A 72,089-nucleotide genomic window follows, 5' to 3' on the forward strand; every position below is an offset into this window, starting at 1 on the left:
TGTTGGTTCGTCGTTTTTCTCTTATAGTTGATGTGTTACCCTCGGGTTAAGTTTGTAACCCGGATTTGTTTTCTCACAATCGTAAAATATGAGTTTCGAATAGCGGTATACTACTATTGCCTTTATTTGAAATGGTATTTCCCCTGATAGGTTGACTTCTTTTATAAACTCTTGTCTCCTTTAAAGATTCTCATTAAATAATTTTGCTTGCTTCAAGATTTCTTTTTGATTTTCTACTACAATGTTATCATCAGAAATATTTTTTAATAGTTTTATTTACAAAATTTTGGGTTTCTAGGTTACAAAAATAGTACTTAAATTGAAAACAAACATTCACTCATATAACGGAAGACCTATAATGCATTGAAAATCGGAACACTGTTAAATAAATATTTCTGTTTTGTATGACCATTATAAAAAAAAATGGTTCTCAAATAGAAAGATATGTAAGCAACTATAAATTTTCAAATTATTTTTCGTACTAGACAAGCATTATTCTGTTTATTATTTTGAGAACTTATTTAATGGCAAAACTTTTTTGTCAGCCCTTCCCCAGAAAGAAATCCGAATCACAATTTTTAATGTCTATTGCATTTATATTGTCCTCAGTGATTGCATTTTGTTCCAGTTTCTGTATTTCTTCTGTAAGCTTGTTTTCCTGCTTTACCTTTTCTCTTTTTATATATGTCGAATATGAAATAGTCTTACCTCTGATCTCATTGATAAGGGTCCCAAAATCATTGGTCACTGATTGTTAATTGAATATCAAAATCATCAATAATATTGTGTAATGCATCACTGCTATATACTAGCACTGCATATTGCACAACTATGCTTATATAGTTATTTACTTTTTGGATTAATTTTACATATTCAGTATCTTGAAGGAGAGAGTTGTTGAATTTCAAGAGGCCTCCACCTTTTGTAAACTCAGGGATCAAATTTAAGCGTTTCTTAGTACTGGCCAGCCGGACCAGTGGACTGCAAAATCTACTGGTCCTGTAAAAATGACATTCATTCGTCAAAATCTAATATAAATGATATATGTTTAATTTTGTTTTCATGATTGTCCTTGTCTTTGATACCTTGGGTACTTTCCACTCCTTTCTTCCCGTAGATTGTTTGTGCTGTTCTGATTGTTCATTGGCGAGTACAGAATATAACTGTACATTTTTCACATGTTATCCAATTCATTAAATTGCGATCGACTATAAAGTTTAACCATTCGCGATCTTTTTCCCAGGATTTTTTTTATATTAACGTATCCGCTGGTCAATTTCATAATGTTCATAAACTTTATTCCGACTCCTTCCAAACAGTTCCACATTTTGTGTTGATGTGAAGGCCGATGACCAGAGATATTAATTAACTTGATCAATTGTAATACTGAGTATCCCCCCCCCCCCCCCCCCGTACCGATTATTGATTTTGCATTGAAATTTTTTTGTAAACAAAACGAGATTATAATGCAACCAGCGATTTTAATCGACAAATGTCTACTGGTCCGCGTTTTTAAACTTTACTGGTCCGACGCAAATTCTACTGGTCTTGGACTAACAGACCAGCACTAATTTTTTCCACTGTTAACTCATATATCTTAAAAGTCATAATTACTGGTGAATGGTATGATTTGTAGTTATTGCAAATGTTTATATCACATAATTTTATGTTTACTATAAGATATTCATAGATCAATACGAAATCTATCATTGATTGTTTTTTCTCCATGTAATTCGTTGAAGATCTGAGTATCTTTTATCCCTAGATTTTGAATTATTTATATGTGTATAGTTTTTGGTATCTAGGTCAAAATTATTTCTGACGAAGATCAAAATCACAACAGATCAAAAACAATTGATTATAAAAAAAAATCTATCATTTCTGATAGTTTGTCATAGAAGCCAGAAGTAAATTCAGTGTGTTCGACCAATATACATTTATAAGAGTAAATCTCTTGTTTTCAATATTTATATCCAATCCCAACAAATTGCCATCTTCATCTTTTTTCATCTTGGTGTATTTCATATTCAAAGTTATTTTTAAATAGGATAGCAACTCCTCGTTGAATAGAAATGCAAATGTATTGGATGGAGTGATAAACCTGTTCTTATTAATATTTTGACAGACTCTTTCATCGTTTGATTTATTAGGAGAAAAAATCAGATGCGTTTGGCTTTGAGTCACTGAATTAACAGAGTGAGTATATCATATGATAACCTCGCACATATGAGATGTGATATAAAATGTTAGAGAACAATCAATTTTTCAAGAAGTGCAATGAGAATTCAGTGTGAATTTTATGAATACACTATTATATATCACCGTTTTACTAACTTGAAATCTCTAGTTTTTGTAATGGTATACTCTGACATTCATTTATTTCAATTTATACTCACTGTGACGATTTTGAAATGTATCTGAATAATATATGACTTACAAGTGCATAGATTATATAGACATGTTACTTTTTTCAACGCATTCTTTTTTTTTATTGACACACGAAATCTTCTTTATATCACTAACATCTGTAAATGCAATCATTAATTTCACAAAATCTTATTAATAAAATCGTTAACAAAACTTTTCTTGTGCAATAAAATAACAATAGCTATAAATTTTCTCACAGTCAAATACATGTCGAAGTCTTTAAAACCCAAAACCGGCTATCAAATACAACTTCATACAGTTGTCATACTCATATAAAAAAAAATACACGTTCTGGGAATAGTATTTAATATATATTCAAAGATCGTACCTGGAATTCTTAATGCCTTATTTTTCATTTAGATTGTTGATGTTAAGATTCTATTTCATATCAGATCCTTTTACACATCTTGATATATAGCTGTTATACAATATCACAGTGTAGATACTATTCTGTACGCTATCCGGAAGTCGCGATTTTCGAAGGGAGAACTTTTTGGATCACATTTTAAATTTGATGGATATACTGAATTAAACGGTAAGTTGATCATCTGTACATTGCTTAATGATTAATTCAGCTGAAATCGATATTCTCAAATGGTTTAGAATTAAATTCAGCACATTCATTATTCGTATCTCTGCTTTAATAAAGAGATTTTCAAGTGCATCACTCAGGAAAATCAGTCGGTTAAGCTAAAAAAACAATCTTTTTACCCTCTTAGTGTACAAATTAACGTAAAAACCAGACTTAATTAACTAAATGAAGTATATTGCAAGTGGTGGTAAAAGTTTCAACCAGATCTTTGAAGCCAGAATTAAGAAAATTACACTTGTTTGAATTTCTCACTGTACGATCGCTTGTATATTTTGAAACTGTATGATCAGTCTTTATTTCACTGTAATCTAGTGGTGATTTCAAAGTTATTTACGATACATTAGAAGGTGGCATTTTTCTAAATAACACAAATATTTCAATAAATTCATATCCTGAAAACTTATGAAACATGTTTTAGCTTGATAGGGTGTACTCGACTTACTACATTAAGTATAAGGATGTTTAAATGTTGCTAAAATAAGAGGAAGGTTTGTTGTATATATAAGTTTCAGAAATATCCTCCGTTATACTTAAAATTGTACAAACACACAGATTTAATTGTTATATAAAATGCATGTATTTACACACATTCGAGGCCGTACTATAGCCTTTCAATAGACAGCAATCCAGATTATTTTAAATTTATTTATATCTTGCATTTTTCAATCTTTCAAGAACCATCTTTCTTGAACGTTGAATGTGAAAATCATCAATATCATTCTTGACCTCCATGTTATCATCAGTAACAATATATTGAAGTTTGAAAAGTTGTATGATTGAACGATTCACGACTTAACGCACATACACGACTGGAAACACCATTGTTAAATCTTTCAAGAAGATACCTCATGATCAGAAACAGTAAAAATCGTCAATATCAAACTTGATCTCCATTTTGGAATCAGTAACGACAAATTAACATTTTAAAAGCTTTGATTGAACGGTTCATGAGTAAAGGGCATGGACAATGTTTGGCAGCATTCTAACATCACCAAAATAATACAAATAAGAAGATGTGGTATGAGTGCCCATGAGACAACTCTCAATTCAAGTCCCAATTTATTTTTAAGTTTTAGTAAAGCGGGTTTAAACGTTTAAATGGTCGCAACAACCTTCAACCTACCAACCGATTTTTCTGTGGAAAATCCTGTTGAAAAGGGTGAAACTACATAAGCAAATTATTATCGTTTTAACAAGTGCCACGCAATTAACAAATGCAATCAGTACAATGACATATATGGATTAATCCAGAAATCGCTTTAAGTAAACTGATAAAATCCTTTTCATATTAAATTCATTCGTTATTGATACAGGTAATGACTTCTGTAAACTTACCCAAATTATATCACATGAATTATCCCCCTACGTAAAGCTTTCTTTATCCATTTTTTTGTAATTTTAAAAGAGACAAGCTGGATTTATGTTATCATCAATTGGTCAACGGCGGACGGTGTAAATAGTCTTTTAAAATGTAATAGCTAAACAGATAACTGCAACGATACACTATTACAAAGTCAACAATCGAATCATGTATTGCTTTTTAGGCATTTGATTTTAAATAAAACTGACGGAACAAGAATACTATTATTTTGCCGTCTACAAAAAAAAATCATCAGAAATATATTTGTATTGTCTAATGAAAAAAAATGCACGTTATAGTTTCCTGGACAGCATTATCACATAGACATGTAGATACCTTCAAATTGCCGTTGTTTTTTTTCTCCTTCAAAATCACGACTGCTCATACAGTTAAAAAATCTGAAATCGCTTCTAGAATACAGTCAGTTCTAGACTGATCGTACAGTAATTTATTTTGGGATCCTCAAGGAAAATATATTTTTTTTATGGGAATACGAATATTCTACTTAAATACGAAAAGAATATTGAAACAGTATATATTTAATTGTAGACTGATGCAAATATTTGCAATAAAAGATTATTTGCTTTGTACTACGAGAGCAAAATTGTCCATCGATTTCACTTATTTTCTATCAAGTTGGTGTGATGCACACGTATATTTTATATTCTAATGCATGTTTTTGTTACAGAAACTCATATTTATGATGCTATACACACCTTGAAGATGTTCAAAGCACTTTATAGATATAGGAGTAAACACATGTTTAGAAAAGTCACCTTAGGCAAAACTGTCCTGTACGCCAGTTGGAAGTATTCGCTTCGAAAATCGCGACTTCCGGATAGCATACAGAATAGTATCTACACTGTGAATATGAATATAATATATGAGAACAAACCAGATCATACTTATAGCAAATAATCATATCACTACAATATAATAATTATTAAAGTGATGTTGAATTTCCTGTCATTTATTCATCATCCACACAGGAACTTGTCTCAAAACAAAAATATATCTCTGTACCTTAAGGTGGCTCGGGACAATTTGACTGCGCATAATTTCACGCATTAATTACCATGCACACGAAAAGTTTGTGTTGTAAATTCACTATTATTTTTATAAATATTTTGATTGATAAAATATGTTAAATCATTGTACTTTTGTATTAACTAACAAATTATTATCGTTATTATGTGTATCTGTGGAAGACTCAAAATGACATTTCACCCAATTTCACCGACAAATTTTGGTTTAAGGCCAAATATTTTTTTTTCTTATCGGTAACCTTTGTTTTTTATTTGCCCATTCTTTGAAGCAATATTCCAGCTTTTTATATTACAGTTTTGGACCAAGTGTCATAGAACGTTTTTTGATATTCCGATTAAATTATGTCTCTATTTTCCCTATCATTTCATTGAAAAACGTTCCCTTTTACATATTTACAATTTGATTCACTCTCTATAAAGATTAAAATAACAAAAAATACGGCACTTCGAATAGGCCTGAGCCACTTTAACCTAAATTTCAAGTATGGAGATATGATTCATTTCTGAGACACGTTTCCTGTGATCATGCACCAGAAATTGCGGTCATCCGATGTTCTGTACTTCAGTACATGATTTTTATTACGATGTCAAAAAGATTTTTGTGGATTCGACAGCAAAAATATGTATGTCTTGATATGTTTAATCAGCTTTCTTGTTTGTACGATACTGTAAATGATATCAAACTTGAACCGCCCTCTTGTTTTGTTCTTGAATATATATATTTCACAAGGTACTTTGAAATATAATCTCTGACAAATATCTCATTTCTATTCTTTTGTTTTCTTCCGTACTCGATTTTACCAATGTTTTATTTTTAATCTGCAAAACAAATATTATTACAATAAATATGAATGATAAAACAAAGTGGGACTTTCGAATAATATACAGTCGTGTTTATTTTTAAAATGTTTATTATATATGAGATGATAAATATTTTAAAGAATCTTGTACAGCTAGTTTAATAAAAACGATTATGAGTACAAATGTATAAATGTATAAATGCCAAATGTATAAATGCCAAATTCACGCTTTACAAACAAACTTACTTACATTGAAAACAAACATTCACACATATAACGGAAGACCTATAATGCATTGAAAATCGGAACACTGTATGATAAATATTTCTGTTTTGTATGACCATTATCAAAAAATGGTTCTCAAATAGTAAAGATATGTAACTAATTCGTGTTCGTACCAGGCAAACATCAATTTACCTATTACTTTGAGAACTTATTTTTTAATGACAAAAACAGTCCTTCCCAAAACAGAAATCAGAATATATCTAAGGAATTTTACTGAACAAGCACCACTTAAATCTTAAAGACGCCGTTTCCTGTATTTCACTATTTGCGATACTCATCGATTTATAATAGATAAACGATAAGATCATTTGTGGTCAAAAAAAATTATTTACAATTCCTTTGTGAAAAAGAAACTGTTGGTAGATGAGATTCTTAAATTTGAGATATGTTTGATTGCAAAGTCTGTTTTACAGGACAACGCAGTTCTAATGAAAATGAAATCACTTCCACTCATCATTCGAAAAAACAATGAATTGTAAAACTGGATACCTTGTCATTTTTTCCCGTCAACTTCAATTTGATTGAATCTGAAAGCAAGCGTTTTGAATATCAATGTCATAGTTCTCTGTGCTTTTGTGGAAATCATTTTGCATTTTCTTATTTTCAAATACAAGTGATGTACTTTTTGCATTGTTTGTTTGTATTTTAAATAAATGTTAATAGTTGGTACCTTAAAAATCATCAAGTAATGAAGCAAAACATTTTTCTGTGGCAACAGGTGTCTCCGTCTTAATACTTTCGTCTGGATCCTCCGTCTTAACAATTTTGTCTGGATCTTCCGTCTTAACAATTTTGTCTGGATCCTCCGTCTTAACAATTTTGTCTGGATCCCCCGTCTTAACAATTTTGTCTGCATCCTCCGTCTCAAGTTTCGATTCTTTCACTGGTAAACAACAAATGATATCAATACGATTATAAAAATGAAGTTGTTGAGGTGAAGAACAAAATAAAACTATATTCCAAGGGAAATACATTCATTTAAGGTAGCACAATACAAAGATATTTTTACTTCCATCCCTATAACTATTCAGGAAATTTCAACGAAATCGTAAACAACACAACAGGAGCTTCAAAAGGGTGTCACAAATTATCGCTATCGTATTCCATTCTCTCATAAATCTGTAATTAGCATAAACATTCTTACCACATAAAAGAAGATAATGTTTGATTAGGTGTAAAATTTGATCTATACATTCTATCCAAAATCTGAGACACCCTTTTGTAGATAATGGCGCTAGGGACAACATATAAATTTTTGTTTTAGTTTATTACTGGATAATTATTATTAGACCCCGTATTGTAATACTTATAAGATAATCAATAATTTTGACGTATAAATATCAACGAATACTCCTCTAAAACTACATTATATGCAATGAGACAAAATATGAAAAGATGATGATTGTCTGATATCAATTTTCTATTATTAGACCATATATGCAAATCTTAATAATAAAGCTCATAAATCAAGTTGATTTTCTATTTGATCATGACTAAAACAAGTTAAAAAAAATAATTTCTTTTGACAAAATAGACTCTTTTCAATCCTTTTTACAGTGAACACAAAAAAACGGAACGAAAATATTTGTAATTTGAAATGGTTAATACTTTTGCAGACTTTACCATCGAAAAAAAATCGTTTGTGGGTACATTCGATTAGGGTCGATCCTTTTTGAATTTTCCTCGGAGTTTAGTATATTTGTGATTTTACTTTATACACAAACTCTATAGAATTTCTATTTATATCAACTGTTGTTTAATTTTTCGGGATCCTTACGCTTATTATCAGTTTCGGACTGTTTCGCATCTGATTCATCACTCTGATCTGTATTGTCTTGCTCAGAGGCTGAAATGAAAACTGTTGATGTTAAAATAATAACTTTTTCACGAACATAAGCTTTTCGAAGGATTTTTAGTTGCACTCACATGAAACAACATCTCGAAGAATATAAATACTGACCAATATATCCAGAAACCGCAATTAGATTGCTGTTCTTAGCCTTTGAATGAACACGATTAAATATAGAAAAAGTTGATTGGAACCATGGATAATATATAAGAAAATTAAAACAAAATATTTACATCAGCCAACAATATTTAGTATATACTGTCAACAACTATCATTCAATGTCACAAGTAGTAAACAAATGTTAACATTTATTCAGACCCAACGATAAAACTACTAAAAAGATTTTTTTGACAGTGTTGCATATAATTGTATATTTTCGCTAAAATATTCCAGATTTTTCAATGCATTTAATATAAAAAGTAAAATCGCAAAAATACTAACTTAGAGGAAACTTAATCGGAAAGTCCATAATCACATGGCAAAATCAAATAACAAAACACATCAAAAACGAATGGACGAGAACTGTCATATTCCTGACTTGGTACAGGCATTTTCAAATGTAGAAAATGGTGGATTAAACCTGGTTTTATAGCGCTAACCAAATTCCGTTTTCTTTAAAATGGTGCGTGAACTAAATAGACATAATAAATAAAAAAGTCAAAATATGGGTACAGCAGTCATCATAGATCTAAATCTCCCTTATTTTAAGACCTTGATTCTGTATCATGGTAATATTCATTCAAAGACTTGACAACGAAAAGCACTGTTCCCATGCTGTTGTTGTTGTTTGCTTGAATCTGAGTACTAGACTCATACCCTATCAACATTAATAAATAAATATCTTTATTTCTACTTGTTAATGACTAAAAAAAGCTAAGAACAATGAAAATTAATCCATTACTGAAGTCACTAAAAAAAGTTTAGACGATTGATAGAATAAAACATAATGTATTTAAATGTTGTACAATTGCATTTTATGAAATTTATATATATTATTATAATATATACATATTTACCAGCAGCTGATTTTTAACCTGGGTAATCAGTAGAAAATAACAGGATGCATCAAGAAAAGCTTGGTTTCTTCGTATAACAATGTAACATTGGTGAATAAATATATAATGTTGTTAAAAAAAAAGAAAAAAAAAAGAAAAAAAGAAATTGATTTCTTTTGACAAAATGGACTCTTTTCAATCCTTTTTACAGTGGACACATAAACGGGACGGAAATATTTTAAAATTTGAAATGGTTACAAAAATGTAATGTATTTGTAAACTTCACTTATTAAAAAAAGTGTATGTGGATACATTTGATAAGGAACTTTTCTTTTTGAATTATCCTCGGAGTTCAGTATTTTTGTGATTTTACTTTATTCACGAACTCTATAGAATTTCTACTTATCAACTGTTGTTTTTTTTTTTTTATTCTAACGCTTTTTATTTTCAGTGTCAGACTTATTTGCATATGATTCATCAATGTGATCTGAACTGTCTTCCTCAGAGTCTAAAATGAAAAGTGTTAATATGAAAATAATAACTCTTTGACGAACATAAGATTTTCCGATGATGTTTAGTATCATTCATATGAAACAACATCTCGAGAAATATTAAAACTGACCAATGTAACATGGAAATGCAATTAGATTGCAGTTCTAAATCTTTTAATGAACATGAGTAAATATAGAAAAAGTTGAATGAAACCGTGGATAATATATAAGAAATTAAAACAAAATATTTTAACAATAATGCAGATAATTGTATATTTTTGCTGAAATTCATCCAGAGTTTTCAAAGCATCTGAATTCAATCTCCCTTATTTTAAGACCTTGATACTGCATCATTGTAATATTATTTCTAAAACTTGACAACGCAAAACACTGTTCTCGTGCTATTGTTGCGTCTTTGGCTGAATCTAAAAACTAAATTTATCAACATGAAAATAAATTTTTATATCTTTATTTCTATAAGTAAATGACTAATAAAAGCTAAGAAATTAATTTCTTTTGACAAAATAGACTCTTTTCAATCCTTTTTACAGTGAACACAAAACGGAACGGAAATATTTGAAATTTGAAATGGTTAATGTATTTGCAAATTTCACCAATTTGAAAATGTGTATGTGGATACATTTGATGAGGGACTTTTCTTTTTTGAATTTGATTTCCTCGGAGTTCAGTATTTTTGTGATTTTACTTTATACACAAACTCTTTAGAATTTCTTCTTATATCAACTGTTGTATAGTTGATAATTATTCGTTATCCTTACGCTTTTCATTTTCAGTGTCGGACTTGTTCGCATCTGATTCATCACTGTGATCTGTATTGTCTTCCTCAGAGGCTAAAATGAAAAGTGTTAAGTAAAGTATGTATCATTCATATGAAACAAAATCTCGTGAAATATGAATACTGACCAATGTATCATGAAACCGAAACTAGATTGCAGTTCTTAGTCTTGAAATAAACAGGAGCAAATATAGAAAAGTTGAATGAAACCATGGATAATATATAAAAAATTAAAATTAAATATTTACATCAGAAAATAGTATTTAGTATATACTGTCAACAACTATCATTCAATTTGACAACAGTGTAAACAAATGATTTAACATTTATTTATACCAAACGATAAAACTACTATAAAGATTTTTTGAACAAAGAGGCAGATAATTGTATATTTTCGCTGAAATTAATCCAGAGTTTTCAATGCATCTGAATTCAATCTCCCTTATTTTAACATCTAGATACTTTGTCATAAAAAAAATTACATTCTACAACTTGACAACGAAAGAAACTGTTCCCATGCTGTTGTTGCTTTTTTACCTGAATCTGATCCTAAACGAAGTCGGATAGACAATATAAATAAACTCATCAAACGTCACAACGTCATCATTTTCATCTTGAGGTGAACTAATCAACAAAGTCATAAAACCCTAAAAAAATGTATCTTAAGAAAGTGTTAATCTAGTATCGCACAGGGAAATTAAAGGTCCACTTTCGTTACCTCATTTTTAAATTTTTCAATTATTGTGTGTATTTGTTTTGGTAATTTTAGTTCATTCGAAATGGTTTGACCGTGTTCATTAAATGGCAAAAGGAAAGTAACTGGCTATTAATCCATGACATACATCCTTATATTTACCGCACAAAACTTAGACATCTGAACTACACATATAATGATATTGATGTACAAGAAAAACTGCAAATTCATATATGGCCAATAAAACACTAAACTCATATTACTACTTAATAATTAACTTTCCAATTATTTGTATTCCTTACTCTTTTCAATCTCGGCCACAACGGTGCCGGTTTCTTCAACAGGGTCATCAGTTTTGCCTTCTTGTTCTTTTGCAAATGCTGAAATAAAAATCATACTTTAATGATTTTGTTCTCAATAACATTCTGTGAGATGCATATTCTAATGTTCTTGGACAACACTACGTACATAAACTGTATATTATAAGTCATAACAGTAACTTTGGCATTTCAACTCTAAAAATCAAGAGGTTTCACTCTCTTTTCAGTATCGCAATACTGTATAAAATTTTAAACAAGGAAGGAACCCTAAAGTTATTATCTAGAAACCCATTGGTTGATGTGCAGACAGATGAATAGGATAACAGGGGATTACAATGAAAAAATTCCGGCAGCATAAATATGAAAAAACTGCATTGAAATGTTCTGTACATATTACTGATACATTAACCTGAGGATTTGATTTGATTTTTGGGGTTTTAACGCCATTTTAAGCACCGCATTTAGGCTCATTAACCAGAGGAAGAACTCATCTGTTTCTAATCTCAACTGATAGAACTTAACTTCCAAATTGTCATTTTGATGTTAATGTATTTTGATTTTTGGCAAAAACTGCATATTGATGAACATATATTCTGAAAAAAACCCTTCAGTTATAACAAATGAAGTATAAGTAAATTTGCAGATTTATATGTGTTCACCATTACACTTCAACCCTCCCGCTGTATATAATCTTACTACTCAATTCTTCGTTTTTCTGAATCTTATTTTCCTCGGCCTCAACCATGCAGTTCGTTTCATCTGATTCTTCCGTTATGTCTCCAATGTCTTTTGTAGTTGCTACAATGAAAACAGTTCGAGAAAATAAGATCACGTCTTTACGGTGATGAATGATTTTGTTCTTAATAACATAAATAACTCATCATAGATACCAGAACTAAATTTTGTATATACGCCAGACGCGCGTTTCGTCTACAAAAGACTCATCAGTGACGCTCGAATCCAAAAAAATATTTTTAAAAAAGCCAAATGAAGTACAAAGTTGAAGAGCATTGAGATCCAAAATTCCTAAAAGTTTTGCCAAATACAGCTAAGGTAATCTATGCCTGCGGTAGAAAAGCCTTATTATTTCAAAAAATTCTAAATTTTGTAAACAGTTAATTTATAAATATACCAATATCAATGATAATTCATGACAGCACAAAAAGTGCTGACTACTGGGCTTGTGATACCCTCGGGGAAATAAATCTCCACCAGCAGTGGCATCGACCCAGTGGTTGTAAATAAACTCATCATAGATACCAGAACTAAACTTTGTATATACGCCAGACCCGCGTTTTGTCTACAAAAGACTCATCAGTGACGCTCGAATCAAAAAAAAATATTTTTAAAAAAGCCAAATGAAGTACAAAGTTGAAGAGCATTGAGATCCAAAATTCCTAAAAGTTTTGCCAAATACAGCTAAGGTAATCTATGCCTGCGGTAGAAAAGCCTTATTATTTCAAAAAATTCTAAATTTTGTAAACAGTTAATTTATAAATATACCAATATCAATGATAATTCATGACAGCACAAAAAGTGCTGACTACTGGGCTTGTGATACCCTCGGGGAAATAAATCTCCACCAGCAGTGGTATCGACCCAGTGGTTGTAAATAAACTCATCATAGATACCAGAACTAAACTTTGTATATACGCCAGACCCGCGTTTTGTCTACAAAAGACTCATCAGTGACGCTCGAATCCAAAAAATATTTTAAAAAAAGCCAAATGAAGTACAAAGTTGAAGAGCATTGAGATCCCAAATTCCTAAAAGTTTTGCCAAATACAGCTAAGGTAATCTATGCCTGCGGTAGAAAAGCCTTATTATTTCAAAAAATTCAAAATTTTGTAAACAGTTAATTTATAAATATACCAATATCAATGATAATTCATGACAGCACAAAAAATGCTGACTACTGGGCTTGTGATACCCTCGAGGAAATAAATCTCCACCAGCAGTGGTATCGACCTAGTGGTTGTAAATAAACTCATCATAGATACCAGAACTAAATTTTGTATATACGCCAGACGCGCGTTTTGTTTACAAAAGACTCATCAGTGACGCTCGAATCCAAAAAAGTTTTAAAAAGCCAAATAAAGTACAAAGTTGAAGAGCATATAGATCCAAAATTCCTAAAGGTGTTGCCAAATACAGCTTAGGTAATCTATGCCTGAGGTATTTATAAATATATATGGTATATTTCAACTATTTTAAGTGTCATGGACGTGAGATACCAGTCTCATATTAAATCCGACAGAACGGTTATATCAGGTGAATTTTTTCCATCAATTTAAGCTTCCAACAGGCTTTGTTATTTATATTTGTATTAGTTCTAAACCCATAAAAAGTCATAACAAAATAACCAAATTCTGTTTGATTTTTCTTTTGTAGCCATGGTTTGAATACTCCTTTGGTATCTTCCGTCCTGCTTTTAAGACAAACCTGCCTGAGGAAGTTGGAACTTCATTCATTCATTCTTAATTTCGTAATTAATCATCCAAAAAATTTGGAAAATTGTTTAAATGTCATGCACGCATCTAAACACTGACCATTGGGTTGGTGTTACCCTCGGGGACAATACAGTGCTACTAAAGAAAAAATAACATTTCACTAGTAGTCAGCATCTTTGTTCTTTACTTAAAATTGTCTTACTTTATATTGTCTTATAAGGATGTAAAGAGCGATAACACTTCAAAAGATGAAGATATTCCATAGAGATGATGTTGAACGTGCACCTTACATAATGATAAAACTAAGGTTCCAACTTACACGAAAGGCAAACGAGATTTTCCACAATTAACTCTAAAAAAGGGACGAAAGATACCAAAGGGACAGTCAAACTCATAAATCTAAAACAAACTGACAACGCCATGGTTGAAAATGAAAAGGACAAACAGAAAAACAATAGTACACATGACACAACATAGACAACTAAAGAATAAACAAGAAGAACCCCACCAAAAACTAGGGGTGATCTCAGGTGCTCCGGAAGGGTAAGCAGATCCTGCTCCACATGTGGCACCCGTCGTGTTGCTTATGTGATTACAAATCCGGTAAATAGTCTAAATCGGTAGGTCACATTCAGGAAAGGGAAGGGGATTGTAGTTACGACGTAAGGAACATATCCGATATCATTTGTGAAACGGTTATCCCATAACGGTCAACCAACTCGTGATGGCGTCCGTAAAATTTACGAAGGGATGATTTCAACTTCACCATTTGGAACTCTTGGTTTAATAGCTTCATTGTGAGCAGTAACCCTCTATCAAGAAAATCATGATAGGAAATGCAAGCACATGAATATCGTATCAATTGGGAGATATATACCCCGTATGCAGGTGCTGCTGGAATGTTTCTACTTAGAAATGGAAAGTTCACAATGGGAAAGCTGAAATCTAAACGTCTAGAGAATTCAAACCATATCAACATCAAAAGTTCATTTAAAAATAAGATAGTAGAAGTAAAAAGACTAGAAACCTATGAGAACATATAATCTTAGAAAGGTTTATTCTTTAATCGAAAAGGGAAGAGCATATTTTGAACTTGATAACCTGACTTTTGATTCTGAAATTTTTCAACTATTGGTTGGATTTGATGCGTTAATATTTCATTAACAAAACAAAGAATCCGAACAGCACGTGATGTGCATGTATTTGTTACATAATGTCAATGTCGCAATGTCATAGAATCAAACAGGCAAAACATTAAGAGACTATAACAAATCAGATTACGAAGAGAATTCGAGGCTAAAAGAATATTTTGAATGATCGTGCAGTACTACTCATAATAATTTTATGAGAATTTAAGACAGCATATACTGATTGGAGAGTTTTTAAACTACCATCATAAATAGACAATATCACACTAAATACATTCTACTACAAAATAACTTACTATCCAATTGTTTGTATTCCTTACTCATTTCATCATTTTTCTCAACAGTGCTACTCTTGTCAACAGTATCATCACCTTTGTCTGAATGGTGCTTTTCAAATGCTGAAATGAAAAGACTAGGTGAAACTAAAAATATATTTGCATTTAACAATGATTGAGTTCAAATGACATTTTGGGAATTTTATGTTTATTATGTGTTCTGAACAAAAACACAATGCACATATATAATATATTATTTGTCATAACAACCATCCTTTGTTTATTGACTCAAAACTTTGGTTTATTGACTCAAAATATGAAGGTATCGGTAATACACAATAATTTTCATTCTCTTTCTTGTATAGACACCTAGTAAAAAAGGTCAAGTGTGGCAATGGAACTTCTTTCGTTATAAGAAGGACGTTTTTCAAAATATTTGGCATTAGTGGAAATATTGATGAAATTATGAAAAAAGCTATATCTAATTGAAAAGTTTTAATACTATATTTTGATAAGCATTAAACTGACACATTTAGTGACGAGGCAAATATAGCCGATACTTATGTTTTACTCAATTAAATTCATGTGAAAAACATACATCTCATTTTCTTTTGATGATTAAAAACCACTAATTACAGCACACACACACACCTCATACGGTCTAAATATGTAATATAAAGAAAATCTAGATTCTTACATTTTGGTAATCTTAACAAGAACTATCTTTGAAAAAGATATCCGATGTATTTAAATTTGAGTATATGTTTAAAACTATCATTTCGATAACCTTTAGAAGCACATGCGTAGGTGCGTTCTAAAAGTCATGTACGTTCGTACAACAAAGTTTACATTAAAAATTATATAATTGTCCCGAATAAACAGCTGTCATCATCACTCATGGATGCAAAGAGCTATTGGAGAAACAATTATTTTAAAAATATAAATCTTTGTAAGATCTAGTTCAAATATTTATAGTTTTTCACTTGCTTTCCATAACGATATAATTAACGAGACGTTTTTTTCAAACACAATCAAATCACCCACGATAACAGCATTTTGCCCAATCACAGAAAGGATTTTTGAGCATGCGTAGTCTGTTGCCATAGTTAAGCGTCCGTAAGTTCAAAGGGCACAAACCGAAACTAATACCGACTACGCGGAAAAAGCATTTGACCAAATATAATGACGTAAGGAATAGTCGACTTTCATATTATATTTGATGTAAGCGGTTATGCGTAACGTAAGCGGCCTACGTCACGTGATACCCGACAAGTTTTTTTCCGCGAAAATATAAACAAAGTAAAAAAGAATGGTAAAACGTTGTGTTTGGGGAACCTGCAACAGCGATGACAGATATAAGCATAAACCTCATATGTCAGGAGTGGAATTCTTTCCTATACCTAAGCCTAAAACAAGATTGGAAGAAACTTTACAGTGGGTAAAAGCTTGCGGCAGGAAAGATTACGCCGTATCCAATGTAAACAAACATGCCTATGTGTGCAGCAAGCACTTTGTTGATGGGAGACCTACCACCCAACATCCATACCCAATCATGGCTACCCCTTTAAAGCAAACTGTGCACAAATCCAGGAAACTTCCGTTTGACAGAGCCACTGTACATATCAAAGCCAGCATAACCACGCCCACTACCAGTAAAATTGTCGATCAAGTATGGATGGATGTTGGGGCGTATGTAACTTTAAATGGATCCAACACATCAAAAGACCAACCTCTTCAGGCAACACCACATTTCTGTGAAGAACTTAAAGGTAATGACTGGTATAATATATATATATGAAATGACAAGGCATTGACCGATAATAAGTAATCAAACTCCGAAAAAGGGGGGGGGTGAATTCCAAGTATCATGCGCCTCTAAATTGATGTATGTGTATGCTGTCCACTTGCTCTGTTTCTTAATGAATATGTCTGTGAATCATTTAATCAATGTTGTATACCTGCTGTGCCTTACAGATGCTGCATTGGACTACCCTATCAGTAATCATCTAATGTTTTATGTGCATATATCCACCTATATAGTATATGTCCATATTTTTCTACAAAATATATGTCATCAGTACATTCTAAGTCTTTTGCTCAATATTAGTTGGTTTACAAATAATTATCAACCAAGTCATGCAATATATATTGAATCTTGATGTTTCAGTGGATGCAGACCATACTTACTATGCTGTAAAGAGGGGATTTAATGTACAAACTACAAGTATATCTACACAAACAGACATTACCATGGCAGAAATGGATTCTCTGACTGATAATATGATGGACACTGGTAGCATGAAGAGAAAGAATCTCATGAATGACATTATGAAAGACAACAAATCCTGCAAATTCTATACAGGTACATGTAACTTAAATTTTTAAAGATTTAAAAATGTATGGAAGCTTGATGGTATTTTATGCACATTTATAAATGGGTAATAAATTACAAATGACATTTATTCTGTATATTAACCATGAAAATAAATTATCACCCGACCACAAAAGGCTGAATTCATTTTGCCTATGGGTCAAATTGTCTAGACTAAGTGTGCTTGTCACAGTACATGCAGGTGGTATTGTTTCAATTTCTTTAAAGTTTGAGATTAAATCCTATCTGGAGACAAAAAATATAATTTGATTGCTCAAATTTGCCTTTTTTAAATTGTTGTGTCGATATTTAGACGCTTTACCATGAGAAATAAGTATATACATTTTGTTTTCTTCATTCAAGGTGTATCACTGGCAGTATTTTGTTTCATCCTAAATTTCCTGAGGAAAAAGGCTTCATCCATGGTGTACTGGAACAGTGCAGATACATCCGAAAGGGAAAATTCTGAGGTAAAAGATATATTAAGAGGTTTATACTTTTTATTGTGTCCTTTAGCATGTTTAGTATACCAGAAAAAGCAGACGACAAAATTTTTGTACACTTGTGTACATGTACATGTATTTATAATGTAATGTCAGTACCTTAAATCTGTTATCCAAATACATTAAACAAAATTAATATAAGAACAGTGTAAATGGTGAAAGTATTAGGACAGTTTCTGCTTGATATTCTGGAGCATCTAGCTACATTTGTTGTAATGTCATTTGAGTTTTTAAATTTTCACCATGGAAAAACTTCTAAGTCAATGAACCAATTTTTGCATGACTCGAGGTGCAGGTACAATGTGTAATGTTTTTCAGTCTATGCGTATGTTTGTTCAATATTGAATTGTTTGTCAAATTGATGTTTTGACCCGGATTTTGTGTTCCACCTATTTAACATTGAAAAATGACAGCACAAGTCTCAATAACAATTGATGGTAACTGAAAACATGACTCTAGATCAATATAGGTTTCAGATTATATGAAGAATATGCATCATCATTTATTTATTTCAGACACCTCGCAAAGGACCGAGAAGAATATTAGACATAAAGGAGGAATTAGCACTCACTTTGTTAAGACTAAGAAGAGGATTCGATACCAAAACTATTGGGGACATGTTTGCTATATCAGAAAGCTCTGTGTGTAGAATATTTACTACTTGGCTAAATCTAATGTATCATGATTTGAAGTTTTTGGTCAGATGGCCTTCAAGAGAACAAGTTCTTAAAAAAATGCCAAAATGTTTCAAACACTTTAAGAAAACAAAATGTATTATTGATTGCACAGAATTTTTTGTACAAAAACCTAGTCTGCCATCAGCTCAGCGAATTACATATTCTAGTTACAAACATCACAACACTTTTAAGTGTCTTGTTGGAATCACACCCAGAGGTTCATTTAGTTTTATATCCGACTTATTTACTGGTAGCATATCTGATCGTAAAATTGTACAAGATTCTGGCTTCCTACAGAAAGTTGAGTATGGTGATGATATAATGGCAGATAGAGGCTTCCTTATTCGAGGTGACTTAGCGCTTAAAGGGGCAACTTTAAATATCCCCCCTTTCTCAATGGGAAAGCAGATGTGTGCAAATGCAACTACAAAGACACGCAGAATTGCACGTGCAAGAATTCATGTGGAAAGGGCAATAGGAAGACTGAAGAACTTTACACTTTTACAGAGAACTATTCCACTGAGAATGAAACATACATTTAATCAAGTTGTAAAAGTGTGTGCCATTTTGTGCAATCTGGACAGTCAGTTGGTTAAATAATATATAACTTATTGTTGACTTTTTATTCCATTTCTTTAAATTACATGTATAAACAAATACATGTACATACATAGACATGATAAATAAGATGTTGACCAAAAAATTTTTTTAGGTCAAGTTTAAAAACAAAGATGATATGGTATGATGAATACCAATGAACTCTCCACAAGAGACCAAAATGACACAGAAAATAACAACTATATGTCACATAACAGACTTTAACATTGAGCAAAGTCTTAACCGCATAGTCGGCTATAAAAGATTCTGAAATGACAATGTAAAAAATCAAATGAGAAAACTAAAACCCTATTTATGTTAAAGTTAAGTCCATTCAAAATTGAATATAAAATAGAAGATGTGGTATGACTGCCATTGAATCACAACATTCAGACAAGTATCCATACAAGAGACATTTTATTGTAGTTAAAGTACTAAGCAATTATAGGAGACAGTACAACCTTCAACACAGAGCTTAGGCTCACCTTTATTAACAATCTATAAAGGGCCCAAAAGATAACCAGTGTAAAACAAATAATAAACTGGAATACAAAATGAAAGAGACACACTGTAAAACCTGTTTAAAAAAGATTTACTCATCAAATTGATATGATGTTAATTATTAATAAGTAACATGCACATTTTATGACAAAATTCATTGACAAGATATAATTGCATTAGCCAAATGATTTAGGAAGAAAAGCTGAAACTTATTACACATTCTTTCAAAAAACAGAGGATCAAATGTAGCACTAGCAACAGCAATTCCTTTCTTTGTGAATACAACCAAGTCTGATTTGTGGATTCCATATATACCCATTTGTCCTTGAATTTGATGGTAATATTCGCATTTGTCAGTTACTTGAAGTTCACCACTTGAATCTAGCACACATCCCTTTTTAATGGCAACTTCCTTAGGATTCAAGTTCTTGTCAGCAAACGGACATTTAACTTCCACTAGATTCTCACCATGACACTTACATGAGAACAGACCATCGACAGAACATCCAACATAAGGCAACCTTGTGTAGATACGAAGTCCCTTTTTCTCTAACATACAGCCTTTGTGTTTATGTCTGTTTACACGTATGTAAAGGTCTAATGCAGCTTTCTCTTTCCTCTTCCCCCATTCAAGAGATGGTACTTCAGAATGAGATAAATCATATTCCCCTAGTAGACTTTTCATTAACGAAGGAGGGCATTTCAAATTGTCAACAGCTCTACAGACTTTAAAAAAATTTGACGCAGTTATTCTACCTTTCCTCAACTTAAACCAAGTAGCGTTATCTGACTGATCAACAGTACAACGTTCAACGTGCAACACTTCATCTCGTTCTATCAGAATAGTTGACAGGGTTTCTGGAGTAGCATTAGCATTAACAGCTGCTGACATCATCGACCAACTTTCACATCTATCACATGCTACGAAATCCGCCTCTTCATCCAATTCTGATGGGTCCTCTAACAAATCTAAAGCCTGCAGTTCTGGTGATATCTTGAAAAAGAAAAGATGAAAATATTAATTATGCAACTGCAAATGCACCATGGCAATTCACTATATACACATATATACTAAGTTTAGTTGGTGTAGACTTACCTATTTTAAAAATTGCATGGTCATAAAAGTATTGTCTGTAACACAGATACTGTTTATATAATTTTTCCAGCTTTATAGAAATTATTGCAATATTTTTTTTTAAATTTATACTGAAATATGTTTGTGCCTGTCCAAATCAGGATCCTCTGCCCTTTACTCGTCTTGTATTGTTTTTTAATAAATTTTGGAGATAAGTATGACATCCAATATCACTAAACTAGTAAATGTATATATTATTGTTTAGGGGCCTGCTGAAGGACGTCTGTGAGTACAGCATTTTCTCAATGCATTGAAGACCCATTGATGTCCTTTGGTTGTTATTTGCTTTTTGATCAGGTTGTTTTCTTTTTGACACATTCCCCATTTCCATTCTCACTTTTTTACTCTCTAACTTATTACAGGAGACATCTCATTAGGGTCTAGGTAATCTATTATTTACATTATGAAAATTTTTATGTAAATTTAATCACATACATGTACATGTAGTATTATAATAATTACTGAAATAAATTGGGTAATCAATTATTAATCAGAAAAATATTCTAAGATAATTAAACATCTATGAAATATGTGTTATGTTTGAATTAAAGTAATCAAATAATCACTGAAAAATTGTAAAGTTATCAAATATTATATAAATGAAATTGTTTGTTTCTATCTTATGAGCAGTTAAATTAAGATGCTCCCAATACCATGTGAAATATGGTAAATATATTACAGTTTAGAAAATCTAAATCAAACTTACTGCTTTTAACTGTCTAGCAATGTTTAACATTTGTTCAGCTCCATAATCATCTCTGTTGTCTGAAGACCGCGGGTCAAAATCATGGGCACCATCTTGCATTCCATTGTCAGCTTGATCAGCAGTTGAATACCTGAAAAAAAGACAATACTTAAAATGCTTTGTTTTTATTTCATGCTTTTAGCTCAAATTTACAGAAAGATAAAATCTTGTGACACACAAATTCTGTTGTGTGCCTATTCCAAGCCATCAGTTGTTTCTAATGATGTCAAAGTAAACTAATTTATTTTTTTTATTTCTCAATTTCAGTTTAATATGAATATATATTCTTGTAAGGTCGTATAAGAGTTTCTCAATGCAAGTGGTGTTGCTTTCACTCAAATGAAATTGATCGTTATTTTGTCATCAATCAGGCAATTTTCTGGGCCTGTGATAGCTGACTGTTAGGAATTAGCTTTGCTCATTGTTGAAGGTGGTTCAGTGACCTATAGTTGTCAATAATACTTTATTCCGAAAGCAACACAGCTTATAGGATACATATACATAATTTTACACCAATATAAGAATTTCACAAGAGATATATAATATATATAAATATAAGGTGTGCATGAAAGAACATATAATACATAATACAAAATACGAGCGGAGAAGGATATAATACTTAAATAAAGTGAGAACAAAAATATTATTTACTCCAATTAAATTCTAAGTTTTTCTGCAGATTTTAGAAATATACCCAAGTTATTCAATTCTTTAATATTTCTGACAGATAACAACTGGCTCAATTTGAATGTATAAGGATTTCTACAATAATACTTTTTTATATACTTTTCTCGAATCTGACTATATTTTGTAAATGTCTGTGTTAGTTGGTTGTTTGTGCCACAGTGGAGATATGTCTCAATGGCTATTATACCACATCTTCTTTATTATAATTACATGTAATAAAACATTTACTGTTGTAATGAACAAAATCTTTTTTAAAAATATGAAATGTTAATAAATTTATACTGTTAATTATATTTACATGTAGCTAGTATACCTTGCTTTCATAATTTTCAACTTTTTAATTGGAACTGGACAATCATGCTGCCTTGCTCTTTTCAACCATAAATTGTCACCATCAGTAACTGATTTTGCCTCAAATCCTTCAATTTCATACAGTGTTGCACCTATGTGTCGACAACCACCATCAGCACTGAAAAACACAAATACAAAATTAGTTAGACTACACATGAAAGAAGGAAAATATATTTCATACAAAATGTACATGTAGGATTCATGCAATACATTTCTACATGTATATAGAAATTTTTGTTAGTCTGCAACTTAAACATGACTGGTTGATTTTGTTGTAAATTTTCTCAAAATTATAAGAAACTGTTTCAATCAACACGCACACACATTAATCATACATGTATATTGGTGTATTGCTACAACGCTACATGAAGTACGGGTGATCTAGTATTCTACATGTATGTATCTCTAAACAACTAACATAAATAACTTTCACATAAGTTATTTAATAGAAGCTGATATTATGTAATTAAAAGAAAACAGAACTTTATAATACATGTAATTATATTTTCAGCAGTGTTTTTATTTTATTTTTGATGCATGGACAGCCTTGAAAATCATCATAAAGATGGACTATGGTGTACATGTACATACATGTATTTAAAAAGTACAAACAGTTGTATTAAAGCCAATATTGGTATGGACCACATATTCAAACAGATACAATGCAGTCTAAATTTTCATTCAATGTAACACTTCTTAAGCTATTTTCCTCAAGTGATTTAATATATGTGTATCCGTGACAAAATTGATTTATAACGGCTATCAAGAAAGTTTAATGCACCTTTTTAATTCAGTGATTTATAGGTGAAAAAATTGGATGCTTGTTACATGTACTTACCCTCCTATGCATGTACAATATGCTGCCTTCACATCACCAGCATTGTCCATTACGATCCAGGCATCATATGTGGAGGTATTAAGATATGTTTTGTCTTTCTGTGTAGGTTTGATGGCAGCCAAAAATATAAATAAACTGTTCAACTCGGTCATTTCAAGACTCTCTACATAACCATCGAAATACAAACGGTAATCTTCAGAAGATTTGTAGGCCTTCAACTTTCTACGATCATAGTTTGAAGTGTTATACAGCAGATAGTTAAAAACATCATACAGTGACACATTCGGAATATTGGAAAGGTCCTTGGTGAATCCTTGTAGAGAAGACATGTTGTCAATCCCGTTGCTTTTCAGCAATTCTGCTACAGTGTTTGTGACCCGGTCCGTACACATATCTGGGTCAAGTGGTAGATTTAGCCCTTCAACAGCAGTGCACAACCTCACTAATTCATTCCTTTTCATGTTGGTTACACCTATCCCCCTTAATCTCAAATATTCTTTCAAATCGGTAACTTTCATTGACGCGCAATCCATATTGTTTACTTAGTTGTCTTGGTGCTGATGTCGGGTATCACGTGACTTAAGATAATAAAAGACGGAACCGACTACGGAAAGGGAAATGTATATGAAAATGGACTATTGTATTATGTCCATGATGAAAGAGAAAATAACACATCAGATAGTTGTTCCAATACAAGTTGAAAACTTGAAGTTTCTACAAAGAAGCGCGCTTGTCTGTTTATGACTAATAACACAAATCGGAATAAATGAATAATTTCATTTTTTGTTGGTAATAGAATACTGGAGATCCTGTCACACCGGTAAAATGGCAGAAAAGCCAAGTCAGTAGCAACTACGAATTTCTTTTAAAGATTCATCTGACATTGACGAATATCATAAGGGCGTTTTGTTTATTTTGTTTTTAATTTAGAAAGAATTGAGTTAAAGACAGGGCACTTGTACAGGGCCCTTAAGATTTCAGTTCATTTGAGTGTTAATGTCTCATTAGAACATTTAATAAAAATAGGGGTTGCATAATATCGTTAAAATTAATTGAACGTTAAATTATATGTCATTAAAGCCGATGAAATTGCAAATGAAAATTTAACCAAAACTTAAACTGAAATAACAATTTCGCATAAGCATGCCAGAAAAATATTTTATTATTTTAGCGATACCTCGTAATACACTGAAGGCTAAGAATTTTGAGCCATACACTATTGCCAAAAAAACCAGTCATATCAACTGGAAGCTAGTTCCTTTTTAGGCCAAACACCTTTGCCAAACAATATACAGTAATTTAAATTAAGTACCTAATAGAAAAATGGTATGTCATATCACTTTGATTAAGCAATGTTGTGAAAAAGAAGTTTGATTTTTATTTTTTTCAATTCTTCAACAATGTTTGAACTAAGTTTTTGATACAAATTGAAACCATCTACATTAATACTGTCGCTTGGTTGATAAGTTTTATAAAAATAAACTTGCTAGCATGTTAACATGTTCAACGATGCATTAATAAATTAGAGTTCACAATTGATTGGTTAGAGAAAATCAAATATAACATAACATTATATAAGACATATTCAAAAGTCGAAGTATATTATGAGGATGTTACCGAACTTTCTAGCAAGAAACCCAATTTGAGGCCGCATCTCGATTTACTCAAAAGGATTTGCGAATAAACATTATTAAAGATATGTAGTAAAACAGATGAAATCATTATAATTAATTCAATTGTTAGTGGAAAGTTGTCATATTGGATCTCCTATTTTTTTTTACATCTCAAATGTTTAAATGGTTGTACATGCTACATTGATGATATGATTTCCAGTGAAATTTCTGAACAACATTTACAACAAATATGTTTATATGTAACTATTAATAGAAGTGTAATAGACCACTATGTCATTGGTGAAGGTCAAGGGGAACCAATGATGTCAAAATTCACCAGGCAACTAGAGGATTTTATATGATAAATAAGGGAAAATTGTGACTTACTATTTCTAACATTCCGGAACAATTATTTGAAAAAGCATGAAATTTTCATGGATTGATCAACGTATGATCGTGTCATCAGCGTTAATTATAGCATGACGTTTGATAAGCTTTAGAGAAACAATTCAACCGTTGAAAAAGATTTATGGCATTGTAATTGTCTTGGCCATATTTATTTGAGTTTAACATATTTTCCTACAGTTTTTAGTAATTTAAAATATCTCCCAATTGATACGCCAGCGCTTGTATTTTCTATTATGATTTACCTAATAGAGGGTTGCAGCTCATTAGGAAGCTATTAAACCCAAAACTTCAAAATGGTGAAGTTAAAATCATCCCTTCGTATTTTTACGGACGCCATAACGAGTTGGTTGATCGTTATGGAACAACCGTTTCACAATTTATATCGGATACTTTTCTTACGTCGTAACTACAATCCACTCCCTTTTCATGAATGTGACCTACCGAATTAGACTATTTACCGGTTTGTAATAACATGAGCAACACGACGGGTGCCACATGTGGAGCATGATCTGCTTACCCTTCAACAGCACCAGAGATCACCCCCAGTTTTTGGTGGGTCTCGTGCTGCTCAGTCTTTAGTTTCTATGTTGTTTCTTGTGTACTAATATTTGTATGTTTGGTTTTTTTTTTAATTTTTAGCCATGGCGTTGTCAGTTTGTTTTCGATTTATGAGTTTGACTGTTCCTCTAGTATCTTTTGCCCCTCTTTTTAAACGGAGTCGTCACTTTTTTGTTTTAAATAATCGTGTATTTATATTTGAAAGCTACAATGTATTTGATATATAACGTTCGATCAGATTGTATTTCATCGTTTTTATAGTATGAAAGTGACGTGACGTGTACATTAGTATGTGCATCATCGCCACTATTTGATAGTGCATGTGTTGCTTATTCTTTAGTTTTCTATGTTGAGTCGTTTGTACTATTATTTGTCTATTGTCTTTTCTGTTTCAGGTCATGGCGTTGTCATTTTATTTTTTATCTATCAGTTTGAATACCCCTCTTGTAACTTTCGCCCCTCTTTAACATATGGAAAAGGTGATTACAACCCGAATGTATGTCGCTATTATTTCCCCCGTTTTGAAGTACTAGTTTTGACATCTCAGACCTCGAGGCCTTACCTGTTGAGTTATTCGTAACTCTATTTTTGTCTTCAGATTCATTTAATCCGGTAACGCTACTGTGTGTGGATTTGAATGATAATTCGTCATCGTCTTCGGATAAAGATGAATCACTCTGTTTTGTTTGCGAAATTTGGTCAGTTTCACGGCCATCAATTTGATTATATTTCAACTCTACTTGTGATGATGATATTTTATGAACACTTGTTTTACTGTCCCTTTGTCTTGATACTGTAGGAAATCAAACATAAATATAATATCTTAACTGATACATACATAGGAAAACAGGCATCCCTCCACAAATAAAATAACAAGAAAAAAAAAACAAATACAAAACAGTACAACAAACCATAACACTAACATCAGATTCCTTCGCATGCAAATATTCTACCATATATAGACTAGTTTAGTTTAGGGAAATTTATTACATACAAAATTCAGATAGAGTCATTCAATTTGAAAAAAACAGTAGTAAGAAACATACTTGAATGTGATATTTCTGTTCTATCTAATCATATATTTTCTTCTATAAATGGCTACCTTTTACAAAACGAATAAAATTCGGACAATCAATTTTAATGTATAAAATTGTACATGGACTTACATCTGATTACTTATCTATACTAACTATTAGTGATGTTTAACACTACAACTTACGATATCTCTCTTATAATGATCTATTCGTTCCAAGACCAAATACATTTTGTTATGTAGAAAAAAACTTCAACCAAGATATGGAATAATTAAACGCTCACGATAAAAAAAAATGACATGTGGAATTATTCAAGAAACATTGTTATAATCATTTTCTTGAAAATTCGACGCAAATCGAATAACATTTTTTCTTTATTTTTTAATTAGAATAAGAAAGCTAAATCAAAACTTTATCAATGTTTGCCATTTTTTATGTTTGAAGGATTGAATTGTGTATACACTGATTAATACATATTGTATTTCAATGTATAAATGTTAACTATATACAGGTATTCTGTTTGAGAGTCTCGATGAAAATTATACTAGTTATAACTGAGTTACACTCTTCAAATAAAGAAATGAAAAGTCTAACATTCTTTAAGCACTAAGATTGAACTTTATTCTGAGTGTCTTTGAGAGTGTCAATAGACTTTTGGTATCTTCTGTTTCTCTTAGAAGCATTAGATAAACAAACCTTATCCCATATAGTTAATGTTAACCAATGAACCATGAAAATGACCTCAATGTCAGATTAACTTATCGGACGCTCAAGTTTATCTAACTTTCATTCCACACACCAAATAAGGTATCGGAGGAAAGGACCTTATCCCCCCAAAAAAGGCCTTGATTACTGACCCTTGAAATAAGTTCTGAGTGGGAATTAAGCCTTTGAAGAATAGGTATGTTGCAAAATAAATATTATTGTTTTATTACTTATAATAGATGAAAAAAATCACTTGTTAAAACAACCCTGATTTCAACTTTTTAAGCAGTGGATGTACTACGAAATTGATAATAGGACATCGCATTCACCAACGTTCGACACACGCAGAACAAAACAAAACGTAACAGTTCAGCTGCAAACATGCGCAAGAAAAGTATAAAATTTTAGAAAAGAATTTCTCTCTTAGTTTTTTGTAACTTTTAAAAACTTTTTAACTATTCATTCATACACCTTTTATTCTATGCTGACACATTTCGTTAGCATCTGCCTATGAAGTTTAATATGCCGTTTTATCATATACTTAGACTAAATATCATATGATTTTTAATGTATGATAAAAGCATTGAATTAACGTAAATTCCTTATTTTTCGAATTGGTGCTTAGCGGACTGATATGAAAAGTTTATCACATGCTTCGATTGTTATCACATGCCATTCCGTAACGTTATCGCATGGCATTCCGGTAATACTCGACATATTCCGAAAAATATACCTCAATGCTACGTTTTCAGTGAAGAACATTACAAAGTAGTGTACAAAGCAATTATTTGGTAACGAAAAGTATATTATAAAGAAAAAACAATCAAATTATCAATTAAATGCATTTTTTAAAAGTTTCAATCATAATTTAGCAAGTAACTTTGAAAAAGTTGACTTTTCCAAACAGTGATCATTATGTATATTGTTGAATAATTTTTTCTTGTCGATTCGTCTATATTAAAAAAAATTATTCTTTGTTGAGGCATTTTGTAGAAAGATTTTTTATCGAATGTGCTAAACTTGAGGTCCGACGTCCATGAACTTTTGACTCTTTAAACTTCTAATTGGGAACCACATAAAATGATCTATATATGAATCTGTTATTTTTCTCCATTGTTGAAGCATATGATAAAAAATTCATAACATGTCATTTTTCATATCGCATGTATTATCAGCCCTCGAGCCATGCGGCTCTTGGGCTGATATTGAACCTATGGCTTATAGTCCATGCGATATAAAAATGCCATGTAATAATCTGATATTATTTTACATATTAAAACGATTTCATGTGGTTGATAAGGATAATAGATAAGAGAAATGTTTGTCAAAATATTGAGATGAAAGTGACATTTTTAACAAGGAAAGTTCTATTTGTTGTTTCCAAGTTTACGATTGAGCATGAACAATGTATATAATGATGTAGATGTAGGTTACATGTATGTTGAGCTGATAAAGCAATATCAATATCGATCCAATCACATACAAACATCATATCTTCAAAGTGAAATTGTTTACATGCTTGGAAATAATGAACTGTTTGAGAATAGTGATTAGGCTGAATATCACCTAGAGGTTAAATCCAAAACTTGAATAGTCGTACAGATTTATTATATATAAGAAAAATTAGAACTAAAAGCAGATTATTATCACTTCACTATGGTATATGAACGGTATGAACATTTAAACTTTTGAAGTTTATTTGCAAATTCAGTATAACTTTGCTATTTACATGAACTGATAAATGTGATAATGCATTCTAATAATATAAAGTTATTTATATAAACAATCCGTACTTGCCATATGTTCAGTACACTTGCTAAATTAAAGAATGATCAGGTTGATATTGACATCCGGTTTGTATTTTTTCGTGGATGTTTAATAAGAATTGGAGAAATAACTCGACTATTGAGAAACAATGAATAGCATTGTTATTGTCTATGCATTTGAATGCTTATCATTTATGCACCTAAACGCTAGAATGGTTTTAATATTGAACTTACAGTCGTTTTGTATTTCGTCGTCCTTATCTGGTGAATGTGGGATCTCAATGGACAGGTTGATTGCCTCTGACTTATTGTCATCGTCTTTTTCATATGCTTAAAGGAAAAGATCATGTGAAACCAGCGAAGCAATGAAAACTATATGATTTTTTTTTTATCTTAAATAAATATTAATTTACCATTTGGATTGCATGCCTTAATATCATGCCAACGTAGCAGAATGTGCATATTCGAAGCATTGATATTTCCTTCCCCGTGGATGACTATAGGAATCAAGAATCTTGACTAAATGCACCTGACTGATCATTTATGGCTGTACTTCTTTTTTTATGAGCTCAAATTATAAAATGTTATAAATTTAACAGCAGTAAACTGATGTTGCCTTTATTTATAAAGAATGCAAAGCCAAAAAAACAATTTGTGAGGCATTTGTATTTTTTTGTTTATGGCTTTTCTAAAGATGTTAGGTGTGAATGGCTTTGGATTGATTTTGTGTTTACTACACTGTGTATTAAATAAGGAAAACTCTTGGATAAATAATTCTTACTATGTAAATACACACGAGACTTGAGAACATTAGGCATTGTATTGTATCAATTTGATTATGCATTTTAATAAAATAAAGTTATTTTGATAAACAATTCGTACTTGCTATATGTTCAGTACACTTGCTAAATTAATGAATGATCAGGTTGATATTGAAATCCGGTTTGTATTTTTCGTGTATATTTAATGAGCATCGGAGAAATAACTCGACTATTGAGAACCAATGATTAGCAGTGTTATCGTCTATGTATTTGAATGCTACATATTTTCCTGTAGTAATTTATAACTGAGTGGTCCCAATTCCTTTTCTAGCCATCATCGTTTATGCACACCTAAAAGATACAAAGTTATTAATATTGAACTTACATTCGTCTTGTATTTTGTCGTTCTTTTCTGGTGAATGTTGGGTCTCAGTGGACACGTTGATTGCCTCTGACTTATTGTCATCGTCCTTTTCCAATGCTAAAAGTAAAAGATCATGTGGAACTTGCGAATCAATAAAAACTATATGAAGTTTTTTTTGTATTAAATCAGTATGAATTTCCTATTTGGATTTTTTTTGCCTTAAAAATCATGTCAACGTAGCAATGTAGCATAATGTGCATTTTGAAGCATTGGTTTTTTTTTCTTTCTCAGGGAATGACTATTATAGGGATCAAGAATTTTGAATTATCATTCATGGCTGTACTTCCTTTTTTATGAGCCCAATTTATCAAATGTTATAATTTTAACAGCAGTAAACTGATGTTGCCTTTATTTATAAAGAATGCAAAACCAAAAAACAGTTTGTGAGGCATTTGTATATTTTTGTTTATGATTTTTCACAGGATGTTACGTGTGAATGGCTTTGGATTTCTTTTGTGTTCACTACAATGTGTATTAGATAAGGAAACTTCTTTAAAAAGTAAGACTACTATATTGATACACATGAGACTTGAGATCATAAGGCATTGTATTGTATCAATTCGATCATGCATTTTAATAATATAAAGTTATTCTAATGAACAATCCGTACCAGCCATTTTGTTCAGTACACTTGTTGAATTACTGAATGATTATATCGGTATAGACATCCGTATTATATTTTTAGTGGACGTTTAATAAGCATCGGAGAAATAACTCAACCATTGAGTAACAATGATTAGCATTGTTATTGTCTATGCATTTGAATGCATATTTTTCTGTAGATGTTGGTAATTTATAACTGAGTGTTACCAATTCCTTTTCCAGCCATTATCGTTTATGCACACCTAAAAGATACAAAGTTATTAATATTGAACTTACACTCGTTTTGTATGTTGTCGTTCTTTTCTGGTGAATGTTGGGTCTCAGTGGACAGGTTGATTGCCTCTGTCTTATTGTCGTCGTCTTTTTCACAAACTAAAAGGAACAGACCATGTAAAAGTAGCGAATCAACAAAATCTATATGAACATCTTTTTTTTTTTATATCAAATCAATCTGAATTCACCATTTGGATTTTTTGTCTTAAAAATCATAACAACGTAGCAGAATGTACATACTTGAAGCATTGTTTTTCCTTCTCAGGGGATGACTATAGGGATCAAGAATTTTGATTAAATGCACCTGACTGATCATTATTGGCTGTATTTCCTTTTTTATGAATTCAAATTAGAAGATGTTATAACTTGAACAGCGATACAATACTGTTGTCTTTATTTATAAAACATGCGAAGCAAAGAAAACAGTTTGTGTGGCGTTTGTATATGTTTGTATTGACTTTTCTCAGAGTGAAACGTGTAAATGGCTTCGGATTTATTTTGTTACCACTTCTCTGTGTATTAAATAAGAAAAACTCATTGGAAACTAATGACTATTATGTTAATGTACGTAACACTTGAAAACATTAGGCATCGTATAAAAGATATGCAGTATCGAGTTCTTCAACCTTTTAATTTATAGCTTCAAGCAACGACTTGCCACCGTTTTCGCTGTCCCCGCTACCGGATCAGCAAGCCAATATCTCGAAATCTGCGACGTTCGACAAATGCAAGTTGAAGACAAAAAACCTGCACGGCAAACATGAGAAAGAATACAAAAAGTTGACAAATTATCTGTTCAACTGGATAAACGTTGACAACTTGGCATTTGAAAATAAAAAAATTAGAAACATAAATATTTAAAAAATAGAATGTTCCTTAAAGTTTTTCATAAAAAAAAAATCAATTATACATTGAAGATGTTTTCATTCTATGCAAATATACATGTATACGTTCCATTCATTCAACTCAATCATAGGTTTGAACGTTGTTTTCAATTTAGATTTATTTAGATTTATTTCGTTTGGTCTTGTAATATATTTTCCCTCCGGTTTATATTATCCCTTCATCCTATTTCGACTCTTTAAAATTCAAGAGTCTCTCCTTAATTGAGGTAAATTATGCGACCTTCAAATGCTTTTAAATCCCTAACATCACTGAAGAGACATTTATTGTCCGGATATGGTGTACAGATTTTAGCACATTATATTTGTGGTTTACAATCTTTGCCGTAAGTTATTTGTTTTTACTTGGTATTAGATTAATATAAAGATCCACTTTGTTACCATTTAGACGAGTGATATCAGAGCCAAATTTACATTTTTAATGCACCTACCTAACACACGGCTAAATTATATATCACTGGAAAGCTAAGAATGTGTACTTTCTAAATATCCCGGTCGTCAAAAGAAATTATGGTGCATTTTTTTTTAAATCAAGGTCAAAGGTCATGGGTGCAATTTCAATTCACTGATACTTCCAGTAGAAAAATCGAGTCAAAACAAATGCAAAAATGAAACAATTTTATAGGAATGCTGTATTACTGTTGGGAAAATATATTTCTATCATAGTATTAATTAATTTTGGTTGATTTTAACGGTAACGCATGTTACGTAACGTTTTCTCTCGGAGTCTTTGAAAATCAACCATTAAGTCACACAAATGTATCTGTAGTCGCCCTTGCATTATCTAAATCTTATAATACCTCCATATCATTTGATTGCACGTATTTACAAACATATATCTGCAAATTCGATATAAATAATCCGAAACAAAATATTTGAAGCAAGGGGAAAATATATCATATGACGTATTTTTAATTGTTTAGAAAGTCCCATGATGAGCTGTACATTAAAATTGAGGAAGCGTATGGTCTCCTGTTAGTTTGAAAGCCTACCAACCGCTTCAAGATCAGACAACCATAGGGCGGATTTTTTTTTTATTATTGTAGTGCAATATGTTGAGTCTGGATCATACCGCAATTTCATTTACATCACTAAATCAGATATGATAAGAGTACTAACTAACATTACTAAAACTAAAATGAGTAAAGTGCTACTAGTATATTTATATCAACAAATTGACAATTTTAGTCGGCCGCCGTGTATCTTGAGATATCTTATCAATCAAACAACACTTGACAAAGGAGTTTGTACTTTTTTAAATTACGCTAGTGATGACCTTCGGCTACTTTGGCACTACGTATTACTTTTTTCATATATTGTTTCACTGCTTCAAACGGAGGACAAGGTTATTCTAATGTTGAACCTTTTATTTGGCTTTCTTATGTTAAAATCCCGTTAGCGTATTTATAACCTAAATGATCGAAACGTCGGACCAATGGGATATAGGACCATTTAGGTGTCGGAATATTGCAATATCGAATTATTATAGCTTCATTTTAACTTGTAATCTCATTATTCTTATCGATCCATACAAAGACAACTTCCTTGGCATGGGCATATACCAGTACAGCAGAGGTTTTGCTCAAAGCGGACACAAGATCTACTATATACAGATTGAATTAAAAATTGGAAATGGACATGAGGGATTTGTCAAAGAGACACCAACCCGTTCAAAAAGCAGGCAACGGCCGAAGGCCACCAATGGGTCATCAATGCAACAAGAAACTCCCAAACACGGATGCGTTCTTCAACTGGCCCCTAAACAAAAATGTACTAGTTTGAACTGATAATGGACGTCACACTAAGCTTCGAAATATACTCAAGAAATTAAAACAAAAAATCATACAAAAATAAGAAAGGACAGAGGCTCCTGACTTGGGACAAGCGCAAAATTGTGGCGGGGTTAAACATGTTTTTGCAATCTCAACCCTCCCCCTGCGTGAACAGATCAAATCTTGTAGAAAGTTGGATAACATCATACCGGACCAATGTTGCCTTTCAACCAACCAAAGTCATACGGAAAACTTTTATTGTTTCTGTAGTTAGGTCGACATTGTCTTGGATAAAATTTTGACCCCCAGAAGAAAAATAATGCCATGTAGAATGTATGCCCCATTTTCAATTTTTCTAATCTGTTGATCAGTCAAACTTGTTAAGGTGTGTCCATAAATACGGTGCATTTGTAATGCTAAATCTAAATGAAAAAGAGTTAAAAAGAATAAGACAAAATGATAGAGCTACTGTATACAATATTGGATGTACCTTGGCCTTGTTTAGGCTGTATACATACATGTACATTATAACTATAAATTGACCATATATTTTTAATATTTGTTGAAGCTGATAATATGTTATGTAGTTTTCCCGGCGGCGATCCTCGGGCATAAATTAAGCCCGGTTAACTGATCAAGTAATTAAAGTTGTTAACCAGAATACTTCATTGTGTACTAGAGCACGCCATCTTTAATCGTCGAAATGTTAGTAAAAGCTGTTTTATGATCAGAATAAAATAGCTCTTTACTTTCCGACTTCAAATTTTGTAGCAAATATTAAGCGATGCAAGCTCGATGGTATAAAGATTTAATATTAAAATTATCATGAGTTATTTTGTAAATCAGATCATTACGTCCACTTTTATTTTTGTCCATCTGATGAGTTAAGCCTTTTTCAACTGATTTTTATAGTTCGTTCTTATGTTGTACTGTTATACCACTGTCCCAGGTTAGGGGAGGGTTGGGATCCCGCTAACATGTTTAACCCCGCAACATTATTTACGTATGTGCCTGTCCCAAGTCAGGAGCCTGTAATTCAGTGGTTGTCGTTTGTTTATGTGTTACATAGTTGTTTTTCGTTATTTTTTTTACATAAATAAGGCCGTTAGTTTTCTCGTTTGAATTGTTTTACATTGTCTTATCGGGGCCATTTAAAGTTGACTATGCGGTATGGGCTTTGCTCATTGTTGAAGACCGTACGGTGACCTATAGTTGTTAATGTTTGTGTCATTTTGGTCTTTTATGGATAGTTGTCACATTGGCAATCATACCACATCTTCTTTTTTATATATTGTAGGATATATGTATTAACACTCAATAAAGCTTGAGTTTTCTACTCAGAGGATACCTTATGAAGTTGTGTAACTTGCTTATATGCTTTATACATTTGCAAAATATATAAACAGACAAATCAGAATGAGTTGTAGATCTACTGCCCTCATTGATATATGAGAAGAGACTGGTCGGTAGAATTGGTACATGTAGTACAAAGTCTTTGTACAGACAAAACAGGAGATGATAGGTTGTGCTTACTTTTGAAATATTTAAAGCAACTCTTATGATATTTTGTATTTTCAAATGGAATGTTTTCATTTTTTTCATATTCATCGACCAGTCTTCTGTAAACTTCATCTTTTCGTTTTCCCACTGCTGCAATACAACTGTATCTTCATTTAAGTGTTTAACTACATAGTTTCTATGTAGTAAATACATGACAGACTATGCATCTGTGTCAATCAATGGATAGTTTTAGCTCTTAAGCATAGGAAGGGTTTCATTGTGAACTGGACTGTGAAAATTTGACACGACTCGGAAGATTTTCTACAATTTTCCGATACGATTCCTTTTTTAGAAATGAGTGAATTCTACAGAACTCAAAAACTATGTTTTACTTTGATTTGATCTTAATTTCGGACGATTTTATATCTATTTAAGCTACACTGAAGTTCAAGATAGAAATAGAACCGTTTAAATATGATTTATCGTACTCTAATAGCACTATTAAGTACACGGAAATCGACTAATATATTCAGTAAAAAACGATAACGAAATAGATGAGGGATTCCGGAAACTATAGTGATGTTACCCAACATCATAAAATTACAGAGATTCGTGATTTTAAGAAATATTGAGATAAAGTCTTGATCTTGAATGAAAAAAAGGTAACTGATGACTGATTTGGTGTGTTCTAAAACGGATAGAGTGCAAAAGCATTTAATAAAAAATTTAATTGTAGATCCGAAAAGGTCAGGATTATGAACATTTTCGTACAAAATGTTAAATATTTAGAAGGAATGCAAAAGCATGCGGAGTTATAGTTGTAAATATTGTTTTTCATTATTTTAAGAATCTAATTCACTTAATTATTCTGTCTCAAAGAAGAGAAACGACGAATTTCTTTTGCTTGAAAAACATGTCGTAATTATATAATTTTCAACTAATTTCTGAAATAAACGTCAATTTTACAAAAACTGCACCGTACGATTTTGTGACGACCGGGCAAAAATCAAAGTTAAATCATTATTCTTTCATTTAAAAAAGAAATTAGCCGTGTGTTAGGTGGGTGCATTAAAGTCCTTAAATACGTCTTTTTTCAAATATTACACTCGCCTACTTGTGATCAATTTATTTGGCAACCGTCAATGGCAGTCAGCAGGGTTAAAGAACATCAGTTGTTCTACGTGTAAGTCAAATGCGTTTTGTTAAAATATACTTTTTCACTTTTTTGGTCTTTTGCAAAATGTTGTTTGTGCTGTATTTAGGCCCCTCTACAACGAAATTTGTTTTACATGCACACGTATAAAAATTGCGGTTTTTATCCAACGCAATCATAGATTTGAACGTTGATTTCAATTTAGACTTATTGCCATTTGATACTATATTGAATTGTGTGGGTTTTTTTTTCTGTATGTCCTCCATAGACAGTTCTTTATGGTTGATCATTGTCATAACTAAATGCAACTTATCACCGAATGTGTAAATGTCGCTTATCACCAGGACCCAGTGTAGTGGTCTATGGAACGTTGTTTTTCTGTTTTCTTTCGACTATGGTGTTGTCTGTCGATTTTATTCTAATGACTGGTGCCACATATGAAGGAAACTGCTTACCCTTCTGGAGCACGAGATCACCCCCAGATTTTGGTTGGGTTTGTGATGCTTAGTCTTAGTTTTCTATTATGAGTCGTATGTACTATTATTTTTCTGTTGTTTTTTTCTTTTTTAACATGGGCGTTATCAGTTTACTTTTGATCTATGAGTTTGAATGTCTCTCTGGTATCTTTTGCTCCTCGTTTGTATTGTACTTGATACTTTCTTTGCCTTTCTTATTGAAAAAATCTGATGAAATAAGTATTCATTTGCATTTCTTCACTCATCTCTTTTCTCTTTTAAATTGAAGATTTGTTTCGCTTTTATGCTATATTTGCATAATGATATCAATGCTTTTGCCAAAATAAGAATAGTTATTTGTCGTTAAATTGCTGTCTTATTGACATTTACCTTACATTTTCATTTGGGAATTTTAATATAGAAGGGTAGATTCATAGACTTTAGCAAAATAAATTCCATTAAAATTATTGTATGTAAACCAATCAAGATTTATTTCTTAGTTAACACCAATGTTTCATGCTTCTCGAAACATTTTTTTTTAAAACCAAGCATCGACATGCAAGAGAATAAAAAACGAAAATGAGGTCTAGGAATTGAATGCAAAAACATGAAAAAGTTGAACATTCTCGAAACTTTTCATTAAAATTCGTTAGCGTACACATTCAATTATGATTTCTTTGTTCTCATGGATGTGTTCAAAACATATACTATACCTAAACGTATAATCTGTTTTTTAACTTTGTCTAACTTCGATGTTTTCCAGCACCAAATTAGTAGACCTGAAGTGTAATTAAGTAACTAAGATTATTTGTTTCTGTTTTAAACGACGCATGTAATTGGAACATTAAAGCTTGAAAATTGAAATTGTAAATAAAGGCAGAGACAAAACAAGTAAAAAAACAATAAACAAATAATAAATGATCGTTATGCGTCCGATGAGTGTAAAATTCAGAAGCCAAGTCATAATTAGAGGCTTAAAGAGCATGTGTCTCTCACCTGGATAATCGTGTATCCGCAACAAGTGTGTTTATACACTACTATAGACTAAAATATAATTGAAGACTAATGTTTTTTATCTTGAGTTGCCGATAAGAAAAATATGTTTACGTGTTATCTTTATCATCTAGAGATATTTGTTTCCAAAATTCCAAAATAAGAATATATAGTGATTTTAGCGCTAAGTAACAGTCATAATAATGTCTACATTAACAGCCATTTCATGTTTTAACATTAATGTATCATCAATGATTGAACATTAATGTACTACCAATAAAGTCTGAATTATTAACGTTACTCAAATAATGTCATAACAATCTCAAACATTGTTGTGAAGAATACAAAAAAAAGCCAAAACCCAATGACTGTCATTCCCTGTTACAAGTTTAAAAGAATAAGCCTTGCAATTTTCCGAGTGTGTTGATCTTAGCCATATATAATGTTGACATAAACTTGATCTAGAAATGCCTTTTATGCAAATGGTAGTGTGACTTGAACGTCGTGACTTTGAAACACTATTAGACATGTTCCAGTCCTAATGGTTTGAGAATTTCCCACAAAATGTCCAATTTTTATAGGACACTAATTTTTCATTGAATTTATCTTTCATTTTTTCAGGGGTGAATACTTTTTTTTGTTTGCTATTTGTTATTCTTGTCCAAAAAATCCATGAATATATCCCGCTGCAAATTTTTGCACCTGTCCTAAGTCAGGTTCTGATGTACAGTAGTTGTCGTTTGTTTATGTTTTTAAACGTGTTTCTCGTTTCTCGTTTTTTATATAGATTAGACCGTTGGTTTTCGCGTTTGAATGGTTTTACACTAGTAATTTTTGGGCCCTTTATAGCTTTTTGTTCGGTGTGAGCCAAGGCTCCGTGTTGATGGCCGTACATTGACCTATAATGGTTTACTTTTATAAATTGTTATTTGGATGGAGAGTTGTCTCATTGGCACTCACACCACATCTTCCTATATCTATATATGGACGATTTAAAACTACATAATAAAATAATGATGGTGCATTAATTTTGCAGATTTCTTTTCAATTGATAAGAATCGTTAACTTATTACCACTCTTACGTTTTCATGAGGAGGAAAAAGACAATTAACACATCAAGGAGCAATAATGGATCCTTTAATGTTATCAAAATTGCTATGGTTGACACTACGGATTTGGTAATCGTCGTATTGTCTTGTACGTGTATCTTGAAATATTCCAGGCATGTTTCATATACGATAAATTCTATACAGATATAGGATGATGTGGTGTGAGTGCCAATGAGACAACTATATTATGATTCTATTACTGGTTTTGCCATTTGTCATTTGCAACATGATATCAATTTAGAATCAGACATACAAAGGGTTTTTATCAATTATAAGATATGCCTACCCTGGTTAACATCATGTTTTTTATCATTTTGATCCCTCGAAATTGTTTTATTTCAACGATTGATAATTATAACATTGACTAAATATTTTTTAACCTGACATTGGTATACTGCTCCATTTATAACTATACCTTTCATATACATCGTATACATGTAAAAATGTATTTTTTAAGACAAATATGAAACTTACCTGTCATTATGGACACTAAAATCGGGACAATCACTTGTACTGCTATTCTAGACCGTACTTCTACATTGTAAAACATTTAAGCAATTTTGTTAATATTTGATCATAAATAAATGGATGAAATGATTTCTTCTGGTAGCTTTATTAAATGTTTCATTGCGTTGAATTATTTAAACTGCATTTTTTCTACAATTCATACAATGAGAATTCTTGACATATTACATAAGTAAAACTTTAATGGAATTAAAAAATTCATGTATTGTATACTAAAATTATGAAATACTAAAAAAGTTGAAATGAAAACAGCAGTAGGTGTATAGAAATATAATGTATTTGCTATTCTGCATGTTAATTTTCTTTTTCGTTTCCTTTTTGTTGTAGTCCATATTAAAAGACTTGATTGCAGACTTTTACCTGTTACGAGAAAAAGGACTATCCCCTTTTTTGGTACATCCCAAGTTTAAAAGCGTGATCATGGATGTATTATACTTATAATAATACTTCAAAGGTTATATCAATACTATTTCAAGCACTTTTTAGTTGGGTTTGTGTTGCTCGGTCTATGGTTTTCTATGTAGTGTTTTGAATACTATAAATTGTCTGTTTGTCCGTTTGTTTGTTTGTTTTTCTCTTTTTATTTTAGCCATGGCGTTGTCAGTTTATTTTCGTCTTATGCGTTTGAATGACCCTCAGGTATTTTTTCTAGCATTATATTTTGTTTTGGGGACAATGATATTATGTGTTGTTTGACCAATGATTTCTGGTATTTTTTATCAACATTACTATCAAATAGGATATAAGAACGTAACTTTCGTCCAAAATCAGTCTTTAAACAGGTAAAACTGGTATGTTTTTGTTTTATCTTATTCCCTTTTGTTCTGTACTTTTTAGGTTTTTGATATTAGCCGTTGAACTAAGCATAACATATCTGTTTATATACATCTTAATGTATATGCAAAATTAGGCCAATCCAATCAAAATCAAAAAACAAATCAAAAAAACAAATCAAAATCAAAAATGTTAAGTAGCACACATACGAGAAGATATTGATGAATAATGGAGCCAATATTGCTAATATGCATATTACTCTTCACACAATCTTTTTTTTATAACTAATCAATAAAATGGAATATGAATTATGAAACTTTGAACATTATTTATTTTGTTGCAAATAATAGTTGCAGAATTGTAATAATAATGAGGTTTTAGGTGATGTATTATACAAACTGATGTACAAACTCACTCGATAAAGTATTATTTAAAGTCATTTGGTACGATAACGTACATTAGTAACGATTTTGCATAAAAAAGCAATTCAGCGTAAAGAAAACTACTGCACCTGTTTCTCATTCTTCTAAATATAAAAAAAAAACGTATCGGAACTGCCACCAAGATGAAATATAACTTGGATCAACTTACTTTTGAACTTTTTTTGGATTCGAGCGTCACTGATGACTCTTTTGAAGACGAAACGCGCGTCTGGCATTTAGTCCTTGTATCTATGATGAGTTTATTTACTATGTTACTTAAAATATGTACTTGTATTATGCAGTTTTGAATATAATTCATAAAAGTTTAGAATTTAGGTAGTATGTCTTAGAAAGAAAGATAATATCACCGTTGAAAAGGAGATTATTAGTTACATAGTGTGCTAGTGACCCAATACGGTATATTTGGGGTCAGTAAAACGAAGCTCGAATTCCCATATGGAATTTACTGACCCCATATATACCGTATTAGGTCACTAGCACACTATGTAACGAATTTATTTTACCGACTATCTTTAGTGTGAAATTTAGACTAGTGACCTATCAAAATGAGCAAGCCTAGTCTTCAATACTGTTAGCATTTAGAAAGTACTTTCATTGATCCTATAAAAACAGATGCCAGCAATAACAACTTAATAGGTTTAAATGTGTTTTATGAATTTATTTCAATCCTAAACATCAATTTCTTCGTCTGTTGAAACCTTTAAGATTTTTCTCAGAACCGTTTTGTTTTTATAACGGGACACAACACAACTACTAACCGTGTATGAAATAAGCCCCGTCTCCCTTCTTACCTAATATGGAAAAAAGTAAAATCACAAAAATACTGAACTTAGAGGAAGATCAATTGGGAAAGTCCATAATCACATGGCAACATCAAATAACAAAACGCATCAAAAACGAATGGACAAAAACTGTCATATATCTGACTTGGTACAGGCATTTTCAAATGTAGAAAATGGTGGATTAAACCTGGTTATATAAAGGGACGTAGATCCACTACTAACCGTGTATGAAATAAGCCCCGCCTCCCTACTAACCTAATATCAAATATACACCGTCTCCACGTGGACGCTTTTAAGCAGTCATATTCCTAGAAATGTATAGGAGATAAGATAATAACAATTGTCCGAAAATGAAGTATAAAAAATGATATGTAATGTGATTTAGTAATATTTAAAAAATTATTTATGCTTATATCTCATTCAAATTTCGGAATCAAATCATCTAAAAGATAATTAATTTGTAAGCAAGGTCAAAATGTCCTATCTATTAAAAGGGGTTAGTTTAGGAGATCGCAGCTATTTGTCGGTGATTGATGCTCAATTAGAACTCGGTTTTGATTAAGAATGTCCCTTAAATGTTTTGGGATAATTACTTATATTTTGACACCAAATATCAAACTAGCAGTTGTGTGTCACTTCTAGGCATTTAAATGCTTCCAAATATGTCTTATAAGTCTTTATGGTTTTTTTTAACATAATGCAATTTGCTCTTCTAGATATCAGGTTTTATGAAATACTTTAACATAGACCTTATCGCTTTTTGGAAATCTGCGCCGCTTTTACCGAAAATTTGCACCTCTTGAAAAATTGACGTCATACAAAAATCTTTCGATACTTTAACGCTTCAGATATTTTATAAGTTGGCGTCAAAATTTTACGTGGACCTTTTTGATGTCCAGTAGTGGCGAACGAATAGTGATTAGGAATATTGTTGAAGTATTTTCTCCCTTGTCTTTATTATATTATTTACCATTTTTTTGGTCAATATCCTTGATAGATTGTTGAACTTGATCGCCGTTTTGACTGAAATAAAAAGTAACACAATAATACTCAGATATTAAATTGCTCATTGCTACACTTACCCACGTGAAGAAAATTAGACTTTGAGGTATTGGTGTAAACTTTTCCCAAATGACTTGTTAGAGGCAAAACAGGTGTCAGTAAAAGTTAGTCTATGAAAAGGTATGTACTATGAAGTCTAGTGCGAGGAGCTTGTCCCGAGAATTTAATCTAATATTATATACCTTTTCATAAATTTACTCACAAATATCAAAGAAAAGTATGAGTTTTCATAAGCCCTTTGACTCTAGAAGGAGAAGGAGACAGATGTTGGTGTAAGTCTTTGTTGATGAAAAGCGGTGTTTTAATTAATGTCGACTCTACATGGTAAGATGATAGAACAAATATACCAAAAGCAGGCATGTATGATTCAATAGCAGAGAAAGCTTGAAGTGTTTTGAAAACATTTCAATTTCACAGTCTAATTAAAACTCAAATAGATTTGAAAAAATAGATATATTTGCCCATAGATTGCATAGCGGAAGGGCATAAACAAATCAAATATAAAAGGTTTTGTGGAATTTTTTCCCGATATCAAATATTACATCATTTCAAGCAATTTTAGTAGACAAGAGTTTAAGTGTGTGCGAATTCATATTAGAGTGAAAGAAGGCATGCGTATATATCTGAATATCAATCAGGTTGGTTTTGTGTTTGATATAAATATGAAGATGTGATACGATTGCTAATGAGACAACTATCAACCAAGTCCCAATGTATAAAAACAAATATTGCCCACAAGCTGTCTTTTCTGAATCTTTGTGTAAAAGCTTCCTTTCTCATTGACATTTACTTAGGAATTTTCCAATTCATAATCCAGTTAAGGGATAACAAAAAAGAATGAAAAATATGCAAACTGACAGCTTTGTATTTTGAATATTTTGAACAATTTGTGCAAAAATTGTGTAAGTTTATATCAAGAAAGATTTTGGAATCTTTATCACTAGTTTGATAGTAGTGATAGTGGATTGTTTGTCCTCGAAGTAATCATTTGCCAGCTTGCAGTTTCTCAGTACTTTGTTGATTTCATTTACTTGTTATCTCTTTATAATAATGTTTTTTTCAAAAACAAGTTTGCTGTTAATATCTCTAGCAGGCAATTTTATACAAAATCGGAATTACTACGTGGTTGGTTCTTTCGTTTCTGACCTTATTGTGCCTATGAGAGGATCTTGGTTTGCATTCTTAAAGAGGGACGAAAGATACCAGAGGGACAGTCAAACTCGAAAAATCGAGAAAAAAAAACCGACAACGCCATGGCTAAAAATGAAAGAAAACAAACAGACAAACAATAGAACACATGACACAACATAGAAAACGAAAGAATAAGGAACACGAACCCCATCAAAAACTAGGGGTGATCTCAGGTGCTCCAGAATGGTAAGCGGATCCCGCTCCACATGTTGCACTCGTCGTGTTGCTTATGTTATTACAAATCCGGTAAATAGCCTAATTCGGTAGGTCACATTCATGAAAGGGAAGGGGATTGTATTTACGACGTAAGGAACATGTACGATATCATTTGTGAAACGGTTATTCCATAACGGTCAACCAACTCGTGATGGCGTCCATAAAATTTACGAATGGATGATTTCAACTTCACCATTTGGAACTGTTGGTTTAATAGCTTCCTTGTGAGCAGCAACCCTCTATCAAGAAAATCATAATAGGAAATGTAAGCACGGGAATATCGTATCGATTGGGAGATTGATTGAGGTGCTGCTGGAATGTTGCTACTTAGAAATGGAAAGTTAACAATTGGAAAGCTGAAATCATCTCTTTTGTCTTAAAGTTTTGATTTCAACCGACCCTCATTGTCAAAATCTATATGTAAGTCAAGATATGAGGCCGACTTAACTGTATCTGTTGTATCCTTTATCTCTAGTTCAGTTCAATGGGATAGATGCGTTCAACATAGTCACCAAATTTTGAATTATTTAGTGCGGAAAGTAGAGTTAAAGGATATTGCTAACTTCTTATCTTTCTTCCTAAGAAGTTCCTGTATGAGTTCAGCCTCATAATAATAAAGAAACAAGTCGGTAAGAAGAGGGGCACAATTGTTTCCCATTGGAATGCCGACAGTCTGTTGAAAAAAACACGTTGATAACTATTTACCTGTCATTGGCAGATGCGATTTTCGAACAATTCCACTTCCTGTTTTTCATATCGATCTGGGTAGTGCATTGATAATCTGAAATGAGTATTAAACAATAATTTGTATGTGTGATATGTAATTCTACATACAAAACACATTTATTATTTTAAACAAATTAATGACTAAAAGAAAAGAAGTTACACATCACAAAGTAGTTCGTAATTCTTAAAAATATCTTTAATGATTTGTAAATGTCGTGTATCAATTTACATGAAGAGTGCAAGTATTATACTATTTTTATACTAAAATTGTGCTTAACATATTTATTATTATTTACATGTTCATTCATTTATTGGATCAGTAAAAAAGACTGTAGTCTGTACTATTCTGCACAAAACAATAATGCATGCAAACCCTGCACAAAACAATAATGCATGCAAACCCTGTACAAAACAATAATGCAAACGACACCGTCACAGTTTACATTTATATCTATCTGTCTTTAAGATAAAATCATGTTTCATGTTTCAGCTCAACAATAAGCACAAAGCGGATAACAATTTAAAGTGTAACATTACACATTCTTATAATAAATATAATATGTTACATTACTTTGTATTCATATACTGTGTGATACTTCAGTACTTTTCATCAGATCTTTTGTTATTTGCATTTTAAAATGACTGAAATAATATTTTATAAATCATTTATCGGAACGTTTTCACAAATGACAGTAACTAGTTAAACTTTAAAAAATTATACCACATCAAATGGAACTGCTGTTCATTTTGGTATGTGTCATAACGCAGCCTATGTTGTTATCACGTCAACTTTGTCCAATTTGGAGTATAAGAACGTTACCTTCTGAGCTTTTTGGAATATTTAAAAAAAAAAAACGTAAATAAAGCCGACATATACAAAAATTGGACTAAATCAACATATTCAATCTCAGAACCTCAGGTTTAACCAATCCATGATTAGCCAGAAGAGAAAAGGCAAATGCGAGAAAAACGTCAATGGAATTAATTCCGCACGGAGATAAAATTACTCCCGATTTATGGCAGATTCAAACGAACAGAAAGTTCAATTGATCGATGAATATATTGAACAAGAAATTTATAACGCGATAATAAGATTAAACTATTGAAAGAAGAGTGCAGATTATACCATGCCTATAACGATGGGAGAAGAGTGACGATTGATTTTAAAATTACTGAACAGAATTTGAACAAGAATAATTTTCAGAACTATTTTTTGAAGTAAATGAAATCAAATTATATGCCCGAGTATACTTGGTTAAACCTTAAATTATTATAATCTAATACAAGGTTTTCACATTCATAATTAATTGAAATCGATGCTGATTAAATTGATATCTAGTTTTTTTGTTTTTTACAAATATGCAAGGGTAAAAATCTGAAGAATCAAATATGACTTGAAACATCATATTTCGTTGAAGTATTAATTGTTTCAAGAAAGTTTAAAAACTATGTCCTGCACATTAAAACAGTGTTGAATAAAGGCAACAGTAGTGTACCGCTGTTCAAAACTCATAAATCCATGGACAAAAAACAAAATTCGCGGTAACAAACTAAAACCGAGGGAAACGCATTAAATATAAGAGGAGAACAACGACATAACACTAAAATGTAACACACATAGACAAAAATTGAATGAGTATATGATAATGATAATTATTCACATATTCATCAATCATTTAAGTGTAAAATACGTTCTTTAAAAAATCGTTTTTCTTTATCATCTTAATACAAAGGTAATTTGTTATGGTTCTGTTATTCTGTTACCAATCATCTATAGATCTTCATAGTAACGATTATTCTACATATTACTTGGTAACGGAAAAAAGTAGTTTATCTGTTTATGCTATTTGATGGAAGATTAAACTGTTGTACTTCCATATTGTTGTGTTAAACTTTTGCATTAATATGCACATAAAGATAAGACAAAAAATCTTTGATTTATTGATATTTACTTATTTCATTGCAATGCAATGGAAATGGAAAAAACAAAGTGGAGTGTTGGAAACTATCTAGATAGTTATTCTAATTATATTATATATGAAACAGTCGTTAAAAGCAGCCTTATATACAGATACTGAGGTCGAATTAATGTAAATGTATTACAGAAATGGGATAGTAGTTTAAAAAACTTGACCTGGTTGTAAGTTCTGACTTTCCTTTGTTCCTGATGCATTGACTCACCTGGTGACAATGTTTTCCCTGATGGACAAACCTCTCTGAAACAAGAGCAATCATCAACTAATGGACTACAGTAGCATTTGTCTTTCGGTAAATTGATGAACGAATATCCTTTCGTGTAATCACACAAGCATTTTGTGTCTACCAAAGAAGTTTTTTTCTTAATTTCTTGTGCAGCAATTTGACCTTCCTGTGCACATTTGAACTTTTGGAAAACACAGTCACTGTTTCCAACTGTTGTAAAGTCTATCGGCTGAAACCTGTCTGGCCTGCATTTTGCCGTATCAAAGTTGTTCCTGTTTATGGTAGACTTGTATCCTATTTTAATATAGTAATTTGATGGTTACAAAATATATGTTGATTATTTCAGGTAATATAGTGATGGTTCTAAACGTGTGTTAAAGCCTTCGACTTGCAAAATTTACGGTACATAAGTCACATTTTCATAAAATTAAAATATAAGTACACACAAATGTGGATTCAGAATCTGGTTGACTGTCAAATTAGTTTTTAAGTAAGTTATAAAGTACAAAAATAAGTACCATTTTTTTTTCTAAATGTAAAAATGTGTTAACTGTGCTTTTTTTCCGGATTTTTAATCTACATTGCAATGCAATGAAATGTGGATAGACAAAATCCGAAAAAAACAAAGTAATAATCTAAACAAACAACAAAGTATTTTTTATTTTATATTTTATTATGAATATTTTAGATTAAAACAACAAAATTATAACCATACCTTCAGTTTCCTTCCTAGAACCATCACATGTCTCTGTATAGAGGGTTTTAGAAGTATCTAAAAGGCATGTGTATTTATTCAGATCGGAACAATAAAGAACTGCTCTGGAATTCCACTGCCCTGAACCGGGACATGACAAATTGAATGCAAGAGAACAGGTCAAAATCTAAGAAATAAATAATAAATCATATCAACATGAGCATTGCTATTATTAATCATTATTCATAATCTTTATTTTTTGTTTCTTCAAATTATATGTTAAAACTGTTAAAGAGATGGTTTTGTTAAGAGCTAGCATTTAACAAAAAATTATTTACTGTCAATAGTAATTTTTTAAATAGAATTGCCATTTACTTCTAACTTTCATTTCGAACTCTTTTAAAATAAACATCAAAGAGTTATTGTGGGAAATGATACAAACGGGGAAAAACTACCACAGTTAACACAATCTTTTTGAATTACGGTGACCGTAATTTACCTATGTTCTTAACATATAATCTATTTAGAATAAGCAGAGGAAAATTGGTGGTGTGGATCGCATCAAGTCCAAACGGTACTCATGCTATAATAATTATATGTTTTCCACGTATACCCTTTCTTGTAATTGCGAAACCGTTTCTCTGATGGTTCTTTTCTGATTTGTTCTGACCCGAAATTGTCAAAAATATCATAAGGACCTACTAGCTACAGTTCCGCAGCTACTTTTTGATATTCCGTCTTCCATATAGACACGTGTTGGTTTATGAAAGATAATGCAATGAATGAACAGTCATCTTGTTTAAATTCACATTAAACTAGCATTGCTTTGAGAGTCTGATTATTAAAAAAACGTCATTAGCTTAGTCGATCATTTTATTCCTAAATTGATTGTCACTACCAGTTACAACGATATGTAAAAAAGAATATCTCAAAAAATATATTCATTAAAAAATAACAATTCACTGTTACATACCGTTATGAAAATAATGCATATTTCTTCTAGCATGATTACATTATAATGATCAGTGTAACTCTCTGTAAAGAAAAAGATAAAGTTCACTGGAACATCAATTAGTGTGATTTAACAGATATATAGCCTTCGATTTTACTTTAACCGTGTGTTTTTTTTCCTCTTCCGTATACCCATGAGGTTTAATTTCCCCTTATGATTATTCACATATGGTTAATTCGTCGACTTTTTATCCGTCTTCAGCTTTATGTGTTTTTGTTTTTATTCACATATTTTTTGGTTTTATATTGATTAAGATTATCATCACAATATTGACTGCTGTTCTACTATTTTGACTTATTCCTACCTATTATGTCTGTTTGTTTTGATGCGACAGTCAAACAAGTGAGAGGTTTAGCTATCTATTAAACAATGTTCAATAAACCATTTTCCCCGTAAAAAAAATGCCTGCACCAAGTCAGGAATATGATAATTGTTATCCATGGGTTTGATATGTTTCAGCTTTATATTTTGCCATTTAAATAGGGACTTTCAGTTTTGAATTTTCCTTGGTGTTCCGTTTTTTTTTTCTTTTACTTTTCTCATAACGATACTTTGTTGGTGCCCCCTCCTCTATTGCAAAATTCTGGACATCATTTAGTTATAAAGTCTAGTTAACTATTTAACATTGATTTTGATTTTTTGTTATCTCTCATAAAATATTAATTGATGAATTAAATTTGACTTGGACTGATATAGTGTAAAGGCCATAGAACGTACGTAATTGTTCAATATTTGTAATTTTTCCCTGTAATACTGTTACTAAGTTGTTGCTTTATTGTGATTTATCTATTTTAAATATTAACTATAAATTAAAAAAGAATATATCATTTTTTAAAGAAATATCGACATTGAAAGTCGTAAAAGCATTGATTTAGTATCACCATAAAGAATGAGTAAACAATAGGTAGGTTAGTGCCGTCGCAGAGCTATTCAAAACTGCAATAAAGTGTCCGTTCCTACTTTAAGATGTAAGTAAAACACAACCAACATATAACAAACAAATGGCAGACACCGGAAATCTAAAAATACCATAGACGTCACGTGGGCAACATTTTGAAATGTGACAAACGGAAAGTGTATATTAGAAGAAGACAATTATTACGAGCAAACAACTAATAACTGAAACGAGATAGAATATACATTCTAGAGCATCCACACAAAACGATGAACCAACCATGCAATTACTATAAAAATAAGAATTATTAAGTGGTACAATTAGCCACAGAGATCAACGGACAAAGGGATGTTCAATTACAGATCATTGTATGATCTTCAAAAATTGACAAAATCCTAGCCGTATAGTAAGTTTAAAACGCAAGAGTATGAAAAATTGGAAATAATTTAATGCCAATAGTAGTATGCTTTGTTTTGTCTGTACTGTACATATTGACGTGTTATCAATGCCGTATAAGCAAAAAGGCCCATATGTACCTTAATTTTAACACAGTTATCCCCATAAATATCATAGATTGATATGGTTTCAAAATTGTGAAAACAGATGTATTTATCTTGTTTGATAGTTTTTCTTTATAGGAGATATAGCTTTATCTTGTTGCCTTGGACTGTGCACGGTGTAGGTACGCGGCTGATAATATTATTATCGCGACAAAGTGCACATCATTTTACCAAACTATTGATCTATACCAATATAATTTGCACTTCAAGCATTATACTATAAAGATATAGATAAAACTTAAAATTATGATTTTAGAATGACATTGATTCATCCCATATTAGTTAATTATAACAGCAAGTAGCTCTGGTATTAATTCAAAACACACTAGTTTACGTGTATTGAGTTGTAGGCCATAAGTCTTTGAATGAATGGACGTTACGTTTCTTCAAGTTTCAGGTTACATATTCTATATCAAGTAAATAGAGACTACAGGTAAGTATGAAATGAAAATCTTTCTCAATTCAACCCCCCCCTTACTTCCCTAATTCGAGATGCTGGATGTGACCAAAACCATTTCATAACAATTATCTTTACAGCCTCGACCCAGCATATGATATAATTGTGTATTGTGTAGATACAAATTAAAACATCCAATTACCACTCATAAAATTTCTTTTTCTTTTTAAACACATATCAATTGCATTAACTAATAACATAAATTAATTAACCCTTCTTCCTATGTTGCTCCTAATGTAGCAATTGCCTTTTAAATAATTAAAACTGCTTGATTCACGCCAAGTGTTTATCTTCCTATCTCAGGTGACACGCTCGTCTAGCTTTGTTTCAACTATGTCTTTGAATGCATATAATTTTACAAATTTGGTGTAGATTGTAGATCTCGGATATATGTAAAATAAAGTACTAGTATAAGCTTCACATTGCATAGCCGAAATGTTTTCTTTTTTAAGACTTTATTCGACCTCTGGATGTCTGTCGGGTTTTCGTTTGATTGCATTAATCTCATATTGATGTATACTATGTGTCTCATTTGCATTACTTCATATGCATGAAGAAACATGAACAAATATGGTAGAATATGAAATTATAAATGGCTGAAACACCACGTGGACATCATTTTAAATATTTTATATTCTGTAAACATGTTACATTGTTTGTATAAAGAATGTGGCGATAAGCAAACTCTTTGTACAATTTTGTAATTTTTGGGTGTTTTCTGCACATCTGACGTATGGGTTAATGTTCCTTGCAAACAAACTGAAACCGAAAGTACTTTTTCACCTTATATTCAAATATTTCTTTTTAAAATGTACAATGTAAATCAGCTCAACCTAGATACAACGATTAAAAAAAGATTAGTTTTGATACAAACCTGTAAAAGTCTTTTCTTGCACATTCACAATTTATAACGCAATCAGTAAGTTGCATTACCTATTTATGAAAACATTACTACACTTTATAGTTTAAAGTGTGTAATCTAGTAAATTGATATAGAGTCATTTAACTGTTTGTTCAAGTAGAAATTTAAAAATAAAATAGCGATTTGTTGTATAGCAATTGGACAAAAAATCAAGATATTGATCGAAAATGAACAAAGAAAAAATATTTTGTGATTTAAAGGGAAATCATTCATTGGGAAAATCAATTGAATTTGTCGTAGAGAATAATTTCCAAAATGACCGTTTGCTTAAAAGACATATACAACTATTATATAAAATTTATTCAATCAAAAGTGTTCTTGAAAAATTTGCACTTTTTTCTTCTAGGTCATGGTTGAAGTTGATACGATTTTTTGGCATTTTTTTATTTTTCATATCACAGATTTTGCCTCATTACTTAAAAGAAAAATCACAAAAGTACTGCATAGTTATCAAAGGTACCAGGATTATAATTTAGTACGCCAGACGCACGTTTCGTCTGAACTCCGAGAAAAATTCAATCTGCAAGTTCCTAATCACATGGCAAAATCAAATGACAAAACACATCAAACAAATGGACAACTGTCATATTCCTTACTTGGTACAGGCATTTTTCATATGTAGAAAATTGTGGATTGAACCTGGTTTTATAGCGCTTAACCTCTCACTTAAAAGCATTGATTTTTTTACTCATGAAAACATAAATGATATAGACATTGCGAAATCTGATGATAGGTCTTTAGAATCTTTTAACTTTTTAACAACGGTGTACTACTGTTGCATTTATCTAAGTCATATCAAACGTCAAACGTCAAATTTAAAAAAAACTCATAATGTTTTACATGCTTCAATGGCTAAATAACATCCTTCATCCTAAAATCTACTGAAATGAACTGCTATTGAATCATTTTCTTTCCATTTTCTATTGCCAATAGCTTTTCCGTATGTAGCGACCTTACGAGATCTATGTTCGTATTTCGGCTAACACACCACATGAGTGCACGGGAAAATCGTGATTTATCTCCCTAGCTTTAATTGACAAGCAGATGTGAGACAAGGCTCTCTCACATAATAACAACAATTGCACTTGAAAACCACCAAATCATTTACACGATTCTTACAAGAGAGAGAAACACATCTAACAGTGTGATGACTTTGAGACCTATTGTTTTCCTGTAGGTATCGATATCATGACAATTTAATGTGTCAGGTAGCGATGTTGCTTTGACGACTTTCGGAGTCGAAGAAATGTTCATTAGATTTCAAAGTCTCAAATCATTATTAATAAATTTTTGTAGAAAAAAAATCAATCATCTCTTGTTTTGTTGATGTGTTCAAAGCGTTTTTCTAGATTAAGCTTCATCGGGAACGACCTACCAATACTTTTGAAAGTGTATAAGTACTTGAGAATCTATTACCTTAAACGTTGTTAAGAATAAATGTTTCTCCAATATTTCTCAGATACAACCCAATACTTTAATCCCTTTCCAAAGTTGCAAGCGGATTCATGTTTCAATATAGTGATGATTTAACTATTGATGAATACTACAAACAACAATAACATGATATTAAATACAGAAAACATCATTAAAAAAGGGACGAAAGATACCAAAGAGACAGTCAAACTCATTAATCGAAAATAAACTGACAACGCCATGGCTAAAAATGAAATAGACAAACAGGCAAATAATAGTACACATGACACAACATAGAAAACTAAAGAATAAGCAACACGAACCATGGGTACAGTTGATTTACTTGGGTATGGAATTAACCTGAGTTTATTTAAAAAAAAAAAAAAAATTAAAGATAAAGCAAGCCGTTCTGATATATTACTTCCTCAGCTGTTCTTGGCTAAACCTTTTGGAATGTTTGATCCTCAATAATTTCTTACTTTATTTGGCCTTTTTTATTTTTGTTTTTGTTTTCACTTTTATCACTGACATACACTATCTAAATGGTGGTATCTATAATGAGTGTATTTATTCAAATCTTGCCATTGTTATATATGTACGGTATTTTCTTGAACTTGGTTTATATATCAATTGTTATCTGTTTTTATGACCGATTTTTCGTTGATCGCAACAAGTAACCTTGTGCCAATGTTTACACACTGTTACTTATTACATAATTCTTTTTGGCGTGTTTTGGTAGCAAAAAAATGCGACCATTAAATCATTTTATTAGGAATATTCAAGAAGTTTTTATCTTTATTTTTAAATTCAAGACAGGAAGATTCATGTACTATATTATCGAAATTTTTGGATTACTTTCAGGTCTTAAGTTTAATCAAAATAAAACAGAGGGAATATGGCTCGGCAATTTCAAGACCTGTAAAAATAAAGTTGAAATCATAATGGGGACACAAGAACCGATAAAGTTTTGAGAATATAGATTGTACTTAATAGAAATTAGTGTAAAAAGTTAAACTTCCGACAACAACACGAAAGATATAACAATCATGTAAAGATTGGAATAAATTTAACTATGTTAGGTTCGATAACTCCTGTTAAAGCATTAATCTTACCGAATATCACCTATGTTGCATCATTAACAAAAATTAATAAAGAATACCTTTCAAACTTTTGAATAAATTATATCTTTCAAAATTTGAAAGAGTTATGATAAGAAAAATTTACCATGCTGGCGGGCTGAAAATGATAGACAGATAAATATCTAGAAGCGATAAATAGTAATTGGGTAAACAAACTTATTGATAACGAAGACCTGTCACCCGATTGGAAAGTCTTACCAAAATTTTATTTTGATAAATTTGGACAACAATTCCTTTTTTTAAAAATGAACTTCGCCAATATTAATTTGATAAATTAATTAAAGGAAATAATTCTACAATTTCACATAAGAATAATTACATCATAGATAAATGCAAAATCAAAAAAAAAGAATCAGATCCTGTACCATATTAATAGTATAAACAGCAATTTATATGGGGAAATACAAATAACAAATTAAACGGTAAATTTCTCATTTTCAAAAACTGGATTAATGTTTAAATTTTATTTGTAAATGACATAATTGATAATAAAGGAAAATTTAATCAAAATATGATTTTAGATAAAGTAACCTGCTATGCCATTGGTTTTTGGAATATTCTAAATTAATGAAAGCAATACTAAAACAGTGGTTACAATAGCTAACTAAAGAAGAATCATTTTAAATAAAAGTAGCTACTGACTACGATTTTAAATTAAAAAATAGAAAAGGAAAAATGGTATCAATTAAAAACATTTCCTCCAAAGATATTTACATTTTCCTCCTAAATAGACATTATGGAAACCCACTAGGACTTCAAAAATTGGACAAACTGTTTATTATAGAAAACGACACAAGCAAAAGACTGTATAATATCTTTAACCATATACAAGACAATAAATTCAAAATACTATGATGGAAATTTCTGCATAACATTTTACCAACCAAACAATTACTTTTTCTTGAAAAATAACTAAAACTCCGCAGTGTAATATATGCAATGTCATTTAAGATTATGAATATCTTTTGTTTGACATGTCTATTTTTGAAATCATTTTGGGATCAAATAAAACTATTACTTGATAACTTAAAATAACTTAAAATAACTTAATATAATATCATTGGGATCACTTTTGAGTGAATACAAAAAAACACACGATACAAGTCATTACAGTCTTACTGATTTATAAACAATTGTAATTTCTACTGTATACAAAGGAAATTATATATCAGAGCAAAAAAACAAAATAGATTAATGTGTTTGAAATTTTTATAAAGGAAATTCTTCAACATCATGAAATATTGTTAGATGAAGGCAATTATAAAACTTCCATAATCTGGTTGCAGCAAAAATTGAATTATTTTCTTGGAACTAGAACTTACAATGTCATATGTTATCTCACGTTTATTCAATTGCATACGTGTCATTAGCTAAAATATTACATATATATTGTGCACTAACAAGTACTAACCTTATCACTGATATGCTATTTACTAACATAAACAAGGCTGGGATAAGGTACCGGTACTTTATGTATCTCTAACAAATGTAATATGCAAATAAAATAATACATAATTTGACAAAAATGAAGGTCATTTAAAGGCATACAAATATCATTGTTTCCTTTGTGGTATAATTGTAGATACTTTGTATCTCAACGAAATGTAGATTTCGACTTAAGACTTTTTTGTTTAAAGGCGTAACTCATGATCGTAAATCCAAAATTTCTTCAGACGAATCAAACATTTAAATTGTTATTCATGTTATTTGCATCTTAAGTTTATATTTATATCTGCCTGTACAAATTAAAAAAAACCGATGTTAGTAACATTTAATGAATTGAGCGAGTCTTGAGCGATTTACCTTCACCAGACACTTTTAAACCAAAAATAGTTGAAAGCCGAGGGTGAATGAAATCCCATCACAAAATAAGGCTCACCACTCAGTTTGTACTTACATGACCAACACAACAGGTGCCAGGTGTGGACTCAGTTCTTCTTACCCTTCTGACGCATCTGAGATCGTTCCTATTTTTAGGGTGGTTTCGTGTTTCTCAGTTTTTAATTTTCTATGTTGTATTGTTTACTGTTGTTTGTACATTTGTATTTTGGTCGTTTTTTTTTTTTTTTTTTTTTTTTTTTTTGTGTTATTTTGCTATTATGTTGTCAGTTTGTCATCAAGTTATGAGTTTAAATACCTCTTTTTTGTATCTTCCGTTCCTCTAAGAGGAACATACAATATCCAGTAACAAACTATGTTGTGATTTAACGTAATTTTAATAATCATACTTCTGAAATCTTAAAAAAACATATCCATTAATTTTTCGTTTTTTGAAATTGATATTTTGTGGTTCACTAATTAGATTCAGGTTTTTTTTAGTTTCTAGATGAAAACGAGAATGACATCTGTTGAATATGCTCCAAATATTCGCTTTTAATGACAATAATTAACACTAAAATAATTAAAAAACAGGTATGTTTTATAATAGCAGAATACAGTGATGAGGTGATCAGAAGACAGACATTCTATTATAAGTAGCTTTTCAAATTCAACCTCATATTTGGCTGATAGAATAAAGATATCAGTAAGTCAGCGATATTCTATCTCATAAATCTACTAAGAAGAGGCAAACCATGGTAACAAATCCTGAAGGAATTTACACGAATTTCGAACGAAGCCAGACCGGATGGGTCGACAACGTGTATTTAATTGAAATACCATTATTGTATACATTTCTACATTTTGTGCAATTTGACAGCAGCAGGAAGCCAAAATTTGGCACATATAGAAAGTATTTTAAATCACACGGGTACAAGTATAACGAGAAATTGTATAAAGAATTAAAGAGCGACAACAACAAATGTGTTTTAAAACTGCCAACTATTGAAAGAAAGCTATTTTGACAGCAATGGCGAACGTCTTTTTAAGGGACTACAAACATTCTTTTCACTGAAAAAATATTGCACGAGGGCAGATATAACATGTATAATACACTGTCAAACATATCTGACTTGACAAAAAATGAATAAAACACATTTATACCATTTCATGCGTCCGACGAGCTTGTTTTAATTTACCTTCACCAAGAACGCTCTTTGACGAATATTTGAATGCCAGCGATGCATTAGAAGTTAGAACCGATACAGCTGAACAGCTATATGACCAGTTTTACTTAAACTGTCGCTTTAAAGATGGTAGAAATAAATATTTGTCTTGTCGACATATTTTTCATGTCAACGTGTTATGCATGTCAACATGTCTTTTACAGTTTGTAATGCTTTTACTCTTTGTACATCACTGAGTGTAAAACAAACTACTGTTATTTTGGAATAAATCTCTAATATTAGGGACATCCTTCAAAAGTCTTTAATTCGTTCCTTTAACCTTTAACTATAAAATTTATAAAGCGTTTACAAAAACGAAGCACCATGTCATAATGTATGCAGCTAGCCCTATTGAGTTTACTCTTAAATTAATGTCAAGACTGAAATTTGACGTAAAAGGTACTATTCGTTAATCGTTTAAATATCTACAAACTCAATACAGAAACAGTTGATTAGGATTTGCCAATGTTTCTGTCATAAATTGTTAGTTCTATAAGGCTTTCTACACCAATTTAACTGGACGCCACGAAAAAGCTTATAGTGCTGAAAGTAGTGCACAGCACCAAATTATAAATCAATCAATCAAGAACAGTCAGCCTTCAAGTAATTGAAAACAGCTTGTATTCTTTATACAAGAAATAATGGTTGAGAAGCGGATTTTAAGTCACAGAAAATTTAGCTTTAAATGAATTTGAAATGTTTTGAAATGAACAAAGCATCCTTATCTTTTGGTGTCTAGTAGATAGTTGTCTCGTTGGGGATTAAACCAAGTTTCCTCATTTCTAAAAAAAAAAACTCGTTTTTTAAATTTGTGCACCAGTTGCAACTTCAAACAAATAATTTAACAATATTTCGACATCTGATTCTGACAAATGGTCTTTAAACAACATGAAAAAGCAGTGAATCCTATACACTTTATAACCAAAAAGAAATAGATATATGCTTTCTGATAATTGTCGTCAAATTTTAAACAAACTGTAGTTTCGTCTCGTTAAATTTAAATCGAACTTACCTGCATCAAATACACAAACTGTGCTCTATTATGATAATATCGCATTTCAGGATGCTGATGACTTTCTTTTAAAAAGTACAAACATACACAAAGTGCCAACAACTGCAAAACCAGGCTTGATAATTTAAAATATTTTCACTAAATGATATTGAAACAAAAATAAGTCAAATTAAAAACCAATTGTTCAGAGAACAATTGAAGGTCTTTCCATCAAAACAATGTATTTTGATATGAAAAGTTGTGCAACTAAGTTTAAAATGTCATTTCAATTGTCAAATGATAGCTCCTAGTAAGCTGATTCCAAAAATATATTGTTTCCATACATTATATTTTAATTAAGGGAGATAATTTGTTACTTCCGGTTTGAAAAATGTTTCTTCCGATTATATTTGAATATTTACTTGACACCGATTCCAAAAATATCTGGTTCTATATACTTTTATATTAATAAAGTACAAAAAATAGCTACTTCCGGTTTACAAAAGGTCACTTCCGGTTGTTTTTTTTCAAGGTTAAATGGTCTGATACCTTTTTCTAAAAGTTGTATATCTTTATCATGTATACATATAGAATAAAAGCAAAGGTCAAAATCTAGAACGTCAAATTAATCTATGACCTTGAGATCAATTTCAAGGTCATAAACCAAAGACCTCAAATCAAAAGACCATAGGTCTTAATTATATTTAGTTAATGAGTTATATCACCAAACGCGTATTTTTTAATACAAGAGGGGAGAAAACTCCCTTTTACATTCAACGTACGCTTGCAATCAAAATTTACATCTTACGACATGTCGCAACTAACAATTTAGTAAAAATAATTTGTTGATATCTTATACAGTCTTTGGATATAAGTGAAAATAAGCCAAATTCAAATATTAGAATATGACCTTGACCTTTGACCTTGACCTAATTTTCATTTTTTGGGACCAAGGACCTCAAATCAAAAGATCCTAGGTCTCTATCACTTATGGTTTATAAGATAGAAATTCATATCACTTATATCAGATGCATAAGGGGAAATAACTCTCATATGGAGCGGTCATATCGCTTCGGTCAAAATAGGACAAATCATGCGAAGGATATAACGAGCAATTTTGTAAAATAAATTTGTCATAATCTTTTACGGTTGCGAAGGAGATGCGCTAACAAGGAAAACAGTGTTTGGGGAGATAACTCCTACAAAGAAAAGTATTTGTTTACGCAGGGTAAATTTCAAAAGCGCATAAACTGTTCGATATCATATACAAAATATCTAAGCGACATATTGCGAAACAAATGTTTATCGCAAGAACAAAATTAGGCGGAAGAAAAAAAAAAAAAAAAAAAAAATAATCAGAAGAAAAACAATAGGTCTTTCCACAGAAAAGTGGAAAGACCTAAATATAAGAAAGTTATGATGTTAAACGATCAATAGACAAACGACAGTACACCAAACTTATCATAGAAAACCATAGATTGAGGTACTCGAACTCCTCCAAAAGCAACCACACTATTTAGGAGACTATTTACTGAACTTTTCTTCTACCATATTTTATATTTTTCATTTAAATCATGTTCAAAATAAATTGTGTACGCCAGAAGTGCGTTTTGTCTACAAAAGACTCATCACTGACATATGAATAAAATAAAGACCTGAAATTCTGATTGTTTTTGCCAAATACAGCTTATTTGTTTGGACTTGTCCTAAGTCAGGAACCTGATGTTCAATAGTTATCTTTTGTTGATGTGGTTCATAAGTGTTTCTCGTTTCTCGTTTTCAAATAGATTATACTGTTAGTTTACCCGTTTGAATGGTATTACACTTTTTGGGGCCCTTAATAGCTTGCTGTTCGGCGTGAGCCAAGGCTCCATGTTGAAGAACGTACATGACCTATACTGAGTTTTTATTTACAAATCGTGACTTGGATGGAGAGTTATCTCATTGGCCGTCATACAACATCTCCTTATATCTAGGTAATTTTTTCATAGTGTGGAGTTGGCGGATGCAAATTTTATCTTATAAAATTTGGAAATTGACCATCTCATGTGAATCTTACTTTGAAAGAATTGTTTTTGTGATTGGTCAGTGTTCAATATTTGTTAGCATTGGCCCATGATTGATGAATATTAAACCGACTTGTTACTCTAATTTATTGCATAACACATGTTGTACATGATAATACAAATATTGAGTGTTTCGTTTAACAGTTTGATTTCACATAGATGACAAGACGGATCAGCACAAAAACAGACTGTTAAACCAAAAATACTATTCATTAAAATGTAACACCAGTGGTATTCAGTACGTGGGAAAAATGCGTTATTTTTTTTCACATCGTAAATATTTGATTAAACGATTATGATATGATTTGAAAGGAACAAAGCATACTCATCTTTTTTAATTTTTTTTACTTCATTGTTATCTCATTTATAATCCAAAAGGTCCAAAAAGCATAGCCAAATCTGTGAAAGGAATCAGAGCTTTGCATGAGGGAGATACATTCCTTAATTTATAATAATTTCTAACATTTTGTAACAGCAAATTTTAATAACACACAAGATCCGTATTTTCAAGCCAGGACAGAAGTACTGGCTACTAGGCTGGTGATACCCTCGGGGACTAGCAGTCCACCAGCAGAGGCATCGACCCAGTGGTAGTAATAACATTAACGGTATCAATTTTCCTGCACCAGATGCGCGTTTCGACAATTCATGTATCTTCAGTGATGCTCGTGGCCAAAATATTTGAAATCCAAAGCTTATATAAAAGGTGAAGAGCTATCATTTAAAAGGTCCAAAAAGTATAGCCAAATCTGTGAAAGGAACCAGAGCTTTGCATGAGGTAGATACATTCCTTAATTTATAATAATTTTTAACATTTTGTAAAAGCAAATTTTAATAACACAATAAATCCGTATTTTCATGCCAGTACAGAAGTACTGGCTACTGGGCTGGTGATACCCTTGGGGACTTACAGTCCACCAGCAGAGGCATCAACCCAGTGGTAGAAATAACATTAACGGTACCAATTTTCCTTCACCAGATTCGCATTTCGACAATACTCGTCTTTTCAGTGATGCTCGTGGCCAAAATATTTGAAATCTAAAACTTATATAAAAGGTGAAAGGCTAAAATCGAAAAGGTCAACAAAGTATAGCCAAATCTGTGAAACGACATGAACAAGCACCTGAGTGACGCTTTACTACCTAAAAGAAATAAATATAAATTTTTGATATGTGTTGCCCAATTTTCAACAAACTGTTGTTTGGTGTAGCTAAATTAAGATCAATCTCACCTATCATCCTATTAACAAACTGTTCTCTGTTAAGATAATATTGCATTTCAGCAGTAAACAGCGGTGTATGGTTTATGTAATGCAGTCCTATCTACAACAATTTTCGTTTTTCTCGCTAAATTTCACAGGATTGCTTTGATACCTTTTAGAACTCATCTGCATGCTTTATTTTCTTTTATTCACAACTTTTTTCTTTACCCTTGAAGTTGGTTTTTACAGTTTTGAGTTCGTAACGCCCTTGATGTGTTTAGTTACATTGCATTTGTGATCTTCAAGGACCGAACTTTGTGTAATAATATTTTCGAGCAGAAAAAAAGTTGTGATATGAGTGTCAAGACGACCCCATTCTCTAAGAAACCTTTGCATAATGATGGAAACATCATAAAGTCACCACGCAGCTTTTAAAAGTGCGTTAGACGCATTATATAATAGTTTATGTACATTTTTATACTGAGACCCTCATGCCTGCATAACAAATCAGAGACTGGTGATTATAGAGAATTTCACATACAATTTCAATATAAGCGCTTAGTTGTTCTAGTTAACGCAAGATGAAACGCATGTAATTGATTTTATAAATAATATAATATGTATAACAATCTGGTATGGCATTTTTGTCTTAATTTTGCAAATGACAATACTCCATGAAACCATTCTAGTTGAACATCATTAGACCTAATTCAAGGTCACAGGTTTTAATGAAGTAAACATCTGAAAGCCGTCATGCAGTCTGTTTTGACTATGAGGCTACAACTGCCCTTGAATTTTTATTAGAAAATAGTTTTGTTCGCCATCGTCAAGTTATCGAAATTGTCATGGGACTAACTGTGCACCATTAATTCCGGACCTTCTTCTGTATTGTTATGAGTTACAATTAATGACTAAAATCAGCTAAGACCCATCGAAACAACATCTGATTTAAAAATTTGATGACACTTTAAGATATTTGGATGATATATTGGCTCTCAATTATGACGACTTCATGATCAGTAATATGTACACTAAAGACTACCTTTAAAGATAAAAATAACACATCCAATGCACACTGCCCTTCCTGGATCTTGATAACAATATCTTTAACCGGAAACTTGATACCAAAATTTATGATAAAAGAGATTTTCATTTCCTTTTGTTAGTTATCCATTTTTAGATGGTGACGTTCCATTGTCATCATCTTATGGTGTTTATATATCTCAACTTGTTCGATTCTCTCGTGTATGCATTAGTTATCAAAGGTACCAGGATTAAAATTTAATACGCCAGACGCGCGTTTCGTCTACATAAGACTCATCGGGGACACTCAAATCAAAATAGTTATAAAGCCAAACAAGTACAAAGTTGAAGAGCTTTGAGGACCTAAAATTCAAAAAACGTTGTGCCAAATATGGCTTAGGTTATCAATTCCTGGGATAAAAAAATCCTTAGTTTTCGAAAAATTCAACGTTCAGTAACATGAAATTACAATGTATTTGATTTTAATGAATAAAATCTCTGTATTACTGCAAAATTATTACACCAGCGTCATGGTTTTCGATATCACAAACTAGGCAAAACATTTACTAAATTTTATCATATTTTACAAGTGTGGACACAGATGAGTGTGGATAGTACAGGCGCGGATCCAGAGGGGGGTTCCGGGGGTTGGAACCCCCCTTTTTTTTGGACGATCAATGCATTTGAATGGGGACATGTAATTGGAACCCACCCCCCTCCCCCCTTGTCCTGGGTTAGGAACCCCCCCTTTTTAAAATGGCTGGATCCGCCCCTGATAGTATGTTTGGATGTTTGACAGTGTCTTATGACAAAAGGAGTTCTATGTTTTTCCTATATGGTGCTATTAACTGTGTTGCACGATGAAAACCAATCTGAGCATTAGGAGTGTTATTTATTAAAAAAAAATTATGTTAAAGGCATGTATACGTAGGAGACAGTATTTACATTAGTTACCAAATTATTATGATAAAATATGTTCTACATCTTTGATTTTGGATACATTTTGTAGCTAGGAGAGCAACACATAATAGCTAGGTTCTTTTTCCACGTGTTTTTTTCTAAATGGGACATGCTATCTAGTTTTGAGAACATGCTATAAGGAGCCTGTAATTCAGTGGTTGTCGTTTGTTTATGTGTTACATGTTAGTTTTTTGTTTATTTTTTTGACAAAAAATAGAGCCATTAGTTTTCTCGCTTGAATTGTTTTACACTGTAATTTCGGGGCCTTTTATAGCTGATTATGAGGTATTGACTTTGCTGGTTTATCCCCATACATTGACATGTAGTTGTTAATTTCTGTGTCGATTTGGTCTCTTGTGGAGAATTGTCTCATTGGCAATCATACCACCTCTTTTTTATATGTATTTGCTAACTATTGGTATGGTTCTATTTATATTACTTTGTGGTGGATCGTCGGTATCATTAGTTAAAATTGTGTTAAAATGTTCATATGTTCCTCAGATTAGAATACATTTATTGGTTTTTAGTAATGACAATGCCTGACATGATGCTTGGGGATAGATGAGCTAGAAAGTAAACTTCTGTGCTGATTTATATCAATTCTTTGATTATATCTCCTCCAAAGCTGGTCGAAGTAAAGAAAATTTTGACTAATATGAAAATGATTTCATCAAAAGAACTTTTGTGAGCATGCTTCAAAGACTCATAACTGCTCCAAAAGTAATCTGATAGAATTTCAAGCATGTTAAGCCAATATTATCAACATCTACTTAATTAGTCTTAATATGTCTAAATATCTAAAAAGTCATAGTATTCAAAATGTAATGCAAAGTTATTCCTTTTCATTTTTTGTTTGTTATATGGATACAAATATAAGTGATACATGTACCAATACAATATTTGTTGTGGTATGAAAGTGTATTAATTATCATTTACTGTAACAATGTTAATTCACAAAAATTAAGAAATAAACAAATGAATGGACCAGATGCTCCACAGGGTGCAGTTTTATACGACTGCAGAGGTCGAACCCTGAACAGTTGGGGCTAGTATGGACACAACATTCAAGCTGGAAACAGCTCTGAATTTGGATTGTGATTAAATAGTTGACTAAGCTTAGGTTTCTGACACAAAATGAATGTGGTCTAATGAACTTAAAATATTTTGTTTTGCTTTGGAGCAATTCACTATGCTGCTGAATATTTAAAATCCTTTCAAAAAAAAAAATCTTTGAAGAAATTTTCTTTTTAATTTTAGAAATGAGAAAAATTGACCCCCCCCTCCCCAAATTTTTTTTCATCTCCCCCTTTTCCTTATTCAAAAATGATCTCAATTCAAATTTCTAATGGAGTTTGCAACAATAACTACTCATTCAAATACATCATAAAATATTAAAATATAAAATGTCATACAGTCTTGGTTAAAATTAATAATAATTCATAGTAACTTCTAAAAAAATAAATGGGGAATGTGTCCAAAGGGACAAAGATGATGCCCCCGCTAGCATATAACGTTATAAAGGGACATAAATCAAGAACTGTAAAAGTGAAGCTGCCAAATATTAAACTTAAACTAAGTTTAGAGGTAATAAGCCTTACAATGTATATACACATTTCATTTAATTTAGTGGAGACAAACTTCAGTTAAGAGATCAAAAAATAAAAAATTCTTCAATCTTTCCATTTGTAAAAAGGCATAACCCTAGAATGATAATCAAAGTGCTTGTATTCACTGAATGGTAATTAATGACTGCTTTAATTTATCAGTTGGTAGTAAAGTGAATATTGCATTGTATATTGTATAAATAGCATTGATTTAAGTTGATTAAACTACTATTCTGAACATAGAAAGATAACTCTAATTTTCAAGGAAAATATCATAAAGCATTGGTTTTAGGTTATTCAATAACCATTCTGGACGTTTTGGCCCTTAATTCCTAGAATGTTTGCCCCATAATCCACAAAATATATCCCAACCTTCTACTTATGGTATGAAACATTGTGGTACAATTTCAGAACAATTGAAATACTTGTACACAACTTTTTGTACTGACACTCTAGATTAAGGCTTGTTTTGGGCACCTTTGTACCCCTTATTCCTAAACCTTAGGGACCATAACCCCCAAAATCAATCCCAAGCTTCCTTTTGTGGTTATTAACATTGTGTTATAATTTTATTGATTTCTATTTACTTATACTAAAGTTATTATCCGGAAACCATCCGTCTTCGCACAGGATACACATTTACGACCGCATTTTGTGGTTGTATAAAAATGTTGAACATGTACAATGAAATATAGTTTTAGAAATAAATTAGACTAGATAGGCCTTATGATTTTTTTTTAAATAATTGAAGGACCATTTATACTCAGGACTGAGTCATCAGCAGGCAGTACAGATTAAAACAACCTAGCATCATATTGCAAGTAGCGGGAGTAGCATTGTCGGGTAAATTTGTTCTTTTTTTTTATAAAATGTTTGGTTCAAATCAAAATAGAATGCTTTTATCTCCCCAATACTTACATTGTACATAGAGGTGATACTACTTTGACAAATCCTTGTCCATGAGAGTTGTCTGTCAAATCTTTATTTCACAAAGAATGAATTGCATAACAGTGAACTGAGCTCAAAGCAAAGTACTTTAATAATACACTTAGACAAAGAGCTAAATCCAGTGATATACTTTGTACTACAGGTCCTTCATGAACATCCATCCAACAAAACCATATCTCAATAACATTCCATACTACATGGTTGGATTCAGAAGTCCTGAAAAAGACATGATTTTTTTATCGTATTTTAAGTATATATGCACAGGTTAAAACTTTCTTGTGGTATAATCATTCAGTATCTAGCAACTATCAATTTAATTCATGCACATATTGATATAGGTTGAGTGCCCCTCTGTCGGAAATAAGAACACACCGCCGCCTAATTTTAGTCAACTGACGAAGAAACATTCAAAACTATAAAATGTTATCTAAGACTTGTCAGTGTCTATTTACCATTGCCACTGAATAATATTCAATATCTACAATCAATGAAAATCAATACCCCTCTAATAGACTAGCATTGAAATCCCAGTTTTCTAAAATGGTAGCTACATGTAGGTGGAACTAAAAAATTTGAAACAATAGATCTTAAATATTTCAAATGCATGTTAATTTAATAATATTAATTCTCCAAAATTCACAATATTTTTCCTTTTTTTGTTTTCTGTTCGAGACCGTATGACCTCTATGGAGCCTTTTCAACTTATAAAAGGGGGGATTCATTTCCATAGAATAAGACTTTTCTGAAAGAATTGATTCCATTTATTTTCAAAAAATAATAAATATTGAAGTCTATCTCAGGCATCTAGGAACAGGCTCAACATTATTTCTATACATGTATTAATATATTCCAAAAATGTGGACAAACTTACATTAAATGTTTTACTTCAATGACTTTAATTAGTGGAGGAGATCAAATTAAAAAGTTGCAATGGTTAAATACTCCAATGGCAGTCTTTTCAGCTAAAATCTTGCGTGTAGAATGTGATATACCATTTTTGGGTCTATTTACTGTCCTTTATCATGTTTATATTTAGGTCATTTTAACACAGCAAAATAAAAAAAAAGATGTTAACTGTGATCTGGAAATTGAGTTCTTTTTTGCAAAATAAACCCACTAAAATTTAACTTTAAATGCAAAAGACCCCTAAATGGATAACAGATACAATTGCTGTCGATAAAATTGAGAATCGAAATGGGGAATGTATCAAAGATAACAACCTGACCATAGAAAAAAACAACATATAGAGAATAGTCATGTACATGATATTAAAGAATTCATGAAATTTACACCTATTCTGTCAGTTGAATGGACTACATTGTAGAATGAGATAAGTTATAGAGAGTAAAAAACATAAAGGTTTTTTCCAACAGGTGTGGTGTAAATTAAATCAGTTGTATTTTATGGCTGACATATTTATGTATATACATTTGTACATGTACATGTATGTAGATCATTGGCTTTTCAATGCATTGATATTTTTCAATACCGATTATCTATTTATTGTTCTATTGTTGGCATTTTTCAGCTTCCTAAAACAGTTTTCACACAACATGAACGCTTTTTTTCAGATGATAAAAAAATCAGCTGATTTTTGACAAATCACGCTATATGTTTTCCAAAAATAACAGTAATGATAATTATTTGAGAATCACCTTCAGAATATTTTCACTAATCACAGCGAGTTAAATTTAAACTAATTTGAAGCTAAGGGTAGCGGAGAATGACTGTTTGACACCTGACAGTAAATTTAAGGGCATTACCACCCTCATGTATGTACATGTTATCAGCTTTTCTTCATATAAGCCAGTGAGCCGCAATGAACTTAATGGCGAGGGAGTATAGCTAATGAGCTAATGTGAATCAAATTGTGTCCTCAGTGGGAGATATATAAGGGATCTATATGAAGAAAATCTGATTATCATTCTATCTCGCACAAATTATCAGCTTACCTGCACATGATTATCATAAAATATATGCCAGTGAACCGCAATGAACATTTTTAGCAAGTGAGCCCAGCTAATGAGCTAAAATGAATCAAACTGTGTGCTCATGCAATCAGAGTTGGTGATATTTTAAGGTATCGTTACCAAGAAAACCTGCAAATCTCAGTGGCGGATCCAGAACTTCTCATAAAGGGGTGGGGGGTTCTGACTGACCAGAGGGTTGCCCTCTCCCGTCATGGTTCAATGATTTCCTACGTGTATATAATCAACTTAATTTTCCCCACCCCCTTGGTCTGTCTATGCATCTGTCTATAGTCCTGCGAAATAGTACTAATACTGTTTTTTTCCCCTCCCTTATATGGCCCTAGACAGTTGCTTATCTGTTTTATCTTTCTATCACTGGCATTTTTAGAGTAGAGATTTCATGCGTTCAAACCCATGTTCTATTTACCCTTTCGGTGTGTGTCTTTTTTTTTTTAAATATCTCAATCTGGATGTAGGGATTTGATATCTTTTTAATTTAGGACTTCAGGATTTCATGTTTTTTATGTCAGGATTTCGTGATCAGGACAACTCCAATCCCACTCTTGAATAATGACTTATTTAGACTTACCTTCTAATTCTATACAAAAAATGCAACTCAGAACAGGAAAAATGACACGAAGTCTGATTTACTTCGACTACTGATCAGCTTACAATGTATATGCAAAGCTAAAAACAGACACATAAATAACATACGTCACAATTTGCATTGCTCTTGCAATACACTACAGTTCACTCATACAGAACCCATTATCATGCAAACATGTAAAGTGAATGTGATTGGTTATCAAATAATACAGAATTAATGCATGTACAGTTTTAGAAGAAATTAGTTCATCAAATAGATTTTGACACGAATAGGTCGGGTTGACATTTCTGTCATCGGGGATAATATTGAGATAAATGGGGTTAAACTGACCGTCAAAAATGTCTAGAGATGCACATCTCAAGAACCTTATAATTAATAAGCCATACTTACCAAAATTACTCTCTTTTAATAAACCTTACGTAAGTAAAATTTCACAATGATAATGATAAGTAATTTTGATGATGGCGATGAAGCTGGTTAAATTGGCGCTCAAAATATTCTTACTCCTACTGCTTTACGTAATAAAATTTGTATAGAATAAAATTTGACTAAAGTTCAGCATAAAAAAAAGTGAATATGCAGAAGCATGACAATATATTACTGATAAAGTGTGTATATATTTCTGTAAACGAAGTTGCCTGTATACTTCACTAAGGATTACATTTGAGCGCAAGGAGATCTCTATTTGTGGATCGGTTTATTAATTAATACCTTTGAACCCAGGGTCAAAGTTTAAGATGTTAACATATTAACGAAAAATTTTAGCGGTTGCCTTTACCATTGACATGATTGAGGCCATCTATTTTTATTGCGGGGTTTCACATATTTAAATCGAAATTATAGAAAAAAATGGAATGTTAGCAGAATCAAAACAGAAAATAAATGAACAATTGATTATTTTCAGCAATACATACATTGGATTGAGGGTCTATGTATACACATTATTTGTAAAATTCTCCTTATTCCTGTGAAGCGTGTGCTTTACATTGAGGCTTGCTATGCTTTACATCGACGCCACAGTACTTCAACCAATCAGGGAATGTTTATTTTGGGGCATTCGACCTATTTTTACTCAGAATTTGGCACATTTTAATCGAAATTATAGAAAATGGAATATTGTTAGTACATATGAAATAGAAAAAGATGAATACTTTCAGCTAAAGATGATTTGGATGGGGGTTCTGTGTATTCACATTATTTGTACAACTCTCCTCACTGATGCCATATTTAGGAATTTCCGTGACCTAAATGGTTCGTGAAAATTAATATTTTTATAAATAGTACAATATGACAATTGCAGTTAAGATGGTAAAATCACAAATCAGCCGTTACTGTAAATGGACTGAAAGTATGACTTTTGAGCAAATTTAAGGTTCATGTGGACCCTAAGGCTAAAATGGCCGTATTTTCACCTCAAAATTAACTCTGAGTACAGGCAAACCTGTGCATCTGGAAAAGTTTTAAGGCATAGCATGCCCTAGATAAATAGAATTCAAATGCATTGTATGATTAAGAAAATTCATAACTTAACTGGATTTTGCCGTACACTTTTTTTCGTCCCTGCAGAAGATGATAAAATTAACAAACAGTTGAGTTTACCTTGATATGGTCCACTCAGGTACACAGTTTAAATAACCAATTATTGTCGGGTATCTATTGTCCATCTCATGTCCATGTCAAGAAATACAGCTCACTTCAATTATTACCTGTGGGGAAGTTCTCAAACCTGTTTCCCAACTTAGTTTATTTTGGCACATTCTGCAGGAATGAAAAAAAGTGCACGGCAAAATCCTGGTAAGTTTTTATTTTTCTAAAACATAAAACATATTTGAAATTTATTTATCTAGGGCATGCTATGCCTGAATTTTTTTACAGATGCGCAGGTTTGTCTGTACTCTGAGTAAATTTTGAGGTGAAAATACCGCCATTTTAGCCATAGGGTCCACATGAACCTTAAAGGGAATTAAATGACAGGGAAGGGGCCAAATAGTGTTTAAGAGGAGCAAATGCCCTTTAATTTGGTATGCAGGTTTCAAAAATAGAGGGAGAATTAGAGGGAAAGTTGAGCCATTTTTTTCAGACTTCAGTTAATTAATGACTTATAAATGAAGTTATGTAGACTTTCTAATTCTAAAAAAAAAAACCACACACACTACTCAGAACAATGTCTAATTCACTTTGACTACTGATATGCAAACCTAAAAACAAACAGAAAAATATATCATAAAATAGTGATTGAAAGATTCATAACACTTTGAAAGGATAATTCACACGTGTTACACGGGGAGCATGTTTGTTTACAAATAATAATGTCACGTGATCACGCAGACCTCACATGTTGCATCGCCTTGCGTTACAATCCACTAATACACAACCCATTATCATGCAAGCATGCAACGTGAATGTGATTGGTTATCAAATAATACAGAAATAATGCATGTAAAGTTTATGAAGAAATTATTTCATCAAATAGATACGATTTTCACTTTTGACACAAATACTGATATAGGTCGGGTTGACATTTCTGTCATCGGGGATAATATTGAGATAAATGGAATAAAACTGACCGTCAAAAAGGTCTAGAGAAGCACATCAGTAGAACTTAACATTAATAAATAATACTTACCAAAATTTCTCTAATTGATAAACTATATAACTGAAATTTCACAAAGATAACGGTAAATAATTTTGATGATGGTG

At 31.5% G+C, this 72,089-nt stretch overlaps 3 protein-coding genes across 3 annotated transcripts; 1 reads left to right on the plus strand and 2 right to left on the minus strand.

Moving 5' to 3' along the window:
* Positions 1–5,391: 5,391 nt before the first annotated feature.
* LOC143064177 (uncharacterized) lies at positions 5,392–52,498 on the minus strand. Its single transcript, XM_076236821.1, has 20 exons — positions 52,376–52,498; positions 49,551–49,612; positions 48,599–48,764; positions 47,863–48,177; positions 45,661–45,736; positions 43,457–43,509; positions 40,437–40,496; positions 38,574–38,639; positions 32,082–32,177; positions 31,164–31,259; positions 30,252–30,347; positions 27,075–27,305; positions 15,550–15,651; positions 12,352–12,453; positions 11,638–11,715; positions 10,625–10,696; positions 9,791–9,862; positions 8,288–8,356; positions 7,181–7,393; positions 5,392–6,244 (listed from the first exon to the last, which is right to left on the minus strand). The coding sequence occupies exons 2-19, from the start codon at positions 49,581–49,583 to the stop codon at positions 7,182–7,184; spliced, it is 1,995 nt and encodes a 664-aa protein (XP_076092936.1). The 5' UTR covers positions 49,584–49,612; positions 52,376–52,498; the 3' UTR covers positions 5,392–6,244; position 7,181.
* On the plus strand, positions 16,726–19,697 carry LOC143064176 (uncharacterized). The gene is made up of 4 exons (XM_076236820.1): positions 16,726–17,297; positions 17,696–17,890; positions 18,263–18,369; positions 18,918–19,697. Exons 1-4 carry the CDS (start codon positions 16,838–16,840, stop codon positions 19,677–19,679), a joined length of 1,524 nt encoding a protein of 507 aa, XP_076092935.1. The 5' UTR covers positions 16,726–16,837; the 3' UTR covers positions 19,680–19,697.
* On the minus strand, positions 20,252–24,561 carry LOC143064175 (uncharacterized). The gene is made up of 4 exons (XM_076236819.1): positions 23,934–24,561; positions 23,058–23,213; positions 22,019–22,148; positions 20,252–21,171 (listed from the first exon to the last, which is right to left on the minus strand). The coding sequence occupies exons 1-4, from the start codon at positions 24,464–24,466 to the stop codon at positions 20,332–20,334; spliced, it is 1,659 nt and encodes a 552-aa protein (XP_076092934.1). The 5' UTR covers positions 24,467–24,561; the 3' UTR covers positions 20,252–20,331.
* Positions 52,499–72,089: the final 19,591 nt, after the last annotated feature.

Source organism: Mytilus galloprovincialis, chromosome 2 (genome assembly GCF_965363235.1).
Source record: "Mytilus galloprovincialis chromosome 2, xbMytGall1.hap1.1, whole genome shotgun sequence".
NCBI lineage: Eukaryota > Metazoa > Mollusca > Bivalvia > Mytilida > Mytilidae > Mytilus > Mytilus galloprovincialis.

Coding starts and splice junctions, on each gene's coding strand:
- LOC143064175 (XM_076236819.1), bottom strand. CDS start 24,466: ATGGATTGCGCGTCAATGAAAGTTACCGATTTGAAAGAATATTTGAGA. Junction 22,149..23,057: donor TTGAAAATTATGAAAGCAAG/GTATACTAGCTA, acceptor TCTTTTTTTCAG/GTATTCAACTGCTGATCAAG. Junction 21,172..22,018: donor TTGCTAGACAGTTAAAAGCA/GTAAGTTTGATT, acceptor TTCTTTTTCAAG/ATATCACCAGAACTGCAGGC.
- LOC143064176 (XM_076236820.1), top strand. CDS start 16,838: ATGGTAAAACGTTGTGTTTGGGGAACCTGCAACAGCGATGACAGATAT. Junction 17,891..18,262: donor ATCCTGCAAATTCTATACAG/GTACATGTAACT, acceptor TCTTCATTCAAG/GTGTATCACTGGCAGTATTT. Junction 18,370..18,917: donor CCGAAAGGGAAAATTCTGAG/GTAAAAGATATA, acceptor TATTTATTTCAG/ACACCTCGCAAAGGACCGAG.
- LOC143064177 (XM_076236821.1), bottom strand. CDS start 49,583: ATGCTAGAAGAAATATGCATTATTTTCATAACG. Junction 31,260..32,081: donor CGACAACATACAAAACGAGT/GTAAGTTCAATA, acceptor TTTTACTTTTAG/CATTGGAAAAGGACGATGAC. Junction 10,697..11,637: donor TGTGGCCGAGATTGAAAAGA/GTAAGGAATACA, acceptor TTTTCATTTTAG/CCTCTGAGGAAGACAATACA.